Raw genomic sequence first — 72,089 nt, 5'->3', positions numbered from 1 at the left:
ACCTGAGCCTGCCTGCCGTCCTGTACCTTTGCCCCACTACTCTGGATTACCGACCTCTGCCTGACCTGAGCCTGCCTGCCTGCCGTCCTGTACCTTTGCCCCACTACTCTGGATTATCGACCTCTGCCTGACCTGAGCCTGCCTGCCTGCCGTCCTGTACCTTTGCCCCACTACTCTGGATTACCGACCTCTGCCTGACCTGAGCCTGCCTGCCTGTCGTCCTGTACCTTTGCCCCACTACTCTGGATTACCGACCTCTGCCTGACCTGAGCCTGCCTGCCGTCCTGTACCTTTGCCCCACTACTCTGGATTACCGACCTCTGCCTGACCTGAGCCTGCCTGCCTGCCGTCCTGTACCTTTGCCCCACTACTCTGGATTATCGACCTCTGCCTGACCTGAGGCTGCCTGCCTGCCGTCCTGTACCTTTGCCCCACTACTCTGGATTACCGACCTCTGCCTGACCTGAGCCTGCCTGCCTGCCGTCCTGTACCTTTGCCCCACTACTCTGGATTATCGACCTCTGCCTGACCTGAGGCTGCCTGCCTGCCGTCCTGTACCTTTGCCCCACTACTCTGGATTACCGACCTCTGCCTGACCTGAGCCTGCCTGCCTGCCGTCCTGTACCTTTGCCCCACTACTCTGGATTACCGACCTCTGCCTGACCTGAGCCTGCCTGCCTGCCGTCCTGTACCTTTGCCCCACTACTCTGGATTACAGACCTCTGCCTGACCTGAGCCTGCCTGCCTGTCCTGTACCTGCCCCACCTCTGGATTGACCTCTGCCTGACCTGAGCCTGCCTGCCTGGATTACCTCTGGATTACCTCTGCCTGACCTGAGCCTGCCTGCCTGCCGTCCTGTACCTTTGCCCCACTACTCTGGATTACCGACCTCTGCCTGACCTGAGCCTGCCTGCCTGCCGTCCTGTACCTTTGCCCCACTACTCTGGATTACCGACCTCTGCCTGACCTGAGCCTGCCTGCCTGCCGTCCTGTACCTTTGCCCCACTACTCTGGATTACCGACCTCTGCCTGACCTGAGCCTGCCTGCCTGCCGTCCTGTACCTTTGCCCCAATACTCTGGATTACCGACCTCTGCCTGACCTGAGCCTGCCTGCCTGCCGTCCTGTACCTTTGCCCCACTACTCTGGATTACCGACCTCTGCCTGACCTGAGCCTGCCTGCCTGCCGTCCTGTACCTTTGCCCCACTACTCTGGATTACCGACCTCTGCCTAACCTGCCGTCCTGTACTTTTGCCCCTGTTGTTGTAATAAACATTGTTACTTCAACACAGTCTGCATCTGGGTCTTACCTTAAATGTGATCGAGACAAAACAAATTGTCAATGTGTAGAGAATAATTGTTCCATCTAAACCTCTGTGAAATATTTTTCATCACCAAAATTTGAATTTGAATTTGAATTTGATTGAGTCGCCCAAAAACGTACATATTGTAGCTTTAAAGGAACGTTTCCTAAAAGTTTGTTAATTTCAATGTTTAATGTTCTAGGAACTTTCTCCATGTTTGACACTGAGAATGTTCGCAAATAATTCAGAGGATGTTAAGAACAAAGGTTCTGTGGGAATTTAAATACTTTCTATTTGACTTAACTAGGCAAGTCAGTTAAGAACAAATTCTTATTTACAATGATGGCCAAACCCTCTCCTAACACGGATGATGCTGGGCCTATTGTGCGCCACCCTATGAGAATCCCAATAATGGCCGGTTGTGATACAGCCTGGGATCAAACTCGGGTCTGTAGTGACGCCTCTAGCACTGTGATGCAGTTCCTCAGACCACTGCACCACTCAGGATCAAAACGTTTCCTCATCCCACTGGGCACAGACGTCTATTCCACGTTGGTTCAATTTCATCAATATGATGTGGAAATTAAGAAAAGTTTCCATAAAAGCACAATAAAAATGTTGTAACCTTTAGAGAACGTTCTAAGAATTATTATTTACAAACATACATTCCGTTCTCAGCATCAACAAAACTCGATCCTCTATCTTGTTAAGTGTGTTAAGGTGTGTTGGCCGCACCCACGAATTCGCCACATCTGATCTTAATGAGGGCTTGTTTCCTTTTGAAATGGGGTCTGCTTGAATAGACTAAAATAAACAGCTTTGTATGCATTAAAAATACTGTCATTCTAGCTCCATCCTGGTGTCGGAGTGAACTAACTCCATGGATAGCGAAGAGAACATTCGAAGCTCACTGATAATAATAAAACATTTTAAAAAACAATTTGTTTGCATGATTAATACCCATCTGGGCTTGGAGTTCAAAAAAGTGAACCCAAACTAAGCAGTGTTATTAAAAGTCTTATTGGAACATTCAGTGAAAGGTTTAAGGAAGTTATGAAAATATCTCAAAATAACCTCGAATTTACGTTCTCAGAGCGTTAATAAAACCTACCAGGAAAACATTCAAAGAACCCGAGTAAAACATTCTCAGAACCTCCCTGTAGCTTAAAAATAAGTGTTCCTAAACAGACTAAATGTTCACTTCTGTTCCCAAAATGTTTTTAAAAACATTCAGTTTTACCGGTCAGGAAAGGCATGGCTTCCTCCCACAACCAATTGGAAACCAAAAAACATATATTCCCAAATGCACTAGCTGGGATCTATATGGTCTCTTAGTTGGAATGCAAAACAGAAAGCTCATGACCCACAGCTGAAGATAATGATCCTGCTGGTTTACATGCTGACCATTGACTTAAACCGCACAAACGTGAAGTATAAGGTTTATTGTTCATTGATGGTCTTTATAAGATAATCAAATGGTACAATCTCTGTAACATGCATGGATGGCTCAGATATGCTGGTTGATATGTCATGGAAATTGCCTGTGGAAATGGCAGATCTAAATGTCGGCATGCAAAGTCACTTGACCGCAGTGTTGATCTGAACACACAGTACTGTATATCAGGCGTGAATAATCCATAAGAGTAGGCCCATAAAACCAGGAAACCCATAAGGCCTATCGCCAGCAGAGGCTCACATTTCAAAGCTTCAGATAATCAGGGACTAGATCATTATGTGAAAGTGGAAACACAAACGTAGCCTAAAAATAAAAGCTGTGTGAGGTAGTGGAATCACCTTTGGGGAATGATCACAATGCTCAGTCAGCAATTTCATTTGTGTCAACCGAACGGTTTCTGATTTTGAACACATGAGACGAACGTGCACACGCACAAATACACACACCAACACACAAGCACGCTCTATTGTATCTCATTCGTCCTTTTAAGCCATCTGTCTCGCCATCTCATCGCTTTCTCCCAATATACGTGAATTGTGTTGCAATTACAAACTGTTGTAATAGCTTCGCTACAACTGTTACACCAAAACTGCTCTAAGCTTACCTTGCAACCGAACATGAGGGAGAGAGTCCGGTTGCTGTAGATGACCTTACACTGACACATCATCGGTGAGAGGCACTTTAGATTCCTAACAGGCGGAGACATCTGTTCAACACCCATAGACCAGACCATACCCGTCCACCACCAGATCAGCGATGCTGGAGAAGAGGGAGCGTTGAAGAGCGGTAGTGGGTGCAGGTGACTAGGCTATCCACAGTTGGTAGGCTACCCTGAAACGTGCTAAGCTACTCAACGCTGAAATCCGACGTTCAACTCCAAGCGCTTGTATGATCAGTAAATCTAACTTCAGTTCGGGAACATTAGTTATGGATTGTAGCCTAGCCTATTAGCTTTAAGGTTTGCTTAGACCCTGGACAGATGTTAATTAAGGATGAAATGCTGTTGTTCACCTCATGTTCCTTCTATTCAAGTGTTACAAGAATAACCATCATTCATGATTTGCACAAGTCTTCATCCACATCGGACTCTCTCTCTCTCACCACCGTAAGGTTTGGCTTTCATGCGCAATTATAATTGGAACGTGTATTAGGCCCTGCATAAGTGAATCAAGACAAAAGCAGTTATGTTATAGGCTCCCATGCGGACATAGGCTATCGATAATCCACGACATACACAATGATTTTTGGACGGTAGGTTATTTTTTATCAAAACATGCAAACAAATAATCAATAAACAGTCAATTATTTACTATCATGAGCTGACGTCTGCACATCATAGTCCCCTCAAGTTGCCTGCTACTCCGCAGCGATCATAGAAAACCCATATGGTGTTATAATAGCGCCTCCACATGTACAAATTGAGAAGTGTCTGCTGGGAACTCTCCATGGTCCTAAAATGCGATTTTTTTGTTCACCTTTATTTAACCAGGTAGGCCAGTTTAGAACAAATTCTCATTTACAACTGCGACCTGGCAGTTGAATAAAGCTTCAGCACCGCAGTGGCCAGCGACACACTATTTTCAGCTTGCAAATGCAATCGCCTGTATATCAGTATGTGTCGGTATGTTTAACACTGAGACCATTCCTAAATCTAAAATAAAAAGTTATGGTCAAACATGCAGAGACACATACTCACACAAGGCCATCCAAAGTCTGTGTCTGGTTGTATGATAAAGCGTCCATATTCCATCCTCTCTCGAAGAACAAAGCAGAGGCCCAGCTAAAACACACCGGAAAGGCTATATGCCTTACCGGGCTCTTCTGGCCCAGATTAGTGTAATATGCCCCCACTTCACTTCACCCGCCCCCTCCCTCCCTCCCTCCCTCCCTCCCTCCCTCCCTCCCTCCCTCCCTCCCTCCCCCTCCCTCCCTCCCTCCCTCCCTCCCTCCCTCCCTCCCTCCCTCCCTCCCTCTCTCTCTCTCACACACACGCACACGCACACGCACACACACACTTACAAGTGTAGATGTCAATCTATGATAACAACTACAAACACTGAGATTATCGGAATCAAATTTTTCAAGTGGTTCTCCTGAATATGAGATTTTTTTGGGGGGTGGGGGGCGCTGGCTGACTGCGTCCACAAGGTGGAGCGAGAGAACCAGGTGGACTAAATATTGTGCATTCATCTCAGGACCGACTGCGGCGAAGTGCTCCACGCTCTCGAATGACGTCAATGTTAAGTGGAACAGATGCGACGGTAGGAGACGCACAGTGTGTGCATAGATAAAATACCTTTTTCATTTTATTCCAAAAACCTTGTCTCTCCCCCGTAATAAGAGGCACGTAAGGTGTCGGGGACGTTACAATTAACATTTATGGGCTGTCGTTATACCAAGAGGAAGTTCACCATTCACAGTTTATAGCCTACCGTATGTGTAATATCCTGGATAAATTCCGTTTTACCCTGTAGCCTTGCATTCCAGAGAGACCACAGAGGTTCATAAACTAACAAATCAATTGTGTACACAGCCAAGTAACTCCACACGGCTTTCATCCAATCATTACCAAACTATACGTTTGAAAACCTTGCCTGGGTGCAAACACTTAGCACCTGCAAAAATCAAATGTCTAAATCGAGAAAACTCACTGTAAATATTACGCTTTATAAAATGCTAAAACCATGTCATTATTTGCCCACAAAGCCTATTTTCATATTGCTACAGCCTGAAATGGAATGGAACAAAGAGGAAAGTCAAAAAGAAAAACATGTAGAAAGTTAAATATATACCGTGTGTGTGTGTGTGTGTGTGTGTGTGTGTGTGTGTGTGTGTGTGTGTGTGTGTGTGTGTGTGTGTGTGTGTGTGTGTGTGTGTGTGTGTGTGTGTGTGTGTGTGTGTGTGTGTGTGTGTGTGTGTGTGTGTGTGTGTGTGTGTGTGTGTGAGAGAGAGAGAGAGAGAGAGAGAGAGAGAGAGAGAGAGAGAGAGAGCGAGATAGAATCACACACTGTTTCACTCTGTTTCTGCATTATGCATAATTGTGTATATGACCAAGCATACTGTGCTTTGGAACCCCACAACATGGTTTCCGTGGATATTGTCTTCTAAAATAGAGCTTCCCCCTTGGTTGCGGTACCAAACATTGAGGAGGCAGACAGATAAAAGACTCTGTTTCTGGACAAATGCAGGATGACAAACAGTGTGAAGATTGATTGATTGATAGATGTATACTGTTAAAAACTGCTTGTCACAACAGGTACACCCAAAGAAAATAACCTCACTGGCCGTGATTGGTTAATACACGTTCAAGAGAACATAGACATTATCCATATTAGAAGAAACTGGAGCCCTTCCAGTGACATCCAAAACACTATAGCCTGCTTAAAGAGGCTCTCAATGATAGTGTTATGGTTATATACCATGATGTAGTCCATTTCTGGTGTGTTCGATGTGAATGGCAGACAGTGTGGGACCTAGCCTAGCTGCCACAGTCACAGAAACCTGTATGTGGGGCTGGCCTACTCCTCAGTGGGATCAGGCAGTACAGCTCTCACATCACATGGTGGGACCCTGCTTGGATATATGATCAATAATGTCCGTTTTTTAAAAACATTTCTATGGATCTTAAAAAGAGGTGTCTGTTTAGTCATCAACACACCCCTATATTCTAAAATATAATTTGCAAAACCACTAAACTACTGTCCACCACTGCTACATTGAAAGTTGGCATTGTGTAATAGTAAGTTTGACATCACACTGCTACACTGCGTATCAGTAATATTCATATCCCAGAAGTATATTGTGTAGTAATGAAATGTACATCCCAACGGTACATTGTGTAGTAGGGAACTACTAGTGGTGTAGAAATACTTTTTAAAGTACTATTTAAGTCGTTTTTTGGGGTATCTGTTCTTTACTATTTATATTTTTGACAAATTTTACTTCACTACATTAATGTACTTTTTAGTCCATATAGTTTCCCTGACACCCAAAAGTACATTTTGAATGCTAAGCAGGACAGAAAATGGTCCAATTCACACACTTATCAATAGAACACCCTTGGTCATCCCTACTGCCTCCGATCTTGCGAACTCACTAAACACAAATGTTTAGTTTATAAATGATGTCTGAGTGGTGGATTGTGCCCCTGGCTGTCAAAAAAAATAGAATAAGGAAATTGTGCCATCTGGTTTGCTTAATATAAGGCATTTGATGTATAGCATTTACTTTTACTTTGTACTTTTACTCAAGTATGACAATTGAGTATTTTTTCCATCACTGTACTTAAGTACATTTAAAACCAGATACTTTTAGACTTTTACTCAAGTAGTATTTTACTGGGTGACTTTCACTTTTACTTGAGTCATTTTCTATCAAGGTATCTTTACTTTTACTCAAGTATGACAATTGACTACTTTTTCCACCTCTGGGAACTACACATCGCAACGGTACATTGTGTCATAGGGAACTACACGTCCCAGCAGTACATTGTGCAGTAGTGAACTACACTTCACAGGCCTATATTATGTAGTAGTGAACTACACGTCCCAGCTGAACATTCTGTAATAGTGCCAGCAGAACATTGTGTAATAAAGAACTAAACATCCCAACAATACATTGTGTAATAGTGAACTACACGTCCCAGAAGAGCATTGTGGAGTAGTGAACTTCAAACCCCAACAATGCATTGTGTAGCGGTGAACTTCACATCCCAACACTGCACTGCATCTGGTGAACAAGCAAGAGAGAGGATACCCCACAAGAGCTAGAGTGTTTCCATGACAACATCTGCAAGGGGTGGGGATTCCCCGTCGAATAGTCCATTGGCTAGCTGGCTGGTGGTCAGGTTCCCGGGTTCCTATGGTATGACTGCACATCCTCATGAACTATTACAGCCTCTTAGAGTGTACAGTCAGGCCATGGGTCTCCTCCTCCTCCTGCTGCTACACCGGCTGTCACTGGCTTCCACCTCACTGGCCTTGACTGATACACCTTTCGTGTGTTCTAGTCTCCCCTCTCTCATGATAACCTACAAAGCATTACATGGGCTTGCTCCTACCTACCTCTCTGATTTGGTCCTGCCGTACATACCTACACGTACGCTACGGTCACAAGACGCAGGCCTCCTAATTGTCCCTAGAATTTCTAAGCAAACAGCTGGAGGCAGGGCTTTCTCCTATAGAGCTCCATTTTTATGGAACGGTCTGCCTACCCATGTCAGAGACGCAAACTCGGTCTCAACCTTTAAGTCTTTACTGAAGACTCATCTCTTCAGTGGGTCATATGATTGAGTGTAGTCTGGCCCAGGAGTGGGAAGGTGAACGGAAAGGCTCTGGAGCAACGAACCGCCCTTGCTGTCTCTGCCTGGCCGGTTCCCCTCTTTTCACTGGGATTCTTTGCCTCTAACCCTGTTACGGGGGCTGAGTCACTGGCTTGCTGGGGCTCTCTCGTGCCGTCCCTGGGGGGGGTGCGTCACCTGGGTGGGTTGATTCACTGTTGTGGTCGGCCTGTCTGGGTCCCCCCCCCCCCCTTGGGTTGTACCGTGTCGGAGATCTTTGTGGGCTATACTCGGCCTTGTCTCAGGATGGTAAGTTGGTGGTTGAAGATTTCCCTCTAGTGGTGTGGGGGCTGTGCTTTGGCAAAGTGGGTGGGGTTATATCCTTCCTGTTTGGCCCTGTCCGGGGGTGTCCTCGGATGGGGCCACAGTGTCTCCTGACCCCTCCTGTCTCAGCCTCCAGTATTTATGCTGCAGTAGTTTATGTGTCGGGGGCTAGGGTCAGTTTGTTTATCTGGAGTACTTCTCCTGTCCTATTCAGGTGTCCTGTGTGAATCTAAGTGTGCGTTCTCTAATTCTCTCCTTCTCTCTTTCTTTCTCTCTCTCGGAGGACCTGAGCCCTAGGACCATGCCCCAGGACTACCTGACATGATGACTCCTTGCTGTCCCCAGTCCACCTGGCCATGCTGCTGCTCCAGTTTCAACTGGCCTGGGCCCTAGGACCATGTCCCAGGACTACCTGACATGAGGACTCCTTGCTGTCCCCAGTCCACCTGGCCATGCTCCTGCTCCAGTTTCAACTGTTCTGCCTTACTATTATTCAACCATGCTGGTCATTTATGAACATTTGAACATCTTGGCCACGTTCTGTTATAATCTCCACCCGGCACAGCCAGAAGAGGACTGGCCACCCCACATATGCTCTCTCTAATTCTCTCTTTCTTTCTCTCTCTCGGAGGACCTGAGCCCTAGGACCGTGCCCCAGGACTACCTGACATGATGGCTCCTTGCTGTCCCCAGTCCACCTGACTGTGCTGCTGCTCCAGTTTCAACTGTTCTGCCTTATTGTTATTTGACCATGCTGGTCATTTATGAACATTTGAACATCTTGGTCATGTTCTGTTATAATCTCTACCCGGCACAGCCAGAAGAGGACTGGCCACCCCACATAGCCCGGTTCCTCTCTAGGTTTCTTCCTAGGTTTTGGCCTTTCTAGGGAGTTTTTCCTAGCCACCGTGCTTTTACACCTGCATTGTTTGCTGTTTGGGGTTTTAGGCTGGGTTTCTGTACAGCACTTTGAGATATCAGCTGATGTACGAAGGGCTATATAAATAAATTTGATTTGATTTGATTTGATGATTCGATGTGACTTGGGGTTGATTAAGGCACACCTTTTATGTAACGCGAGGGGATGTGTTGTGATTTTAGTTAAGTGACGAAAGCATCATTGTAGGTAACAGTCAGTTACATGACTACAGCAATTTTGTTTGGTAAATGTCAGATTAAAGCACTATATATTGTAGAGTTAACTCAAGAACAGCTCTACGTTAACATCATAGAAACACAGCACAACTTGCAGATTGTCAGATTACAGTTGAAGTTGGAAGTTTACATATACCTTAGCCAAATACATTTAAACTCAGTTTTTCACCATTCCTGACATTTAATCCTAGTAATAATTCCCTCTTTTAGGTCAGTTAGGATCACCACTTTATTTTAAGAATGTGAAATGTCAGAATAATAGTAGAGAGTGATTTATTTCTGCCTTTATTTCTTTCATCACATTCCCAGTGGGTTAGAATTTTAAATACACTCAATTAGTATTTGGTAGCATTGCCAAAAATTGTTTAACTTGGGTCAAACATTTCGAGTAGCCTTCCATAAGCTTCCCACAATAAGTTGGGTGAATTCTGGCCCATTCCTCCTGACAGATCTGGTGTAACTGAGTCAGGTTTGTAGGCCTCCTTGCTCGCACACGCTTTTTCAGTTCTGCCCATAGATTTTCTATAGGATTGAGGTCGGATTTGTGATGGCCCCTCCAATACCTTGACTTTGTTGTCCTTAAGCCATAACTTTGGTAGTATCTTAGGGTCATTGTCCATTTGGAAGACCCATTTGCGACCAAGCTTTAACTTCCTGACTGATGTCTTGAGATGTTGGTTCAATATATCCACATAATTTTCCTTCCTCATGATGCTATCTATTCTGTGAAGTGTACCAGTCCCTCCTGCAGCAAAGCACCCCCACAACATGATGCTGCCACCCCCGTGCTTCACGGTTGGGATGGTGTTCTTTGGCTTGCAAGCCTCCCCCTTTTTCCTCCAAACATAACGATGGTCATTATCGTCACAGTTCTATTTTTGTTTCATTAGATCAAAAGACATTTCTCCAAACAGTATACATTTTGTCCCCATGTACAGTTGCAAACTGCAGTCTGGCTTTTTTATGGTGGTTTTGGTACAGTGGTTCCTTGCTGAACAGCCTTTCAGGTTATGTCAATACAGGACTCATTTTTACTGTGGATACCTTTGTACCTGTTTCCTCCAGCGTCTTCATAAGGTCCTTTGCTGTTGTTCTGGGACTGATTTGCACTTTTCGCACCAAAGTACGTTCATCTCTAGGAGACAGAACACGTCTCCTTCCTGAGTGGTATGACGGCTGTGTGGTCCCATGGTGTTTATACTTGCGTACTATTGAACGTACAGATGTACAGATGAACGTGGTATCTTCAGGCGTTTGGAAATTGCTCCCAAGGATGAACCAGACTTGTGGAGGTCTACAATATTTTGACTGAGGTCTTGGCAGATTTCTTTTGATTTTCCCATGATGTCAAGCAAAGAGGCACTGAGTTTGAAGATAGGCCTTGAAATACATCCACAGGTACACCTCCAATTCACTCAAATGATGTCAGTTACCCTATCAGAAGCTTCTAAAGCCATGACATAATTTTCTGGAATTTTCCAAGCTGTTTAAAGGCACAGTCAACTTAGTCTATGTAAACTTCTGACCCACTGGAATTGTGATACAGTGAATTCTAAATGAAATAATCTGTCTGTAAACAATTGTTGGAACAATTACTTGTGTCATGCACAAAGTAGATGTCCTAACCGACTTGCCAAAACTATAGTTTGTTAACAAGAAATTTGTGGAGTGGTTGAAAAACTAGTTTTAATGACTCCAACCTAAGTGTATGTAAACTTCCGACTTCAACTGTACATGATATGAAACCCAAGGAGCGGCACTATTTGAAAGCACCTGTTGAGAGAATACTACCTTAGGGTACCTGATGCTACAGATGTAGGATCTTAATTTGACTAGTATTGTCGTAGCAAAGTAATCCTGCAGCAACAAGATTTGAACGTTTAGTCCATAATGTTGCTTGGTGGTTAAGCTATTAGCTGGACAAAAGTAGGCTACATGAAAAGTGCAATACTATTAATATAGAGATTCCCTAAAAACACGCCACTTCGATACAGCTATGTAGCAGGTTAGAACAGGTTAGAACAAATTACTCAGTAGGTTAGGAGAATTAACGTAGCAAGTTAGGAGAATTTATGTTAAGGTTTAGAGAAGGTTTAGGGTTAGTGTTAGTGGAAATGCTCTCCTAACCTGTTACGAAAAATCCCTTCCAGTCGTAGCTGTATCAAACTGGTGTGTTTTTAGGGAGTCCTGTTAATGTAACTGTGTGTTAATGCAGGTTTTAGTGTTAAAGCAGGACCCCTCATTTAGAGCATGCTACCTTGGCACCACTTTTGAGATGATCAGTTCTGCAACCTTTGTAAGACTCAAAGACTGTTTCTCCATTTATTAGATTGAGAGGCAACACGTGCTGAAAGCAGAACAAGGGAGAGCTAGGTTTATTGTTTTTAAACTTTTGAAAGTTTCAGAAAAAGTATTCTGTTGAAAACGTTTGGTTACTAGCTACCTTTTGAATTCGGATAGCATTCGGTTAGCATCTGTTGCTGGGACCGCCACTATCTGTCCAGGGATCCTGCCAACCAAAAGTCTGAAGAGCTGCTTGGTGTAGCAGCTAGCCTAGCTGCTAACTAGCTATTCAGCTAGCAAGGTTTCCTGAACTTGAACATAGCCAGCGACCCGGATAGCTCTTGTGGCTAGGACTGCGGATTGTCCTGGGCATGTGGCTGTCTCAATCCCTGCTGTTTGTTGCAGTTTCCGGAACTACGTGCAGCACCAGCGTTAGCCTACGTCGCTACCCTGACATACAAAACCATAGCCTGTGGGAGTAACGGAGAGGACAGTGTTTCTCTAGCACAGGTGAAGGAGCTTTTAAGCAAACAAAAACGTTTTTACAAGCAGTTGTTACAACAGGAAAATCGATTCAGCTGAACGACTTGATTAGTGTAGTGTTAGCTAGCTACATAGCTGTCTTTGCTGTCTTCGTATCTTCGTATCCAAGATAATTGTGTTGTTTAGGTTTAGAGTGTGTAGTCTTAGAGTGATTATCTTAATTTACCGAGGTTAGCTAGCCAGCTATTTGTCGTCCTTAACGTAGGAGACTCTGCTAGCTAGCCAACAGCTAGCCAACACTAGCCAAGGTCTACTGAATAGAACTCAACAACCCGGTCGCATTCACAGGTAGTATCACATTTTCATTTCATTACAGTACAACGGTTTGATTTGTTTGATCGTAGCTAGCTACATAGCTAGCTACATAGCCGTCTTTGTATCAAAGATAATTGTGTAGTCTAGAGCGATTTTCTAGGTTAGCTAGCCAGCTATTGTCGTTCTTTTAACGCAACGTAACGTAAACAACACTACTAGCTAGCCAGCTAGCCCCCGAATAGCAGCACTGCAGAAACTATTACACTCAACGGAACGACTTGATTAGTGTAGTGTCAACAACGCACCCACTGCCAGCTAGCCTACTTCAGCAGTACTGTATCATTTTTAATCATTTTAGTCAATAAGATTCTTGCTAAGTAGCTTAACTTTCTGAACATTCGAGACGTGTAGTCCACTTGTCATTCCAATCTCCTTTGCATTAGCGTAGCCTCTTCTGTAGCCTGTCAACTATGTGTCTGTTTATCCCTGTTCTCTCCTCTCTGCACAGACCATACACACGCTCCACACCGCGTGGCCGCGGCCACCCTAATCTGGTGGTCCCAGCGCGCACGACCCACGTGGAGTTCCAGGTCTCCGGTAGCCTCTGGAACTGCCGATCTGCGGTCAACAAGGCAGAGTTCATCTCAGCCTATGCCTCCCTCCAGTCCCTCGACTTCTTGGCACTAACGGAAACATGGATCACCACAGACAACACTGCTACTCCTACTGCTCTCTCTTCGTCCGCCCACGTGTTCTCGCACACCCCGAGAGCTTCTGGTCAGCAGGGTGGTGGCACCGGGATCCTCATCTCTCCCAAGTGGTCATTCTCTCTTTCTCCCCTTACCCATCTGTCTATCGCCTCCTTTGAATTCCATGCTGTCACAGTTACCAGCCCTTTCAAGCTTAACATCTTATCATTTATCGCCCTCCAGGTTCCCTCGGAGAGTTCATCAATGAGCTTGATGCCTTGATAAGCTCCTTTCCTGAGGACGGCTCACCTCTCACAGTTCTGGGCGACTTTAACCTCCCCACGTCTACCTTCGACTCATTCCTCTCTGCCTCCTTCTTTCCACTCCTCTCCTCTTTTGACCTCACTCTCTCACCTTCCCCCCCTACTCACAAGGCAGGCAATACGCTCGACCTCATCTTTACTAGATGCTGTTCTTCCACTAACCTCATTGCAACTCCCCTCCAAGTCTCCGACCACTACCTTGTATCCTTTTCCCTCTCGCTCTCATCCAACACCTCCCACACTGCCCCTACTCGGATGGTATCGCGCCGTCCCAACCTTCGCTCTCTCTCCCCCGCTACTCTCTCCTCTTCCATCCTATCATCTCTTCCCTCTGCTCAAACCTTCTCCAACCTATCTCCTGATTCTGCCTCCTCAACCCTCCTCTCCACCCTCTCTGCATCCTTTGACTCTCTATGTCCCCTATCCTCCAGGCCGGCTCGGTCCTCCCCCTCCCTCTCCGTGGCTCGATGACTCATTGCGAGCTCACAGAACAGGGCTCCGGGCAGCCGAGCGGAAATGGAGGAAAACTCGCCTCCCTGCGGACCTGGCATCCTTTCACTCCCTCCTCTCTACATTTTCCTCCTCTGTCTCTGCTGCTAAAGCCACTTTCTACCACGCTAAATTCCAAGCATCTGCCTCTAACCCTAGAAAGCTCTTTGCCACCTTCTCCTCCCTCCTGAATCCTCCTCCCCCCCCCTCCTCCCTCTCTGCAGACGACTTCGTCAACCATTTTGAAAAGAAGGTCGACGACATCCGATCCTCGTTTGCTAAGTCAAACAACACCGCTGGTTCTGCTCACACTGCCCTACCCTGTGCTCTGACCTCTTTCTCCCCTCTCTCTCCAGATGAAATCTCGCGTCTTGTGACGGCCGGCCGCCCAACAACCTGCCCGCTTGACCCTATCCCCTCCCCTCTTCTCCAGACCATTTCCGGAGACCTTCTCCCTTACCTCACCTCGCTCATCAACTCATCCCTGACCGCTGGCTACGTCCCTTCCGTCTTCAAGAGAGCGAGAGTTGCACCCCTTCTGAAAAAACCTACACTCGATCCCTCCGATGTCAACAATTACAGACCAGTATCCCTTCTTTCTTTTCTCTCCAAAACTCTTGAACGTGCCGTCCTTGGCCAGCTCTCCGCTATCTCTCTCTGAATGACCTTCTTGATCCAAATCAGTCAGGTTTCAAGACTAGTCATTCAACTGAGACTGCTCTCCTCTGTATCACGGAGGCGCTCCGCACTGCTAAAGCTAACTCTCTCTCCTCTGCTCTCATCCTTCTAGATCTATCGGCTGCCTTCGATACTGTAAACCATCAGATCCTCCTCTCCACCCTCTCCGAGTTGGGCATCTCCGGCGCGGCCCACGCTTGGATTGCGTCCTACCTGACAGGTCGCTCCTACCAGGTGGCGTGGCGAGAATCTGTCTCCTCACCACGCGCTCTCACCACTGGTGTCCCCCAGGGCTCTGTTCTAGGCCCTCTCCTATTCTCGCTATACACCAAGTCACTTGGCTCTGTCATAACCTCACATGGTCTCTCCTATCATTGCTATGCAGACGACACACAACTAATCTTCTCCTTTCCCCCTTCTGATGACCAGGTGGCGAATCGCATCTCTGCATGTCTGGCAGACATATCAGTGTGGATGACGGATCACCACCTCAAGCTGAACCTCGGCAAGACGGAGCTGCTCTTCCTCCCGGGGAAGGACTGCCCGTTCTATGATCTCGCCATCACGGTTGACAACTCCATTGTGTCCTCCTCCCAGAGCGCTAAGAACCTTGGTGTGATCCTGGACAACACCCTGTCGTTCTCAACCAACATCAAGGCGGTGACCCGTTCCTGTAGGTTCATGCTCTACAACATCCGCAGAGTACGACCCTGCCTCACACAGGAAGCGGCGCAGGTCCTAATCCAGGCACTTGTCATCTCCCGTCTGGACTACTGCAACTCGCTGTTGGCTGGGCTCCCTGCCTGTGCCATTAAACCCCTTCAACTCATCCAGAACGCCGCAGCCCGTCTGGTGTTCAACCTTCCCAAGTTCTCTCACGTCACCCCGCTCCTCCGTTCTCTCCACTGGCTTCCAGTTGAAGCTCGCATCCGCTACAAGACCATGGTGCTTGCCTACGGAGCTGTGAGGGGAACGGCACCTCAGTACCCCCAGGCTCTGATCAGGCCCTACACCCAAACAAGGGCACTGTGTTCATCCACCTCTGGCCTGCTCGCCTCCCTACCACTGAGGAAGTACAGCTCCCGCTCAGCCCAGTCAAAACTGTTCGCTGCTCTGGCCCCCCAATGGTGGAACAAACTCCCTCATGACGCCAGGACAGCGGAGTCAATCACCACCTTCCGGAGACACCTGAAACCCCACCTCTTTAAGGAATACCTAGGATAGGATAAGTATTCCCTCTCACCCCCCCCCTTTAAGATTTAGATGCACTTTTGTAAAGTGACTGTTCCACTGGATGTCATAAGGTGAATGCACCAATTTGTAAGTCGCTCTGGATAAGAGCGTCTGCTAAATGACTTAAATGTAAATGTAAAATATGTTCAGAGCCATATTCCTGTAAATCTTAGAGAGGATCTCATGTCTAGTACTGTTGAAGAGGTGTATAGTTTCACATTCACCTGCTTCAGCTGATGCCTCTTGTTTTGGGGTGCGGCTATGGGTCACCAAGTGCTAACATTCATTATTTGGATAATATACTATATATACAAAATTATGTGGACACCCCTTCAAATGAGTGGATTCGGCTATTTCAGCCACACCCGTTGCTGACAGATGCAATCTCCATAGACAAACATTGGCTGTAGAATGGCCTTACTGAAGAGCTCCGTGACATTCAACGTGGCACCGTCATATGATGCCAACTTTCCAAATCTCTGCCCTGCTACAGCTGCCCCGGTCAACTGCCAATGCTGTTATTGTGAAGTGGAAACGTCTAGTAGCAACAACGGCTCAGGCGCGAAGTGGTAGGCCACACAAGCTCACAGAATGATACCATAATCGTCTGTCCTCTGTTGTAACACTCAATACCGAGGTACAAACCTCTTGAAACAATGTTAACACAATAACTGTTTGTAGGAAGCTTCATGAAATGGGTTTCCATGGCCGAGCAGCCGCACACAAGCCTAAGATTTGCAATGCCAACCGTCGGCTGGAGTGGTGTAAAGCTTGCTGCCATTGGATTGTGGAGCAATGGCAACGCGTTCTCTGGAGTGATGTATCACTCTTCACCATCTGGCAGTCCGATGGATGCCAGGAGAACGCTACCTGCCCCAATGCATAGTGCCAACTGCAAAGTTTGGTGGTGGAGGAATAATGGTCTGGGGCTGTTTTTCATGGTTCGTGCTAAGCCCCTTAGTTCCAGTGAAGGGAAATCTTAACGCTACAGCCTACAATGAGATCCTAGACTATTCTGTTTGGGGAAGGCCCTTTCCTGTTTCAGCATGACAATGACCTCATGCAGAAAAGTAAGGTCCATGCAGAAATGGTTTGTCGAGATCTGTTTGGAAGAACTTGGCTGGCTTGCACCGAACCCTGACCTCAACCCCATCGAACACCTTTGGGATGAATTGGAACGCCGACTGCGAGCCAGGCCTAATTGCCCAACATCAGTGCCCGACCGCACTAATGCTCTTGTGGCTGAATGGAAGCAAGTCCCAGCAGCAATGTTCCAACATCTAGTGGAAAGCCTTCCCAGAAGAGTGTAGGCTGTTTTCGCAGCGAAGGGAGGACCAACTCCTTAATAATTGCCCATGATTTTGAAATTAGATGTTCGACGAGCCGACCAATCAGCTTGCTACCAACTCTTAGCAAACTTAAGAAGAAATAATAATGACCAGATATAATGCTACTTCTCTGTAAACAAATGAACAACAGACTTTCAGCATGCTTATAAAGAAGAGCATTCTGCTGCTCTGGTCTTTATTTTACTCTTATTATTATAAATCCTGATGCTTAGCCACTTCACCCTGCCTTTGTGTACATGTCTACCTCAAGTACCTCGTACCTCTGCACATTGATCTGGTACTGGTACTCCCTGGATATAGCTCCACATTGATCTGGTACTGGTACTCCCTGGATATAGCTCCACATTGATCTGGTACTGGTACTCCCTGGATATAGCTCCACATTGATCTGGTACTGGTACTCCCTGTATATAGCTCCACATTGATCTGGTACTGGTACTCCCTGTATATAGCACCACATTGATCTGGTACTGGTACTCCCTGTATATAGCTCCACATTGATCTGGTACTGGTACTCCCTGTATATAGCTCCACATTGATCTGGTACTGGTACTCCCTGTATGTAGCTCCACATTGATCTGGTACTCCCTGTATATAGCTCCACATTGATCTGGTACTGGTACTCCCTGTATGTAGCTCCACATTGATCTGGTACTCCCTGTATATAGCTCCACATTGATCTGGTACTGGTACTCCCTGTATATAGCTCCACATTGATCTGGTACTGGCACTCCCTGTATGTAGCTCCACATTGATCTGGTACTGGTACTCCCTGTATATAGCACCACATTGATCTGGTACTGGTACTCCCTGTATATAGCTCCACATTGATCTGGTACTGGTACTCCCTGGATATAGCTCCACATTGATCTGGTACTGGTACTCCCTGGATATAGCTCCACATTGATCTGGTACTGGTACTCCCTGTATGTAGCTCCACATTGATCTGGTACTCCCTGTATATAGCTCCACATTGATCTGGTACTCCCTGTATATAGCTCCACATTGATCTGGTACTGGTACTCCCTGTATATAGCTCCACATTGATCTGGTACTCCCTGTATATAGCTCCACATTGATCTGGTACTCCCTGTATATAGCTCCACATTGATCTGGTACTGGTACTCCCTGTATATAGCTTCACATTGATCTGGTACTCCCTGTATATAGCTCCACATTGATCTGGTACTGGTACTCCCTGTATATAGCTCCACATTGATCTGGTACTGGTACTCCCTGTATATAGCTCCACATTGATCTGGTACTGGTACTCCCTGTATGTAGCTCCACATTGATCTGGTACTCCCTGTATATAGCTCCACATTGATCTGGTACTGGTACTCCCTGTATGTAGCTCCACATTGATCTGGTACTCCCTGTATATAGCTCCACATTGATCTGGTACTGGTACTCCCTGTATATAGCTCCACATTGATCTGGTACTGGCACTCCCTGTATGTAGCTCCACATTGATCTGGTACTGGTACTCCCTGTATATAGCACCACATTGATCTGGTACTGGTACTCCCTGTATATAGCTCCACATTGATCTGGTACTGGTACTCCCTGGATATAGCTCCACATTGATCTGGTACTGGTACTCCCTGGATATAGCTCCACATTGATCTGGTACTGGTACTCCCTGTATATAGCTCCACATTGATCTGGTACTGGTACTCCCTGTATATAGCTCCACATTGATCTGGTACTGGTACTCCCTGTATATAGCTCCACATTGATCTGGTACTGGTACTCCCTGTATATAGCTCCACATTGATCTGGTACTGGTACTCCCTGTATATAGCTCCACATTGATCTGGTACTGGTACTCCCTGTATATAGCTCCACATTGATCTGGTACTGGTACTCCCTGTATATAGCTCCACATTGATCTGGTACTGGTACTCCCTGTATATAGCTCCACATTGATCTGGTACTGGTACTCCCTGTATATAGCTCCACATTGATCTGGTACTGGTACTCCCTGTATATAGCTCCATTCTTGTGTATTTTACTGTATTCCTCGTGTTACTATTTTATGATTATTTTTAAACTCTGCATTGTTGGGAAGGGCTGATAAGCAAGTATTTCACAGTAAAGTCTACACCAGTTGTATTCAGCGCATGTGAGAAATGCAATTTGATTTGATTTACTGCACTGACACAAATGACTGATGATTGGTTGAAAGAAATTGGTAATTAGAAGATTGTGGGAGCTTTACTGTTTGATTTCAATGCAGGCTTTGACATTATTGACCATAACCTGCTGTAGAAAAAAACATATGTCTTAGGGCTTTTCAACCTCTGCCACATAGTGGATTCAGAAATATCTATCTAATAGAACACAGAGGAATTTCTTTAATGGAAGCTTCTGTAATGTTAAACTGTGTAGTGCACGGCAGGGCAGCTCTCTTGGCCCGCTACTCTTTTATATTTTTACTACTGACTTAACACGGAAATTAAACATAGTATGTGTGTCATTTAAAGGTTTTTATCACAAAACCTTTAAATGTGTGTAGTTCTGTCTTTGAGGTGTTCTTGTCTATTAATGTTGTGTATTATGTCATGTTCTGTGTGGACCCCAGGAAGAGTAGCTGTTGCTTTCACAACAGCAAATGGGGATCCTCATAAAATACCAAATATTGAGTTTTCAGTGAATTTATGTAAATCAAAAAGCTTGTCGCAATTTCCTGCAGTGCAGAGAGATTATCTGCATCAAATGAGTGATCAAATTAAGCTCCTACATCTGTACCTGTTGAAGGCCTACAGCAGCAGTGTTGGACAACATGAAAAGGAAAAATCTTGTCAGGGACCCACAAGGACTGAACATTTTTGTTCCAGCTCAACAAGTACACCTGATTCACTCTTAATCAAAGACTTGGTCATTTGACTAGCTGAATCAGGTGTGCTATAGTGGTGGGCTGGAACAATATGGTCCAATCGTGGGGGTCTCTAATCAATTGATTGGTAAACACTAACATTACAGGAAAAGATCACAGCATATCTGCAGGAATTCTGCCAAACAGTGGGATAGCCAGAGACATGTTGCCTCTTTAAAGGCACAGTAAACAAGAAGGTTGGTCACTTAAGACAGCGGTCGTATATACTTCACCCTTTTTGAAAACACATGTTCTTCCTGTATTTCCATGTAAAATGTAGGTTCTTCTGTATGTGAATTACATCCACCTTGAATAATTTATTTAACAATGACCTGACATACATTTCACCTTGTTTCACCACCCTGAGACACCACACACACAGTGAGACTGTCACATACCACCCTGAGACACAACAAACACAGTGAGACTGTCACACACCACCCTGAGACACAAGAAACACAGTGAGACTGTCACACACCACCCTAAGACACAACAAACACAGTGAGACTGTCACACACCACCCTGAGACACAACAAACACAGTGAGACTGTCACACACCACCCTGAGACACAAGAAACACAGTGAGACTGTCACACACCACCCTGAGACACAAGAAACACAGTGAGACTGTCACACACCACCCCGAGACACAAGAAACACAGTGAGACTGTCACACACCACCCTGAGACACAACAAACACAGTGAGACTGTCACACACCACCCCGAAACACAACAAACACAGTAAGACTGTCACACACCACCCTGAGACACAACAAACACAGTGAGACTGTCACACACCACCCTGAGACACAACAAACACAGTGAGACTGTCACACACCATCCTGAGACACAACAAACACAGTGAGACTATCACACACCATCCTGAGACACAAGAAACACAGTGAGACTATCACACACCACCCTGAGACAGCACACACAGTGAGACTGTCACACACCACCCTGAGACACAACACACACAGTGAGACTGTCACACACCACCCTGAGACAGCACACACAGTGAGACTGTCACACACCACCCTGAGACACAACACACACAGTGAGACTGTCACACACCATCCTGAGACACAACAAACACAGTGAGACTGTCACACACCACCCTGAGACACAACAAACACAGTGAGACTGTCACACACCATCCTGAGACACAACAAACACAGTGAGACTGTCACACACCACCCTGAGACACAACAAACACAGTGAGACTGTCACACACCACCCTGAGACACAACAAACACAGTGAGACTGTCACACACCATCCTGAGACACAACAAACACAGTGAGACTGTCACACACACACAATCATGGCCAGACAGCTCAGGCCCCGTTTTGTCCACTCAGTAACTAAGCCTGGGGGAGACCTGAGCTACCAGTAACTAATCAATGCTCTCATGTTCCTATTTGTGCACTTACACACATACTGTATGTACAAACACTATACATACACACACTGTACAGAGAAACAACCTTCCAAACGCACCCAAATAAATATAATCTAACACAAAACCAGAGGAGGCATGTACTCCTGTCTTCAACAAGTCCACTTGAACCACTCTCTATACGCACTTACCCCGACACACACACCACATATACCAGGCCACATTCATACGCTGATTCAGCCCACCCTCCCATACACACACGTACATAACTGCATAACTATAAATCTAAGGAACACACCCAAACACAGCATGCACAACATATGACAAAAACAGAGCTTTTACCTCCAGCTCCTATTGGTGCTAAGCTATAGGGGACCAGGCAGACAGACCTACAGACAGACCGACAAACAACCAGGCAGACAGATTGACCACCGTTCCCACAGCAACTACCACTCATCAACGACACTTTGACCGACATGCCAGACATAGACGGAGAGACGGATGAGGGGTAATACCGAAAGACACAGAGGTAAATCTACCTACCACACACGAGCAGAGCGAAGGGAGCTTGTTGCGGCCCTTCATGAGCAAGACACACAGAAAAACAGCCTCTCAGACGCCAGTAGTAAAGGAGGAAAGGAGGGACGGAGGAATAGAAAAAGAGAGAGAGAGAGCGATGGGAGACTGTGAATGGGCTGGGGGAATAAAAAAGAGAGGCGGGGAGGGGAAAAGAGGGGGGGGGGGTTATCGTAGCAGATGAGGAGAGAGAGTTTTTCCTGGAAGCCAGAGTTGGTGTTGGCTACGTCTCGGTGTTAAGTCTAGGGTCTGAACAGAGAGAGCTGGTTGACTGATCCAGCCGTGACTCACAAAATATGTTCGTCACAGCCAGTGAGAGAGGGAGGGAAGAGAGAGAGGGATTGAGAGCGATGGAGAGAGGGAGGAACAGAGAAGGAGAGAGGAAGAGAGAGTGAAGCAGAGAGAAGGAGAGAGGAAGAGAGAGTGAAACAGAGAGAGAGGAAGAGAGAGTGAGTGTAGACCTCACCTACGCTTTTGCATGTATTTTCTGCTCTTCCCTTCAAACGTACAGTACTGTTCATAGCCCCTCAATCCCTCCACTCATCTCCCTACCTCTGCTCCTCTCTCTCTCTCTCTCTCTCTCTCTCTCTCTCTCTCTCTCTCTCTCTCTCTCTCTCTCTCTCTCTCTCTCTCTCTCTCTCTCTCTCTCTCTCTCTCTCTCTCTCTCTCTCTCTCTCTCTCTCTCTCTCTCTCTCTCTCTCTCTCTCTCATTCCACCTCCCTCTCTTCCTCCCTCATCCCTCCACACCATATCCCTCCCTCCCTCACTACCTCCCTCCCTCCCTCACTACCTCCCTCCCTCCCTCTCTGTCCCTCTCTCTCACATACCTTCCCCCTCATTTGGATTCCTCCTATATGACTCAGGTCAGTGGAGGAACTTGGTATTGGACTGTGATATCATTGCAGCTTTAAACGAAATCTATGTTCAAATTTGGACTAGCATTGAATTCAACCAAAATATTTGTAATTTCAGACAATCTGTGCATGGTCAATTAAAGTTGGTTATATAATATCCAACTGTGTTCTGGCAGCACTTGGAGTACACATTACACTGCCAACACACTGACTCAACTCCAGCCACTTTAATAATGGGAATTGATGGGAAATGATGGGAAATATATCACTAGCCACTTTAAACAATGCTACCTAATATAATGTTTACATACCCTACATTATTCATCTCATATGTATACGTATATACTGTACTCTATATCATCTACTGCATCCTTATGTAATACATGTATCACTAGCCACTTTAACTATGCCACTTTGTTTACATACTCATCTCATATGTATATACTGTACTCGATACCATCTACTGTATCTTGCCTATGCCGCTCTGTACCATCACTCATTCATATATCTTTATGTACATATTCTTTATCCCCCTCCACTGATTTGTATAAGACAGTAGTTTTGGAATTGTTAGTTAGATTACTTGTTGGTTATTACTGCATTGTCGGAACTAGAAGCACAAGCATTTCGCTACACTCGCATTAACATCTGCTAACCATGTGTATGTGACAAATAAAATGTGATTTGATTTGATTTGACATTCTAATCAACATGATGTGGAGCTACCTAAGAAACAGTAGTAGTAATAGGCCAACTCATCTGCAATTCAAATGACCCACAGGCTGGTTCAATTTCAAAACAACCTATAGCCACAGAACAACCAGAACACATTCACCTCCGGAGGTTGATTTGCCTGAGCCCAGCCCTATCTGGGTTATAGCATCCATCCACACCTGCCCACTATGGATTCATGTGAGTGGATGTGGCCACAGAGCATGTAACACAAATGCCAGGTGTAAACAGGGTAAAGGTCTGTGTGCTAGCCCAGAGCCAACTACATTCATACCACAGCTACATAATATTGTGTTATTTTCAGTCTGTTCAGAGCAGTGGCATGTATTCCTGGAGGCCAAGGGAAGCCAGGCTTCTCCCAAGGCTTCTTTTTTTTAAACATATAAAATTATCTATATTTTGTCTCTGTGTTTCAAAATATTCCTTCAATTTGCAAGAGGCTGAATGTATCTCACTGGTGAAAGCATCCGACCGAGCGAACAGGGAAGCCCGCTTGGATTTTGGCGTCACTCCTATCAAATCGTATTGAGAGCACGTCATTGACAGAAACAACTTAAATTGCTGCATCTCGTTGTGTTGTTCTCCGGTGGCTAGCTAGGCAGCTAGCTAAAGTTGGCCATTTCTAAATGATCCATGGTTGGAGACAGGGATTCGGCTACAATGGCAATTCTAATCCAACCATTAATTCACACATTGTTGTGCCCCTAGCCTGAGAGGATGGAAGTTCAATATGTAGCTAGATGTAGAAGGCTGATGTTAACTAGCTAACGTTGCCCATGAATGGAAGTTAGGCTAGCGAGCAAGCATTTTAGCCAGGTAGCCTGGGACAACAAAAACTAAATGTGTGTACTGTATGACAGGGTGATAGACCGTTTTGTCAACATGAAAGAGAGGAGGATGGCGTTGGTGTTTCTCTACAAGTAGGGTGAGTCAACATATTTGCAAAAACGCGCACACACACACACACACAGAGAAATCACAACCATGGACAGCCACATCATATTTAGCTTACGTTGATTGGACTAAATTGTGTTTGGTATCTTTTAATTGTCACTGTATTAGACTAAGCAGAGGTGATTTGATGATGTTGAAGTTGAAATGATGCTGGAATAGTGGAGGCAGCTCCTGTTTTCTTTGAGACTTGCAGTATCTCTCTGTGGTTCTAAATCAATGGTTGTTTAGTGAGCCGAAAAATCCAGAAACATTCATTTGCTTGACCATGCTGTAGGTCGTGTAACTGTCTGTTACACGCAGTATGCTTTGTGGACTTCTCTGGACAGATGCTGCTATCCGGTTTTGTGATAAAACAAAGGTGTGGTTGAAGTTATTCTGCCACTGTGTCTTCTTATTGTCTCTGTCTTTAGGCCCATATATCACGGTTGCAAGGCATATTCATTAACAGGTTATCGAGCAAACAACTCAATTATCACAACACAGGTTGTAGTATGGCTTTTTCACTGGCTTCCCCAGTGATTTTACCCACACACCACTACTGGTTCAGAGGGGTGTGAAACAGCAGCTAAACAGAGGGAAAACAGCCCTGACCCCACTGGACTAGGCCCCATTGAACTGGGTTGCTGCATATATTCTGACAGCAGCTGAGGTTGGACTGAGAGCCCAATTGTATTAGATAGAGGGTATTTGAACTAGAACGTTCTGTATCCATGATTAAAGCAATCTAACAGCCATATAGTCCTTTTCATTGAAACAGTACTCAACAAATGTTGTATAACACAGAACATCTACATTATACACAACGCGTGAATACTACGTTACCATGTAAAAAGTGTACATTTCCTATTCTCTGCTACCGCCAACGCCGATGTCACCCTCCTACCTGCACACTCCAGGTTTCATATCATCAACACTCATCAACAACATGTCTCACTCTGTGCCCGTGCTCGCTTTCCCTCACTCTCTCATCACTCTCTCTCTCTACCCCTCCTCTTTCGCTCTCTTGGTCTCTCAGCCCCTCTCTCATTTTTCCTTCCCTCGCCTTTCATATCTTTACTCTCTATGATACCCCTGCCATGTTGTCATGGCAACAAACGGGCCCTGATAGCTTGGTTGCTAAGCAACTGACATCACCCATAAGAGGAACATGAAGATACAGAGTCAGAGACAAACAGACCACTCGTGTGTGTGTGTGTGTGTGTGTGTGTGTGTGTGTGTGTGTGTGTGTGTGTGTGTGTGTGTGTGTGTGTGTGTGTGTGTGTGTGTGTGTGTGTGTGTGTGTGTGTGTGTGTGTGTGTGTGTGTGTGTGTGTGTGTGTGTGTGTGTGTGTGTGTGTGTGTGTGTGTGTGTGTGTGTGTGTGTGCGTGCAAGCACGTGTGTATGTTTGTGCCTTCATATAATCAGTTAATTGATCTGTCATGTTTTCTCTCTATTCAGTCCTGCCTGTGACAGATATTGAGGTAGCAGTTTACCCCATTAACACTAGAGAGCACGTCATCGACATCAAAGACTTAGGCATTCAGAGGAGCCTTTTTGTTGGAATGCAGCAGGTTAAGCCGACTCATTTTTCCCGAACAGAATTTCAGATGAACAGAGCAGGGAAAACAGTCATTTTTCACAAACCACTAATGCAGGAGTCATATTCGCTGTCATTCTCTCTACTGATTCCTTATTTTTTAGTGGTCTCATCCCATGACGAGGAGGCATAATGGTTGAAAAACGACAGACGCTACGCGAATTAGGATCTAGGCTATTGTACAGGAATATTATGAATTTAATGACGTAAAATGAGTAATGAACCAGTAAAAATAGTGTCCCTGGGCAAAATTCCAATTTTCTTGCACTTATACATCATGCCACAAGGTGTCAGCCTACTCTATGTTGAAGAGTATGATAAGAGCACTGTCATAGTATCTGATGCATTGGCGAGGCTAATAATACCTCTGACACTCCTATAGGAGACGACATGGTCATGTTTATACAGTGTGGGATCAAAGGAATGTCTTGTATGGATCCCACCGTTTCCCTTGACACCAAAGGACATTATTTCATACCAGTCTTTTCTTTTCTGAGATATGTCTCTAGCCATCCAGTCAGTCAGCCAGTCAGCCAGCCAGCCAGCCAGCCACAGCCAGGCATTCAGCAGTGTTACCAGCCAGACATTCAGCAGTGTTACCAGCCAGACATTCAGCAGTGTTACCAGCCAGCCAGCCAGCCAGCCACAGCCAGGCATTCAGCAGTGTTACCAGACAGGCATTCAGCAGTGTTACCAGATAGGCATTCAGCAGTGTTACCAGACAGGCATTCAGCAGTGTTACCAGCCAGACATTCAGCAGTGTTACCAGACAGGCATTCAGCAGTGTTACCAGCCAGGCATTCAGCAGTGTTACCAGATAGGCATTCAGCAGTGTTACCAGATAGGCATTCAGCAGTGTTACCAGCCAGACATTCAGCAGTGTTACCAGATAGGCATTCAGCAGTGTTACCAGATAGGCATTCAGCAGTGTTACCAGATAGGCATTCAGCAGTGTTACCAGCCAGACATTCAGCAGTGTTACCAGATAGGCATTCAGCAGTGTTACCAGATAGGCATTCAGCAGTGTTACCAGATAGGCATTCAGCAGTGTTACCAGCCAGACATTCAGCAGTGTTACCAGATAGGCATTCAGCAGTGTTACCAGCCAGACATTCAGCAGTGTTACCAGATAGGCATTCAGCAGTGTTACTAGACAGGCATTAAGCAGTGTTACCAGCCAGACATTCAGCAGTGTTACCAGATAGGCATTCAGCAGTGTTACCAGCCAGACATTCAGCAGTGTTACCAGATAGGCATTCAGCAGTGTTACCAGCCAGACATTCAGCAGTGTTACCAGATAGGCATTCAGCAGTGTTACCAGATAGGTATTCAGCAGTGTTACCAGATAGGCATTCAGCAGTGTTACCAGATAGGCATTCAGCAGTGTTACCAGATAGGCATTCAGCAGTGTTACCAGATAGGCATTCAGCAGTGTTACCAGCCAGACATTCAGCAGTGTTACCAGACAGGCATTCAGCAGTGTTACCAGACAGGCATTCAGTAGTGTTACCAGCCAGACATTCAGCAGTGTTACCAGCCAGACATTCAGCAGTGTTACCAGATAGGCATTCAGCAGTGTTACCAGCCAGACATTCAGCAGTGTTACCAGATAGGCATTCAGCAGTGTTACCAGCCAGACATTCAGCAGTGTTACTAGACAGGCATTCAGCAGTGTTACCAGCCAGACATTCAGCAGTGTTACCAGATAGGCATTCAGCAGTGTTACCAGATAGGCATTCAGCAGTGTTACCAGATAGGCATTCAGCAGTGTTACTAGACAGGCATTCAGCAGTGTTACCAGCCAGACATTCAGCAGTGTTACTAGACAGGCATTCAGCAGTGTTACCAGCCAGACATTCAGCAGTGTTACTAGACAGGCATTCAGCAGTGTTACTAGACAGGCATTCAGCAGTGTTACTAGACAGGCATTCAGCAGTGTTACTAGACAGGCATTCAGCAGTGTTACCAGCCAGGCATTCAGCAGTGTTACTAGATAGGCATTCAGCAGTGTTACCAGCCAGACATTCAGCAGTGTTACCAGATAGGCATTCAGCAGTGTTACCAGCCAGACATTCAGCAGTGTTACCAGATAGGCATTCAGCAGTGTTACCAGATAGGTATTCAGCAGTGTTACCAGATAGGCATTCAGCAGTGTTTAGGCATTCAGATAGGTATTCAGCAGTGTTACCAGATAGGCATTCAGCAGTGTTACCAGATAGGCATTCGGCAGTGTTACCAGATAGGCATTCAGCAGTATTACCAGCCAGACATTCAGCAGTGTTACCAGATAGGCATTCAGCAGTGTTACCAGATAGGTATTCAGCAGTGTTACCAGATAGGCATTCAGCAGTGTTACCAGATAGGCATTCAGCAGTGTTACCAGATAGGCATTCAGCAGTGTTACCAGATAGGCATTCAGCAGTGTTACCAGATAGGCATTCAGCAGTGTTACCAGCCAGACATTCAGCAGTGTTACCAGATAGGCATTCAGCAGTGTTACCAGACAGGCATTCAGCAGTGTTACCAGATAGGCATTCAGCAGTGTTACCAGCCATACATTCAGCAGTGTTACCAGCCATACATTCAGCAGTGTTACCAGACAGGCATTCAGCAGTGTTACCAGATAGGCATTCAGCAGTGTTACCAGATAGGCATTCAGCAGTGTTACCAGATAGGCATTCAGCAGTGTTACCAGATAGGCATTCAGCAGTGTTACCAGCCATACATTCAGCAGTGTTACCAGCCATACATTCAGCAGTGTTACCAGACAGGCATTCAGCAGTGTTACCAGATAGGCATTCAGCAGTGTTACCAGATAGGCATTCAGCAGTGTTACCAGACAGGCATTCAGCAGTGTTACCAGACAGGCATTCAGCAGTGTTACCAGATAGGCATTCAGCAGTGTTACCAGACAGGCATTCAGCAGTGTTACCAGACAGGCATTCAGCAGTGTTACCAGCCAGGCATTCAGCAGTGTTACCAGCCAGGCATTCAGCAGTGTTACCAGCCAGGCATTCAGCAGTGTTACCAGACAGGCATTCAGCAGTGTTACCAGACAGGCATTCAGCAGTGTTACCAGCCAGACATTCAGCAGTGTTACCAGCCAGGCATTCAGCAGTGTTACCAGACAGGCATTCAGCAGTGTTACCAGACAGGCATTCAGCAGTGTTACCAGCCAGGCATTCAGCAGTGTTACCAGACAGGCATTCAGCAGTGTTACCAGATAGGCATTCAGCAGTGTTACCAGCCAGGCATTCAGCAGTGTTACCAGACAGGCATTCAGCAGTGTTACCAGATAGGCATTCAGCAGTGTTACCAGATAGGCATTCAGCAGTGTTACCAGATAGGCATTCAGCAGTGTTACCAGATAGGCATTCAACAGTGTTACCAGATAGGCATTCAGCAGTGTTTCCAGATAGGCATTCAGCAGTGTTACCAGATAGGCATTCAGCAGTGTTACCAGACAGGCATTCAGCAGTGAATACACTAGGGATGGGTCATGTTGCAGCATTAGCCTTCTAACCCAATGTGAAGGGACTTAATCCCCAGCCGATGCAACCTGTCATCTGTAGTAGGGAGCATTCCCAGGCAGGCGGTGACACAGACAGCATCAAACAGGTAGATGAAGACTAGAGCCATGAAACAGGGTCTGTGTGTGGATTCTGTGTTGAATACAACATCTAGAATTCAATTAGAATTGGGACAAAGGTTGACACTGTTTCTGACTCTCTCCCATTTGAGTCAGTGTGCTTGGTTGTTAGTGGTTTGTGTGTGGGTGTATTTTTCTGACTGTACAATGCGTGTAGTGTGTACATCTGTAGGTGTGTGGCTTTGTGTTTGAATAGGTTGGAGTGTGTGGATTCAGGGCACAGTGTGAGGGGTGTCTGAGTGTGTGGGTGTGGGGCTTTGTATAGATGTAGGGTTGAGTGTGGTGAAGTGGGTTGTGACGTGCGAGTTGCAGTCTGTGAGAGATAGAGTGTTCATTCTACTAAGCCTCACTGCAAAGAAAATCTATGGTATAATTAAGCAAAAAGGCCAGAGGAGGTGTGGTATATGGCCAGTTAAGGCCAGTTAATGGCTGTTTTTAATCATGACGCAACGCGGAGTGCCTGGATACAGCCCTGAGCCGTAGTGTAGTGTTAGCTAGCTACATAGCTGTCTTTGCTGTCTTCGTATCCAAGATAATTGTGTAGTTTAGAGTGTGTAGTCTTAGAGTGATTATCTTAATTTACCGAGGTTAGCTAGCCAGCTATTTGTCGTCCTTAACGTAGGAGACTCTGCTAGCTAGCCAACAGCTAGCCAACAGCTAGCCAACAGCTAGCCGACAGCTAGCCAACAGCTAGCCAACGTCTACCGAATAGGACTCAACAACCCGGTCGCATTCACAGGTAGTATCACACTTTCATTTCATTTCATTACAGTACAACGGTTTGATTTGTTTGATCGTAGCTAGCTACATAGCCGTCTTTGTATCAAAGATAATTGTGTAGTCTAGAGCGATTTTCTAGGTTAGCTAGCCAGCTATTGTCGTTCTTTTAACGCAACGTAACGTAAACAACACTGCTAGCCTACAAAGTCAACAACGCAGCCACTGCCAGCTAGCCTACTTCAGCAGTACTGTATCATTTTAATCATTTTAGTCAATAAGATTCTCGCAACGTAAGCTTAACTTTCTGAACATTCGAGACGTGTAGTCCACTTCTCATTCCAATCTCCTTTGCATTAGCGTAGCCTCTTCTGTAGCCTGTCAACTATGTGTCTGTTTATCCCTGTTCTCTCCTCTCTGCACAGACCATACACACGCTCCACACCGCGTGGCCGCGGCCACCCTAATCTGGTGGTCCCAGCGCGCACGACCCACGTGGAGTTCCAGGTCTCCGGTAGCCTCTGGAACTGCCGATCTGCGGTCAACAAGGCAGAGTTCATCTCAGCCTATGCCTCCCTCCAGTCCCTCGACTTCTTGGCACTGACGGAAACATGGATCACCACAGACAACACTGCTACTCCTACTGCTCTCTCTTCGTCCGCCCACGTGTTCTCGCACACCCCGAGAGCTTCTGGTCAGCGGGGTGGTGGCACCGGGATCCTCATCTCTCCCAAGTGGTCATTCTCTCTTTCTCCCCTTACCCATCTGTCTATCGCCTCCTTTGAATTCCATGCTGTCACAGTTACCAGCCCTTTCAAGCTTAACATCCTTATCATTTATCGCCCTCCAGGTTCCCTCGGAGAGTTCATCAATGAGCTTGAATAAGCTCCTTTCCTGCTCACCTCTCACATAACCTCCCCACGTCTACCTTTGACTCATTCCTCTCTGCCTCCTTCTTTCCACTGCTCTCCTCTTTTGACCTCACCCTCTCACCTTCCCCCTACTCACAAGGAAGGCTACGCTCGACCTCATCTTTACTAGATGCTGTTCTTCCACTAACCTCATTGCAACTCCCCTCCAAGTCTCCGACCACTACCTTGTATCCTTTTCCCTCTCGCTCTCATCCAACACCTCCCACACTGCCCCTACTCGGATGGTATCGCGCCATCCCAACCTTTGCTCTCTCTCCCCCGCTACTCTCTCCTCTTCCATCCTATCATCTCTTCCCTCTGCTCAAACCTTCTCCAACCTATCTCCTGATTCTGCCTCCTCAACCCTCCTCTCCTCCCTTTCTGCATCCTTTGACTCTCTATGTCCCCTATCCTCCAGGCCGGCTCGGTCCTCCCCTCCCGCCCCGTGGCTCGACGACTCATTGCGAGCTCACAGAACAGGGCTCCGGGCAGCCGAGCGGAAATGGAGGAAAACTCGCCTCCCTGCGGACCTGGCATCCTTTCACTCCCTCCTCTCTACATTTTCCTCCTCTGTCTCTGCTGCTAAAGCCATTTTCTACCACTCTAAATTCCAAGCATCTGCCTCTAACCCTAGGAAGCTCTTTGCCACCTTCTCCTCCCTCCTGAATCCTCCTCCCTCCCCCCTCCTCCCTCTCTGCAGATGACTTCGTCAACCATTTTGAAAAGAAGGTCGACGACATCCGATCCTCTGTTGCTAAGTCAAACGGCACCGCTGGTTCTGCTCACACTGCCCTACCCTGTGCTCTGACCTCTTTCTCCCCTCTCTCTCCAGATGAAATCTCGCGTCTTGTGACGGCCGGCCGCCCAACAACCTGCCCGCTTGACCCTATCCCCTCCTCTCTTCTCCAGACCATTTCTGGAGACCTTCTCCCTTACCTCACCTCGCTCATCAACTCATCCCTGACCGCTGGCTACGTCCCTTCCGTCTTCAAGAGAGCGAGAGTTGCACCCCTTCTGAAAAAACCTACACTCGATCCCTCCGATGTCAACAACTACAGACCAGTATCCCTTCTTTCTTTTCTCTCCAAAACTCTTGAACGTGCCGTCCTTGGCCAGCTCTCCCGCTATCTCTCTCTGAATGACCTTCTTGATCCAAATCAGTCAGGTTTCAAGACTAGTCATTCAACTGAGACTGCTCTTCTCTGTATCACGGAGGCGCTCCGCACCGCTAAAGCTAACTCTCTCTCCTCTGCTCTCATCCTTCTAGTACTATCGGCTGCCTTCGATACTGTGAACCATCAGATCCTCCTCTCCACCCTCTCCGAGTTGGGCATCTCCGGCGCGGCCCACGCTTGGATTGCGTCCTACCTGACAGGTCGCTCCTACCAGGTGGCGTGGCGAGAATCTGTCTCCTCACCACGCGCTCTCACCACTGGTGTCCCCCAGGGCTCTGTTCTAGGCCCTCTCCTATTCTCGCTATACACCAAGTCACTTGGCTCTGTCATAACCTCACATGGTCTCTCCTATCATTGCTATGCAGGACACACAATTAATCTTCTCCTTTCCCCCTTCTGATGACCAGGTGGCGAATCGCATCTCTGCACAGACATATCAGTGTGGATGACGGATCACCACCTCAAGCTGAACCTCGGCAAGATGGAGCTGCTCTTCCTCCCGGGGAAGGACTGCCCGTTCCATGATCTCGCCATCACGGTTGACAACTCCATTGTGTCCTCCTCCCAGAGCGCTAAGAACCTTGGCGTGATCCTGGACAACACCCTGTCGTTCTCAACTAACATCAAGGCGGTGGCCCGTTCCTGTAGGTTCATGCTCTACAACATCCGCAGAGTACGACCCTGCCTCACACAGGAAGCGGCGCAGGTCCTAATCCAGGCACTTGTCATCTCCCGTCTGGATTACTGCAACTCGCTGTTGGCTGGGTTCCCTGCCTGTGCCATTTAAACCCCTACAACTCATCCAGAACGCCGCAGCCCGTCTGGTGTTCAACCTTCCCAAGTTCTCTCACGTCACCCCGCTCCTCCGCTCTCTCCACTGGCTTCCAGTTGAAGCTCGCATCCGCTACAAGAGCATGGTGCTTGCCTACGGAGCTGTGAGGGGAACGGCACCTCAGTACCTCCAGGCTCTGATCAGGCCCTACACCCAAACAAGGGCACTGCGTTCATCCACCTCTGGCCTGCTCGCCTCCCTACCACTGAGGAAGTACAGTTCCTGCTCAGCCCAGTCAAAACTGTTCGCTGCTCTGGCCCCCCAATGGTGGAACAAACTCCCTCACGACGCCAGGACAGCGGAGTCAATCACCACCTTCCGGAGACACCTGAAACCCTACCTCTTTAAGGAATACCTAGGATAGGATAAGTAATCCTTCTCACCCCCCCCCTTTAAGATTTAGATGCACTATTGTAAAGTGACTGTTCTACTGGATGTCATAAGGTGAATGCACCAATTTGTAAGTCGCTCTGGATAAGAGCATCTGCTAAATGACTTAAATGTAAATGTAAATGTGGTATATTGGCCATATACCACAAACCCCCGAGGGGTCTTATTGCTATTATAAACTGGTTACCAACATAATTAGAGCAGTAAAAATAAGTTTTGTCATACCCGTGGTGTACGGTCTGATTTACCACGGCTGTCAGCCAATTAGCATTCAGGGCTGGAGCCACCCAGTTTATAATGTCAAATTATGACTTATTCTAAGACCTTTCATGAGGATGAATATAAACACATTCAATAGATCTCTGAAAGAGAGACTGAGGTTGAGAGGAGGAGATGAAGAGAATGGAATCAGGCTTGAGGAGAGAGTGAAGGAGGGAGGAATAGAAGTAGCGAATTAGACAGTAGTAAGACAATAGATAACAGCACCCTGGGAGCACTGTGACAGGATCAGTGCCTCTGCTCCTCTGGCCCTGTGGCTGAACACACACACAGCTGGTGGAGGGACAGAGGACAGAGCCTGTGTCCTGGCCTGTGTCCTGGCCTGTGTCCTGGCCTGTGTCCTGGCCTGTGTACCTGGCCTGTGTCCTGGCCTGTGTCCTGGCCTATGTCCTGGCCTGTGTCCTGGTTTGTGTACCCGGGCTTGTGTCCTGGCCTGTGTCCTGGCCTGTGTCCTGGCCTGTGTCTTGGCCTGTGTCCTGGCCTGTGTCCTGGCCTGTGTCCTGTCCTGTGTCCTGGCCTGTGTCCTGGCCTGTGTCCTGTCCTGTGTCCTGGCCTGTGTCCTGGCTTGTGTACCCGGGCCTGTGTCCTGGCCTGTGTCCTGGCTTGTGTACCCAGGCCTGTGTCCTGGCCTGTGTCCTGGCTTGTGTACCTGGGCCTGTGTCCTGGCCTGTGTCCTGGCTTGTGTACCCTGGCCTGTGTCCTGGCCTGTGTCCTGGCCTGTGTCCTGGCCTGTGTCCTGGCTTGTGTACCCGGGCCTGGGTCCTGGCCTGTGTCCTGGCCTGTGTCCTGGCTTGTGTACCCGGGCCTGTGTCCTGGCCTGTGTCCTGGCTTGTGTACCTGGGCCTTTGTCCTGGCTTGTGGTACCCGGGCCTGTGACCTGGCCTGTGTCCTGGCTTGTGTACCCAGGCCTGTGTCCTGGCCTGTGTCCTGGCCTGTGTCCTGGTCTGTGTACCCTGGCCTGTGTCCTGGCCTGTGTCCTGGCCTGTGTCCTGGCCTCTGTCCTGGCCTCTGTCCTGGCCTGTGTCCTGGCCTGTGTCCTGGCCTGTGTCCTGGCTTGTGTACCCGGGCATGTGTCCTGGCCTGTGTCCTGGCCTGTGTCCTGGCCTCTGTCCTGGCCTGTGTCCTGGCCTGTGTCCTGGCTTGTGTACCCGGGCCTGTGTCCTGGCCTGTGTCCTGGCTTGTGTACCCGGGACTGTGTCCTGGCCTGTGTCCTGGCCTGTGTCCTGGCTTGTGTACCCGGGCCTGTGTCCTGGCCTGTGTCCTGGCTTGTGTACCCGGGCCTGTGTCCTGGCCTCTGTCCTGGCCTGTGTCCTGGCTTGTGTACCCAGGCCTGTGTCCTGGCCTGTGTCCTGGTCTGTGTCCTGGCTTGTGTACCCGGGCCTGTGTCCTGGCCTGTGTCCTGGCTTGTGTACCCAGGCCTGTGTCCTGGCCTGTGTCCTGGTCTGTGTCCTGGCTTGTGTACCCGGGCCTGTGTCCTGGCCTATGTCCTGGCCTGTGTCCTGGCTTGTGTACCTGGGCCTGTGTCCTGGCCTGTGTCCTGGCTTGTGTCCTGGCCTGTGTCCTGGCCTGTGTCATGGCCTGTGTCCTGGCTTGTGTACCCGGGCCTGTGTCCTGGCCTGTGTCCTGGCTTGTGTACCCGGGCCTGTGTACCCGGGCCTATGTCCTGGCCTATGTCCTGGCCTATGTCCTGGCCTGTGTCCTGGCCTGTGTCCTGGACTGGAAATCAAATATGAGCTATCTGCCTTAGCAGTTCAACACAGACCCCTTGGCAAATGGCGCATAGACACTAGGATAGAATTGAACTTGCTTACATTTTACTATCACTGAAAATGCACTTTTTAAATGCATACTTGAGTTTCCATTATGAGTTCTCATACTATATATACCCACATGGACTCACAAGCTGCACATTTTCAACACACCATACATATTGCAAATGGAGATACTTACCTCACTATAGCAGAAACACACTTACTCTGGAATATACACATACACATGGCTTAAACACACACCGGTACACACTGTGAACACACACACGCACACTCAGGAGACACACAGTCCTGTCAGACAAGTTAAGCTGAGCAGAGTTGTGTGCAGCAGCACCAGCTGAATGAATAATGAAGTGGCTGGGTTTGTTTGATTGTGTGTGAGTGGTGAGGGGGCCTCAGATATGACCACTGAACTCCATCCTACAGACTAGGCAGCAGCAGACACCCGCTTCTCAACCCCCATTCTCCCCGACACACACACTGTACAGCTTCAGATTGTCACTAATAATATTCATGTTCGTTCTTAAAGATACCAGGTAGAGCTGGCAGCACAGCGTCAAGTGGTGCAGTTCTACAAACATGGAGGCTAAAGCTGGCAGTTGGTGGAAAGATGTTCACACTGGAGCTAAAGCAAAGCAGCCAACCAGCCACATACATACAAATTCTTCTTTACAATGATGGGCTACCGGGGAACAGTGGGTTAACTGCCTTGTTCAGGGGGAGAACAACATATTTTTACCTTGTCGGCTCAGGGATTCAAACGAGAAACCTTTTGGTTACTGGCCCAAAGCTCTAACCACTAGGCTACCTGCCGCACCATACATACATGCATACTGTATACACTATCGGTCAAAAGTTTTAGAACACCTACTCATTCAAGGGTTTTTCTTTATTTTTACTGTTTTCTACATTGTGGAATAATAGTGAAGACATCAAAACTATGAAATAACACACATGGAATCATGTAGGAACCAAGAAATAGTTAAACAAATCAAAATACACTACCATTCAAACGTTTGGGGTCACTTAGAAATGTCATTGTTTTTGTTAAACAAACCAAAATATATTTTATATTTGAGATTCTTAAAAGTAGCCACCCTTTGCCTTGATGACAGCTTTGCACACTCTTGTCATTCTCTCAACCAGCTTCATGAGGTAGTCACCTGGAATGCATTTGAATTAACAGGTGTGCCTTGTTAAAAGTTAATTTGTGGAATTGTGACAAGGAGTGTTATACAGAAGATAGCCCTAGTTGGTAAAAGACACAAGTCCATATTATGGCAAGAAGAGCTTAAATAAGCAAAGAGAAATTACAGTCCATCCTTACTTTAAGACATGAAGGTCAGTCAATGCGGAACATTTCAAGAACTTTGAAAGTTTCTTCAAGTTCACTCGCAAAAACCATCAAGTGCTATGTTGAAACTGTCTCTCATGATGACTGCCACAGAAAAGAAAGACCCAGAGTTACCTCTGCTGCTGAGGATAAGTTCATTAGAGTTACCAGCCTCAGATTGCAGCCCAACTAAACGCTTCACAGAGTTCAAGTAACAGACACATCTCAACATCAACTGTTCAGAGGAGACTGTGTGATTCAGGCCTTCATTGTTGAATGGCTGCAAAGAAACAACTACTAAAGGACACCAATAAGAAGAAGAGACGTGCTTGGGCCAAGAAACATGAGCAATGGACATTAGACCGGTGGAAATCTGTCCTTTGGTCTGATGAGTCCACATTTGATATTTTTGGTTCTAACCAGCCTGTCTTTGTGAGATGCAGAGTAGGTGAACGGATGATCTCTGCATGTGTGGTTCCCACCGTGAAGCATGGAGGAGGAGGTGTGATGGTGTGGGTGTGCTTTGCTGGTGACACTGTCTGTGATTTATTTAGAATTCAAGGCACACTTAATCAGCATGGCTACCAGAGCATTCTGCAACGATACGCCATTCCATCTGGTTTGCACTTAGTGAGACTATCATTTGTTTTTCAACAGGACAATGGCCCAAGCTCCAGGCTGTGTAAGGGCTATTTGACCAAGAAGGTGAGTGACGGATCAGATGACCTGGCCTCCACAATCACCCGACCTCAACCCAATTGAGATGGTTTGGGATGAGTTGGACCGCAGAGTGAAGGAAAAGCAGACAACACGTGCTCAGTATATGTGGATTATCCAACAGTCTCCTTCAAGTCTGTTGGATAAGCATTCCAGGATAAGCTGGTTGAGAGAATGCCAAGAGTGTGCAAAGCTGTCATCAAGGCAAAGGTTGGCTACTTTGATAAACGAAAATATATTTGGATGTGTTTAACACTTTTTGGGGTACTACATGATTCCATATGTGCTATTTCATAGATTAATCGGGAAGACATCAAAACTACAATGTAGAAAATAGTCAAACTAAAGAAAAATCCTTGAATGAGTAGGTGTGTCCAAACCTTTGACTGGGACAATATGGTAAAGTACAGTACAGTACCGTACCAGTCAAAAGTTTGGACACACCTACTCATTCAAGGATTTTTCTTTAGTTTTACTATTTTCTACATGGTAGAAAACGTACATACATACATACATACGTACATACAGTGGGGAGAACAAGTATTTGATACACTGCCGATTTTGCAGGTTTTCCTACTTACAAAACATGAAGAGGTCTGTCATTTTTACGTACTTACATACATACATACATACATACATGCACACGCACGCACGCACGCACGCACGCACGCACGCACACACAAACACACACACACACACACACACACACACACACACACACACACACACACACATACATACATACATACATACATGAAAGCCACTAATGTGCACACAGACTATAAGTGCTGACTTTGACTACATCTAGTCAAATGTATAATTCATCTGTAGAAACACTAATGAGGAAAGCCTAGGGATTGGAGAGGAGAGAGGGGATAGGGGAGGATGGGAAAAGAGGAAAGGAGGGAAGGAGGAGGTGAGCTAGGATAGGAAAGAAGGGGAAAAGAGGAAAGAGGTGAATTCAGGAGAATAAAGGGGTGGAAGAAGCAGGAAGAATGGAAATGGAGGAGAGAAAAGAGACAAATGTAGGAGAGGAAAGAGACAAATGGAGGAGAGGAAAGAGACAAATGGAGGAGAGGAAAGAGACCAATGGAGGAGAGGAAAGAGACAAATGGAGGAGAGGAAAGAGACAAATGGAGGAGAGGAAAGAGACAAATGGAGGAGAGGAAAGAGACAAATGGAGGAGAGGAAAGAGACAAATGGAGGAGAGGAAAGAGACAAATGGAGGAGAGAAAAGAGACCAATGGAGGAGAGGAAAGAGACAAATGGAGGAGAGAAAAGAGACAAATGGAGGAGAGGAAAGAGACAAATGCAGGAGAGAAAAGAGACAAATGCAGGAGAGGAAAGAGACAAATGGAGGAGAGGAAAGAGACAAATGGAGGAGAGAAAAGAGACAAATGGAGGAGAGGAAAGAGACAAATGGAGGAGAGAAAAGAGACAAATGCAGGAGAGGAAAGAGACAAATGGAGGAGAGAAAAGAGACAAATGGAGGAGAGGAAAGAGACAAATGGAGGAGAGAAAAGAGACATATGGAGGAGAGAAAAGAGACAAATGGAGGAGAGGAAAGAGACAAATGGAGGAGAGGAAAGAGACAAATGGAGGAGAGGAAAGAGACCAATGGAGGAGAGGAAAGAGACAAATGGAGGAGAGACAAGAGACAAATGGAGGAGAGGAAAGAGACCAATGGAGGAGAGGAAAGAGACAAATGGAGGAGAGGAAAGAGACCAATGGAGGAGAGGAAAGAGACAAATGGAGGAGAGGAAAGAGACAAATGGAGGAGAGGAAAGAGACAAATGGAGGAGTTGAAAGAGACAAATGGAGGAGAGAAAAGAGACCAATGGAGAGAAAAGGCATAATAGGAAAAGAGGGGGTGTGAGAGGAGGGGGAGGTTAGAGGAGAGTGAGGGTTAGAGGAGGGAGAGGTTAGAGGAGAGTGAGGGTTAGAGGAGGGGAGGTTAGAGGAGAGTGAGGGTTAGAGGAGGGGAGGTTAGAGGAGAGTGAGGGTTAGAGGAGGGGGAGGTTAGAGGAGAGTGAGGGTTAGAGGAGGGGAGGTTAGAGGAGAGTGGGATGTTAGAGGAGAGTGGGATGTTAGAGGAGAGTGAGGGTTAGAGGAGGGGGAGGTTAGAGGAGAGTGAGGGTTAGAGGAGGGGAGGTTAGAGGAGAGTGGGATGTTAGAGGAGAGTGGGATGTTAGAGGAGAGTGAGGGTTAGAGGAGGGGGAGGTTAGAGGAGAGTGAGGGTTAGAGGAGGGGGAGGTTAGAGGAGAGTGAGGGTTAGAGGAGAGGGGAGGTTAGAGGAGAGTGAGGGTTAGAGGAGGGGGAGGTTAGAGGAGAGTGAGGGTTAGAGGAGGGGGAGGTTAGAGGAGAGTGGGATGTTAGAGGAGAGTGGGATGTTAGAGGAGAGTGAGGGTTAGAGGAGGGGAGGTTAGAGGAGAGTGAGGGTTAGAGGAGAGGGAGGTTAGAGGAGAGTGGGATGTTAGAGGAGAGGGGGGATTAAAGGAAAGTGGGAGGTTAGAGGAGAGTGGGAGGTTAGAGGAGAGTGAGGAGGGGGGTTAGAGGAGAGTGGGGGTTAAAGGAGGAGGAGGATTAAGAGAAGGGGAAGGTTAGAGGAGAGGGGAGGTTAGAGGAGAGTGGGAGGTTAGAGGAGAGTGGGGGGTAGAGGAGAGTGGGATGTTAGAGGAGAGTGGGGGATTAGAGGAAAGTGGGAGGTTAGAGGAGAGTGGGAGGTTAGAGGAGAGTGGGGGTTAGAGGAGGTGGGGGTTAGAGGAGAGTGGGAGGTTAGAGAGGGGGGAGGTTAGAGGAGGGGAGGTTAGAGGAGGGAGGTTAGAGGAGAGTGGGAGGTTAGAGGAGTGGGAGGTTAGAGGAGGGTGGGAGGTTAGAGGAGGGGGAGGTTAGAGGAGGGTGGGAGGTTAGAGGGGGGAGGTTAGAAGGGAGGTTAGATGAGAGTGGGAGGTTAGAGGAGGTTAGAGGAGAGTGGGAGGTTAGAGGAGAGTGGGAGGTTAGAGGAGAGGGAGATTAGAGGATAGTGGGAGATTAGAGGAGGGGGAGATTAAAGGAGGGGGGAGGTTAGAGGAGAGTGGGAGGTTAGAGGAGAGTGGGAGGTTAGAGGAGAGTGGGCGGTTAGAGGAGAGTGGGAGGTTAGAAGATGTGTAAGAGGTTGTATGGGAATATGATAACGGAGTAGGATGAGAGACAAAGGGAGTGTGACAAGAGAAGAGAGGAAGAAGAGAAAGAGAGAGACAGGATAGGAGAGGGGGAAAGAACTGGGTTTCCTCTTGAAGAGGGATGAGACGTTAAGACCTGCCGATCTGGTTCATATTAACTCATATCACACTGATCATGAGGATGTACTATTCAGCCCCCTTCTCACACTGACCAGCATGCTTAAAACCTTGCACAATAACATGGTTTTAGAAAACATTTGTGTCAGTACTTGTTTGTGGATTGTGGCTTGCAGAATTTCTATCCTCGTATCCAGGCCCAATTGTTGGCTGGTGTATGACATTTCACAATTTCAGATATTTGAAATTGCAAACTGTGATATTAAAAAGTGATCATTTTAAAGCGAGTGGAGGTTTTAATCACAATGAATTTGCTTTGTTTGCAAATCTAAAGCATGTATAAAATAGATCTCTGTGAGCAATCACACAAACCTCAATGTGCAATTACAGCTGCTTTGTAGAATCTGTACCTTCATAGTAAGTATACTTTACTCACTACAGTAATTAGGACCTATTACTGTAAATATAAACTACCAGTCAAAAGTTTTAGAACTGGAAACTGCTGATTTTGAATAGAATATCTACATACTGTAGGCTTACAGAGGCCCATTATCAGCAACCATCACTCCTGTGTTCCAATGGTATGTTGTGTTAGCTAGTTTATCATTTTAAAAGGCTAAAACCCTGTTGTATTCTGCAGCGATACGTCATCCCATTTGGTTTGGGCTTAGTGGTACCATAATTTGTTTCTCAAAAGGACAATGATCCAAAACACACCTCCAGCCTGTGTAAGGGCTATTTGACCTTGATGGAGTTCTGCATCAGATGACCTGGCCTCCACAATCCCTGACCTCAACCAAATTTAGATGGTTTGGGATGAGTCAAACCACAGAGTGAAGGAAAAGCAGCCAACAAGTGCTCAGCATATGTGGGAACTCCTTCAAGACTGTTGGAAAAGCATTCCAGGAGAAGCTGGTTGAGGGAATGCCAAGAGTATGTGAAGCTGTCACCAAGGCTAACAGGCTACTTTGAAGAATCTCAAATCTAAAATATAACACTTTTTTGGTTCCTACATAATGCCATATGTGTTATTTCATAGTTTTGATGTCTTCACTATTATTGTACAATGTAGAAAATAGTATGAATTAAGAAAAACCCTTGAATGAGTTGGTGTTGGAAAACGTTTGGTCGGTAGTGTATGTTTTGTCATCAATATAAAGTGGGACTGAAAAAAGTGTACAGAATTAATGTTAACTTCCCCTTTTCTACATTTAGAATTTTAAAATGTTTTTTAAAATTCATTTAGCAGACACTCTTATCCAGAGCGACTTACAGTAAGTGCATTAATCTTAAGAGAGCTCTTCTCACTTCCACCTACTGTACGAAAGCTAGTCCTGCAGAGGAGACAGAGAGCCATCCACAGGGGTAGGGGTTAGGGGTCAGTGTAGGAAGTGACCTACTGTAACTCAGAGCTAGTCCTTCACTTCTAGCTGACCTTTGTTCTTCAGGATTAGAGTTAAAGGTTAATCAATGTCTCACGGCTCTCAAATTCCTCACCTGCACTACCACCAGGCACCATTAATACTTTACCACATACCATTAAAGAGACTTGCTTCTCCAGGCACTAATTATGCTTCTCTTCTATAAATTGACTGCCATCTGCCGCAGAATGTTTGGCAATAGAGGGCCTTACTTCCCCTGCCAGCTCTGAGCTTTTTCTCGCTCTGAGAGACATGTGTGATCCTGGAACAAGGTTGTCAGATATCCATGGATACCGACTGTGCTCTATCATAGTGGATTCATCGATCACTGTTCATGGCACATCTTAAGAAACTCCTGTTAGCCAGCATAATTATATTCAAACAGGGGCGGATGTTTTAGCCTTAGTTTTATTCTGTAAATAACATCTGTTGTAGTATGGAGGAATAAATAGCAAAGAGGACCGGGGAAACAGTGAGTGAGTAAAGAGGACCGGGGAAACAGTGAGTGGGTAAAGAAGAACGGGGAAACAGTGAGTGAGTAAAGAGGACCGGGGAAACAGTGAGTGAGTAAAGAGGACAGAGGAAACATAATGAGTGAGTAAAGAGGACAGAGGAAACAGTGAGTGAGTAAAGAGGACCGGGGAAACATAATGAGTGAGTAAAGAGGACAGAGGAAACATAATGAGTGAGTAAAGAGGACCGGGGAAACAGTGAGTGAGTAAAGAAACAGCTAAATGACTTAAATGTAAATGTAAATGTAAAGAGGACCGGGGAAACAGTGAGTGAGTAAAGAGGACCGGGGAAACAGTGAGTGAGTAAAGAGGACCGGGGAAACAGTGAGTGAGTAAAGAGGACAGAGGAAACATAATGAGTGAGTAAAGAGGACAGAGGAAACATAATGAGTGAGTAAAGAGGACAGAGGAAACATAATGAGTGAGTAAAGAGGACCGGGGAAACAGTGAGTGAGTAAAGAGGACCGGGGAAACAGTGAGTGAGTAAAGAGGACCGGGGAAACAGTGAGTGAGTAAAGAGGACCGGGGAAACAGTGAGTGAGTAAAGAGGACAGAGGAAACATAATGAGTGAGTAAAGAGGACAGAGGAAACATAATGAGTGAGTAAAGAGGACAGAGGAAACATAATGAGTGAGTAAAGAGGACAGTGGAAACATAATGAGTGAGTAAAGAGGACAGAGGAAACATAATGAGTGAGTAAAGAGGACCGGGGAAACAGTGAGTGAGTAAAGAGGACAGAGGAAACATAATGAGTGAGTAAAGAGGACAGAGAAAACATAATGAGTGAGTAAAGAGGACCGGGGAAACAGTGAGTGAGTAAAGAGGACCGGGGAAACAGTGAGTGAGTAAAGAGGACCGGGGAAACAGTGAGTGAGTAAAGAGGACAGAGGAAACATAATGAGTGAGTAAAGAGGACAGAGGAAACATAATGAGTGAGTAAAGAGAACAGAGGAAACATAATGAGTGAGTAAAGAGGACAGTGGAAACATAATGAGTGAGTAAAGAGGACAGAGGAAACATAATGAGTGTGCAAAGAGGACCGGGGAAACAGTGAGTGAGTAAAGAGGACAGAGGAAACATAATGAGTGAGTAAAGAGGACAGAGGAAACATAATGAGTGAGTAAAGAGGACAGTGAAACATAATGAGTGAGCAAAGAGGACAGTGAAACATAATGAGTGAGTAAAGAGGACAGAGGAAACATAATGAGTGAGTAAAGAGGACAGTGAAACATAATGAGTGTGCAAAGAGGACCGGGGAAACATAATGAGTGAGCAAAGAGGACAGTGAAACATAATGAGTGAGTAAAGAGGACAGAGGAAACATAATGAGTGAGTAAAGAGGACAGTGAAACATAATGAGTGAGCAAAGAGGACAGTGAAACATAATGAGTGAGTAAAGAGGACAGAGGAAACATAATGAGTGAGTAAAGAGGACAGAGGAAACATAATGAGTGAGTAAAGAGGACAGAGGAAACATAATGAGTGAGTAAAGAGGACCGGGGAAACAGTGAGTGAGTAAAGAGGACCGGGGAAACAGTGAGTGAGTAAAGAGGACCGGGGAAACAGTGAGTGAGTAAAGAGGACAGAGGAAACATATTGAGTGAGTAAAGAGTACAGAGGAAACATAATGAGTGAGTAAAGAGAACAGAGGAAACATAATGAGTGAGTAAAGAGGACAGTGGAAACATAATGAGTGAGTAAAGAGGACAGAGGAAACATAATGAGTGAGTAAAGAGGACCGGGGAAACAGTGAGTGAGTAAAGAGGACAGAGGAAACATAATGAGTGAGTAAAGAGGACAGAGGAAACATAATGAGTGAGTAAAGAGGACCGGGGAAACAGTGAGTGAGTAAAGAGGACCGGGGAAACAGTGAGTGAGTAAAGAGGACCGGGGAAACAGTGAGTGAGTAAAGAGGACAGAGGAAACATAATGAGTGAGTAAAGAGGACAGAGGAAACATAATGAGTGAGTAAAGAGAACAGAGGAAACATAATGAGTGAGTAAAGAGGACAGTGGAAACATAATGAGTGAGTAAAGAGGACAGAGGAAACATAATGAGTGTGCAAAGAGGACCGGGGAAACAGTGAGTGAGTAAAGAGGACAGAGGAAACATAATGAGTGAGTAAAGAGGACAGAGGAAACATAATGAGTGAGTAAAGAGGACAGTGAAACATAATGAGTGAGCAAAGAGGACAGTGAAACATAATGAGTGAGTAAAGAGGACAGAGGAATCATAATGAGTGAGTAAAGAGGACAGTGAAACATAATGAGTGTGCAAAGAGGACCGGGGAAACAGTGAGTGAGTAAAGAGGACAGAGGAAACATAATGAGTGAGTAAAGAGGACAGTGGAAACATAATGAGTGTGCAAAGAGGACCGGGGAAACAGTGAGTGAGTAAAGAGGACAGAGGAAACATAATGAGTGAGTAAAGAGGACAGAGGAAACATAATGAGTGAGTAAAGAGGACAGTGAAACATAATGAGTGAGCAAAGAGGACAGTGAAACATAATGAGTGAGTAAAGAGGACAGAGGAAACATAATGAGTGAGTAAAGAGGACAGTGAAACATAATGAGTGAGTAAAGAGGACAGAGGAAACATAATGAGTGAGTAAAGAGGACAGAGGAAACATAATGAGTGAGCAAAGAGGACAGTGAAACATAATGAGTGAGTAAAGAGGACAGAGGAAGCATAATGAGTGAGTAAAGAGGACAGATGAAACATAATGAGTGAGTAAAGAGGACAGAGGAAACATAATGAGTGAGTAAAGAGGACAGTGAAACATAATGAGTGAGCAAAGAGGACAGTGAAACATAATGAGTGAGTAAAGAGGACAGAGGAAACATAATGAGTGAGTAAAGAGGACAGAGGAAACATAATGAGTGAGTAAAGCAGCAAGATGAGGAGAGAGTAGGATGAAAGAGAAGAGCATGCCTATGGAAGCCTGCATGTACCTCCTCTTTCGCCATTGCACCAAACACAGAGCCAGAATACAGCTTAATGGTCAGGGAACACACAGCCATTTTGGATTCAAGTTGAATCAAAGCTTTTTCATTGAAGTCAGGTACAAACATGAACAAGCTAAGCTGTCAAAAGACAAAGCTATAGGGTGACAGTATACCTACTGGACGGCATCATCATTATCCAGCTGTGGAAGACCATCTCCAGTGAACTACTCACTCTCTGAATAGGTTTTTGTTTGTTTTTTAAAAGCGACATGGAGATTCTTTATGAAACACACTAAATAAAGTAGATCTTTTATTACGATGTATGACTGTATGTTGATATTGTACACAGGGACAGATAACGGGAGACTGATGAGCTGGATATTACAGCAGGTGTACCTCTGTTATTATCTAAATGAAGGTCTCTCTCTCTCTCTCTCTCTCTCTCTCTCTCTCTCTCTCTCTCTCTCTCTCTCTCTCTCTCTCTCTCTCTCTCTCTCTCTCTCTCTCTCTCTCTCTCTCTCTCTCTCTCTCTCTCTCTCTCTCTCTATATATATATATATACATATATCTGCACTTTAATTGAGCTAGTTATGCTTGTCTCTGCTCTGCAGTTTAAATACTTCTCAGCCTGCATTAATACACCTTAAAGCTACCCATGGAGCCCAGGGAAGGCTGTAAGCCATATAGGCATAGCTACTGAACGCCATTCATTGGAATCTTCTGCTTAATGATACAGAATGTCTGAAACAGTGAGACGCATGCTTTTCCAACCGTAAACACAGGGACGGACGGACGTACAGACAGACAGAGACACACACACATAAATGAAGTGTAATGGCTTAAATGCCACATTGCCTCTTCATGATCATCTTCCCTATGATGGCTATCTCTGTCAACTGGCAAAAAGGAGCCCTGTTGTCAAGGGAACTGGCTTTATTCAAAGTGATTGATAAGCAAATTAATCAGATTTTCCGTGGCTAAACAAGCAATGATTTATGAAAAACTGAGCCAACCAAGCATTCTTTCCCCTTCTATAAATAAAACTGCATTCGGGATAGTGGTGAGAGTTCCTACATACAGAGAGCAAATACTGGACCACATTTCCCATAAAAAAACTACAAGAGCCTGTCCAAATTCATCCAGTGTGTGCATGAGATACCTCTCATCTGTCCCACAGTCCTTGTATTAGCATGGTTCACACACACTCCCACAGCCAGCATGCAGGAGCAGCTGCTAGGCTGTTTGCGTGTTTGTGGGTGTTTGTGACAGTGATTGTGTGTATGTTTGTTTTGTGTGTGTGTAACTGTGTAAGTGTGTGTGAAAACCCACCAGGATTATCGACGAGAGGAGGGGATAGGAAAGTAGAGGGAGGAGAGGAGAGTGGAGGGGGTGAGTAGGGGAAAGGTTGGGGGGGAGTAGAGGAGAGGAGGGGAGAGAAGAGAAGAGTAGGGGAGAGAAGAGGAGAGTAGGGGAGAGAAGAGGAGAGTAAGGGAGAGAAGAGGAGGGTAGGGGAGAGAAGAGTTGGGGAGAGAGGATGAGAGAAGAGGAGAGTAAGGGAGAGAAGAGAAGATGAGAGTATGGGAGAGAAGAGGAGGGTAGAGGAGAGAAGAGTAGGGGAGAGAAGATGAGAGAAGAGGAGAGTAGGGGAGAGAAGAGGAGAGTAAGGGAGAGAAGAGAAGAGGAGAGTAGGGAATAGGAGAGGAGAGTAGAGAGAGAATCGGAGAGTAAGGGAGAGGGGAGGAGGGCAGAGGGGAAAGGAGAGAGAAGAGGAGAGTAGGGGAAAGAAGAGGAGAGTAGGGGAGAGAAGAGGAGAGTAGGGGAGAGGAGAGTAGGGGAGAGAAGAGGAGAGTAGGGGAAAGAAGAGGAGAGTAGGGGAGAGGAGAGGAGAGTAGGGGAGAGAAGAGTAGGGGAGAGAAGAGGAGAGTAGGGGAGAGGAGAGTAGGGGAGAGAAGAGGGGAGTAGGGGAAAGAAGAGGAGAGTAGGGGAGAGGAGAGGAAAGTAGGGGAGAGAAGAGTAGGGGAGAGAAGAGGAGAGTATGGGAGAGAAGAGGAGAGTATGGGAAAGAAGAGGAGAGTAGGGGAGAGGAGAGGAGAGTAGGGGAGAGGAGAGTAGGGGAGAGAAGAGGAGAGTAGGGGAGAGGAGAGTAGGGGAAAGAAGAGGAGAGTAGGGGCGAGAAGAGGAGAGTAGGGGAGAGAAGAGGAGAGTAGGGGAAAGAAGAGGAGAGTAGGGGAAAGAAGAGGAGAGTAGGGGAAAGGAGAGGAGAGTAGGGGAGAGGAGAGTAGGGGAGAGAAGAGGAGAGTAAGGGAGAGAAGAGGAGAGTATGGGAAAGAAGAGGAGAGTAGGGGAGAGAAGAGGAGAGTAGGGGAGAGGAGAGTAGGGGAGAGAAGACGAGAGTAGGGGAGAGGAGAGTAGGGGAGAGAAGAGGAGAGTAGGGGAGAGAAGGGGATAATAGGGAGAGTAGGGAAGAGTAGGGGAGAGAAGAGGAGAGTGGGGGAGAGAAAAGGAGAGTATGGGAGAGAAGAGGAGAGTAGGGGAGAGAAGAGGAGAGTAAGGGACAGAATAGGAGGGTAGGGAGAGAAGAGTAGGGGAGAGAAGATGAGAGAAGAGGAGAGTAAGGGAGAGAAGAGAGGATGAGAGTATGGGAGAGAAGAGGAGGGTAGAGGAGAGAAGAGTAGGGGAGAGAAGATGAGAGAAGAGGAGAGTAGGGGAGAGAAGATGAGAGAAGGGGAGAGTAGGGGAGAGAAGAGGAGAGTGAGGGAGAGAAGAGAAGAGTAAGGGAGATGGGAGGAGGGCAGAGGGGAAAGGAGAGAGAAGGGGAGAGGAGAGTTGGGGAAAAAAGAGGAGAGTAGGGGAGAGAAGAGGAGAGTATGGGAGAGAAGAGGAGAGTAGGGGAGAGAAGAGGAGAGTAGGGGAAAGAAGAGGAGAGTAGGGGAGAGGAGAGTAGGGGAGAAAAGAGGAGAGTAGGGGAGAGAAGAGGAGAGTATGGGAAAGAAGAGGAGAGTAGGGGAGAGAAGAGGAGAGTAGGGGAAAGAAGAGGAGAGTAAGGGAGAGGGTTGGAGGGCAGAGGAGGGGACATGAGAGAGAAGAGGGGAGTAGGGGAGAAAGGGAAGAGTAGGGGAGAGAAGAGGAGAGTAGAGAGAGAAGGGAAGAGTAGGGGAGAGAAGAGGAGAGTGGGGGAGAGAAAAGGAGAGTATGGGAGAGAAGAGGAGAGTAAGGGAGAGAAGAGCAGGGTAAGGGAGAGAAGAGGAGGGTAGGGGAGAGAAGAGTAGGGGAGAGAAGATGAGAGAAGAGGAGAGTAAGGGAGAGAAGAGAAGATGAGAGTATGGGAGAGAAGAGGAGGGTAGAGGAGAGAAGAGTAGGGGAGAGAAGGTGAGAGAAGATGAGAGTAGGGGAGAGAAGAGGAGAGTAAGGGAGAGAAGAGAAGAGTAAGGGAGAGGGGAGGAGGGCAGAGGGGAAAGGAGAGAGAGGAGGAGAGTAGGGGAAAGAAGAGGAGAGTAGGGGAGAGAAGAGGAGAGTAGGGGGAGAGGAGAGTAGGGGGGAGAGAAGAGGAGAGTAGGGCAAGAAAGAAGAGGAGAGAGGGGGAGAGGAGAGTATGGGAGAGGAGAGAAGAGTAGGGGAGAGAAGAGGAGAGTAGGGGGGAGAGGAGAGGAGAGTAGGGGAGAGAAGAGGGGAGTAGGGGAAAGAAGAGGAGAGTAGGGGAGTGGAGAGGGTAGAGGAGAGAAGAGTAGGGGAGAGAAGATGAGAGAAGAGGAGAGTAGGGGAGAGAAGAGGAGAGTAAGGTAGAGAAGAGAAGAGTAAGGGAGAGGGGAGGAGGGCAGAGGGGAAAGGAGAGAGAAGAGGAGAGTAGGGGAAAAAAGAGGAGAGTAGGGGAGAGAAGAGGAGAGTAGGGGAGAGGATAGGAGAGAGGGGAGAGGAGGAGAGGAGAGGAGAGTAGGGGAGAGAAGAGGAGAGTAGGGGAAAGAAGAGGAGAGTAGGGGAAAGAAGGGAAGAGACAGAAGAGTGGGGGAGAGAAGGGGAGAGTATGGGAGTGGAGAGGAGAGAAGAGGAGTGTACGGGATAGGGGAGGAGGGACAGGAGAGAGGAGGGGAGTAGGGGAGAGAAGAGGAGAGTAGCGGAGAGTAGGGGAGAAAAGGGAAGAGTAGGGGAGAGTAGGAGAGAGAAGAGGAGAGTAGGGCAGAGGAGAGTAGGGGAGAGAAGAGAAGAGTAAGGGAGAGGGGAGGAGGGCAGAGGGGAAAGGAGAGAGAGGAGGAGAGTAGGGGAAAGAAGAGGAGAGTAGGGGAGAGAAGAGGAGAGTAGGGCAAAGAAGAGGAGAGTAGGGGAGAGGAGAGTAGGGGAGAGGAGAGAAGAGTAGGGGAGAGAAGAGGAGAGTAGGGGAGAGGAGAGTAGGGGAGAGAAGAGGAGAGTAGGGCAAAGAAGAGGAGAGTAGGGGAGAGGAGAGTAGGGGAGAGGAGAGAAGAGTAGGGGAGAGAAGAGGAGAGTAGGGGAGAGGAGAGGAGAGTAGGGGAGAGAAGAGGGGAGTAGGGGAAAGAAGAGGAGAGTAGGGGAGTGGAGAGGAGGGTAGAGGAGAGAAGAGTAGGGGAGAGAAGATGAGAGAAGAGGAGAGTAGGGGAGAGAAGAGGAGAGTAAGGTAGAGAAGAGAAGAGTAAGGGAGAGGGGAGGAGGGCAGAGGGGAAAGGAGAGAGAAGAGGAGAGTAGGGGAAAAAAGAGGAGAGTAGGGGAGAGAAGAGGAGAGTAGGGGAGAGGATAGGAGAGTAGGGGAGAGGAGAGGAGAGGAGAGTAGGGGAGAGAAGAGGAGAGTAGGGGAAAGAAGAGGAGAGTAGGGGAAAGAAGGGAAGAGACAGAAGAGTGGGGGAGTGGAGAGGAGAGAAGAGGAGTGTACGGGATAGGGGAGGAGGGACAGGAGAGAGGAGGAGAGTAGGGGAGAGAAGAGGAGAGTAGCGGAGAGTAGGGGAGAAAAGGGAAGAGTAGGGGAGTGTAGGAGAGAGAAGAGGAGAGAAGAGTAGGGGAGAGGGAAGGGAAGAGGGGAGGGGAGGGGAGGGGAGGGGAGGGGAGGGGAGGGGAGGGGAGGGGAGGGGAGGAGGGGAGGGGGGGGGGGAGGGAGCCTGGGACTGGGAGCAGGCTGAGTAGTTGAGAGACAGGGCTTGGATGGAATTCCATAAACGTTCTCTCTCTGAGAGCCAATTTCACGACAGGGGCTGGCTGTGTGGAGCAGTCAGCCCCAGCATGTCACTGGCCTCGTATGTGTGATATAACACACGCTTTGTGTGTGTATGTATGTGTGTGTGTGAGGCTTGTGTGTGTATGTATGTGTGTGTGTGAGCTAGCTCCATGGCAGTGGTTGAGGTGAGAGTGAGGGTGTCTAAATGAGGAGGTTGAGGCATGCAGGGAGCCCAGGCCTGGTCCCATCTACTGACATCCTGGACCTTCCAACATGACACAAAGCCAGAATTAGCACCCCAACCTCAGGCCTATTCACTAGCTCACTCACTCCTACAGCATCCTGCCACGCAGGTTAACCCACTCCCTGCTAACTAGCACACTCACACAGCCTCACACAGAGAGGGATATGGAGGCGAGAAAGAGAGTGGGAGAAACAGAAATATAGAGAAAGACAGGGACAATGCTACTAACACACTAACACTCTCAGCCAGTGCAGTTCACTCTCAAGAAAAATATATTTATTTAACTAGTCAGATAAGGACAAATTCTTATTTATAATGATAGCCTAGGAACAGTGGGTTAACTGCCTTGTTCAGGGGCAGAACGACAGATTTTTACCTTGTCAGCTCGGAAATACGATCTATCAACCTTTCGGTTACCGGCCCAATGCTCTAACCACTAGGCTACTTGCCACCCCTATATAAGTAGCCACAAAAGACCACAAAGAGCTAACAGGAGAGAAATAATGATCAAATATCCTATCTTTGCAAAGACATGCTGCCCTGTTACATTTACCGTTTAACCCAGACACAAAGAAAGGGTGAGACAAAGCAGATAACACAAGGTGATTACTCTCTCTCTCTCTCTCTCTCTCTCTCTCTCTCTCTCTCTCTCTCTCTCTCTCTCTCTCTCTCTCTCTCTCCTTCTCTCCTTCTCTCTCTCTCTCTCTCTCTCTCTCTCTCTCTCTCTCTCTCTCTCTCTCTCTCTCTCTCTCATTCTCTCTCTCTCTGTCTCTCTCTCTCTCTCTCTCTTCTCTCTCTCTCTCTCTCTCTCTCTCTCCTCTCTCTCTCTCTCTCTCTCTCTCTCTCTCTCTCTCTCTCTCTCTCTCTCTCTCTCTCTCTCTCTGTCTCTCTCTCTCTCTCTCTCCTCTCTCTCTCTCTCTCTCTCTCTCTCTCTCTCTCTCTCTCTCTCTCTCTCTCTCTCTCTCTCTCTCTCTCTCTCTCTCTCTCTCTCTCTCTCTCTCTCTCTCTCTCTCTCTCTCTCTCTCTCTCTCTCTCTCTCTCTCTCTCTCTCTCTCTCTCTCTCTCTCTCTCTCTCTCTCTCTCTCTCTCTCTCTCTCTCTCTCTCTCTCTCTCTCTCTCTCTCTCTCTCTCTCTCTCTCTCTCTCTCTCTCTCTCAGTGGAAGCAACGGCGGATCAACTTACCTTTGTAGTCACAATGCAGAGGCAGTCCATGGTAGTGAGAACAAACAGGTGGGGTGTATCTCAACCCCCAACCCCCCCACAACAGAGGGCTGAGACCCCAAACCCCTCGCCCCCAGCCTGCCCCACTCCTGCTCTCTCTCGTCCTGCCTTTCCCCCTTTTTCTTTGCTTCCGTGTATCTCTTTCTTTACTTACTGAACCAGCGAGGGAAAGAGAGGATGGAGGGAGGGGAAACGTAAAGAGGGAGGGGGAGGGACACAGGGAAAGAGAGAGAAAGAGCAAGAGAGAGGGTGGGCTCCGAATATGTATGGGAGAGAGGGGGAGGGAGAGAGAGAGGGGGGAGGGAGAGGGAACTCTTCTATAAGAGGAGAAGAGGAAGAGAGGAAGAGGAGAAGAAGGGATGAATATGAAACGAGATGGACAGAGGGGGAAGGAAGTAGAAAGGAGAGGTGGTATGGGAAAAAGGGGAGATTCGCCCTGCAAGAGAAAGCGAGAGAGAGAGAAAGAGAGAGAAGATTAGACAGCGAAACAGCAGAGGATGAAGAGGAAGAGCTGAGGGAGGGGACTGTGAAGGAGAGAGCGAGGGAGTCAGTGTATGTGGTGTGTATGTGGTGTGTATGTGAAAACAGAAGGAATTAGACTGAAATAAAATGCGTAGAGGGGCAGAGAGAATTACATATGCATCAGAGAAAATGGAAACGCATACGACAATCAGAGTGACAAAAACAACCCGAACATAAACTAGAGGAAACCATGACAGAAGGTGAAAAAGCGTGAAGGGTTTTCTGCTTGTTGTGGTGTTCTGCAGCTGTTGCCTTAGCAATGGTGCAATTGTTGCCGTGGCAATAGGAAGGGTTGTTGTTATCATGAAGCCGTTGCGCTGGGGTCTGTGTGAATGGTTGTACGTGTGTCTTCACTGAGTGTGTGTGTGTGAGAGAGAGAGAGAGAGAGAGAGAGAGAGAGAGAGAGAGAGAGAGAGAGAGAGAGAGAGAGAGAGAGAGAGAGAGAGAGAGAGAGAGAGAGAGAGAGAGAGAGAGAGAGAGAGAGAGAGAGAAACAGGAAGGTAAAGGGGTATATGGATTTTAAGTAAAATATGAAGAAGCATACATGGAGGGTGTTTTGGGTATAACGCCATTCTCACATTTCTCTGTGTGACTATGTGCTTCTACAGTTAGCCGGGGTGTACCATCTATGGCTGAGTAATGTCAATGCAGTGAATTTGGACTGGAACCTTTGTTCAAATGCATTGCAGTAAAATGAATAGAATCATGTGTGCATCTTAGGGGTACACTTTACCTTTAAGAGTATAGACTGCACCACTAAAGCCTGGTTCACAGGGAAATGTGTGCTTCTGTCTTTTTTACATTTATTTTCATTTCACCTTTATTTAACCAGGTAGGCTAGTTGAGAAAAAGTTCTCATTTACAACTGCGACCTGGCCAAGATCTTTGCACCCTCAGCTCGGTAATTGTACAAAAGGCAGCATAACCTCCCTCCCCTCTGCCAGCTCCCCACAATGCAAGAGCAATGGTGCAGCAATAATGCAATTCTAAATTATGAACCCCCCCTTCCGTTTAAAGTCGGAAGTTTAAAAAAACACCTTAGCCAAATACATTTAAATTCAGTTTTCACAATTCCTGACATTTAATCCCAGTAAAAAATCCCTTTCTTAGGTCAGTTAGGCTCACCACTTTATTTTAAGAATGTGAAATGTCAGAATAATAGTAGAGAGAATGATTTAGTTCAGCTTTTATTTCTTTCATCACATTCCCAGTGGGTCAGAAGTTTACATACACTCTGTTAGTATTTGGTAGCATTGACTTCAAATTGTTTAACTTGGGTCAAACGTTTCGGGTAGCCTTCCATAAGCTTCCCACAATAAATTGTGTGAATTTTGGCCCATTTCTCCCGACAGAGCTGGTGTAACTGAGTCAGGTTTGTAGGATCCTTGCTCGCACACACTTTTTCAGTTCTGCGCACACATTTTCTATAGGATTGAGGTCAGGGCTTTGTGATGGCCACTAACAATACCTTGAATTTGTTGTCCTTAAGCCATTTTGCAACAACTTTGGAAGTATGCTTGGGGTCATTGTCCATTTGGAAGACACATTTGCGACCAAGTTTTAACTTCCTGACTGATGTCTTGAGATGTTGCTTCAATATATCCACAAAATTATCCTCCCTCATGAAGCTATCTATTTTGTGAAGTGCACCAGTCCCTCCTGCAGCAAAGCTCCCCCACAACATGATGCTGCCACCCCCCGTGCTTCACGGTTGGGATGGTGTTCTTTGGCTTGCAAGCCTGCCCCTTTTCCTACAAACATAACGATGGTCATTATGGCCAAACAGTTCTATTTTTGTTTCATCAGACCATAGGACATTTCTCCAAAAAGTACGATCTTTGTCCCCATGTGCAGTTACAAACCGTAGTCTGGCTTTTTGATGACGGTTTTGGAGCAGTGACTTTACTGTGGCTATTGATACTTTTGTTCCAGTTTCCTCCAGCATCTTCATAAAGTCCTTTGCTGTTGTTCTGGGATTGATTTGCACTTGCCCACCAAAGTACATTCATCTCTAGGAGACAGAACGCGTCTCCTTCCTGAGCAGTATGACGGCTGCGTGGTCCCATGGTGTTTATACTTACGTACTATTGTTTGTACAGATGAACGTGGTACCTTCAGGCGTTTGGAAATTGCTCCCCTGAGTTTGAAGGTAGGCCTTGTAATACATCCACAGGTACACCTCCAATTGACTCAAATTATGTCAATTAGCCAATCAGAAGCTTCTAAAAGCATGACATAATTTTCTGGAATTTTCCAAGCTGTTTAAAGGCAGTCAACTTAGTGTATGTAAACTTCTGACCCACTGGAATTGTGAAACATTTAATGATAATGAAATAATTTGTCTAAAAAAACAATTATTGGAAAAATGACTTGTGTCATGCACAAAGAAGTTGTCCTAACAGACTTGCCAAAACTGTAGTTTGTTAACAAGAAATGTGTGGAGTGGTTGAAAAACAAGTTTTAATTACACCAACCGAAGTGTATGTAAACTTCCGACTTCATTTGTATTCCCTGGGGTGGAGAGAGAGGCATAGATCCAACCTACAACAAATACAACACCCACACACAGGTATGTGTGTACACATCGGCAAACATCAATGGAGGCTCCTCAGAGGGGGAAGGGGAGGACCATCCTCCTCAGTCAATTTCATAAAAATAAATATAGTGAATCATTAAGTTTTTTTTTTTAGATAAAAGTAATACTAAATATTTTCACGTCACCAATCATTTATTAAAACACACTGAATTTGTCCAATAGAAGCTCTCACTTGCAACTGTTGGACTAATGATTACATCCTAGATCAGTTAGATGCAGGCAAGAGTATGCAAGGCGGTATTGAATGTGTCACTGTCTGTCACCTGGATTACTCAAAATGTTCTCTTAACCTGTGCTCCTACGTTGTAAACTATCATTCATAGCCTAGGTTGTAGCAACCTCATGATGGGTTTTTTGGAAAATTGGAGTATCATATAGTAGCTTAAACCTAGTGATGTTACATTGAGCTGGGTGAATGGAATATGAATGACAGTCATCCAATATGCTGTAATTGAAATAAGGCCATACTCATCTTAAACATCACCAACTGCCGCTGGCATACACGTATTTAACCACGCACACTCATGAATACAGAAAACAAAGACCAAGCAGAGTACTGTAACAGTGTGTATAGGAATGCACCAGTCCCCCATCTGGGCACCCATCCACCTAGTCACACAGCATAACCTGAACAAAACTACCTGGACTGGTCTGGAATTGCTCCCTTTAGGGAGATGCAGGGGATTCCAGAGGGTTCCAGAGAGTTCCAGAGCCCACAGAGGAGACAGCATGCACCACGACTAACCAGATCCATATTGACCTCTAGAGAACATTGTCTTGATAACATCACATGCGGTACCATTCACCTAAATTCCATTAAATACAGTGTAAATATTTTGCAAGATATGATTGAAAATACAATATGGAACCGCAGCCTGTGTTAAACGACAGTATTCAGCCAGGAGCTGACCTGACTATGGCTGACCTGTTTACCACATTATATAACCTTCGCTACTGTGTTGATGGCGAGACAGACACTGAGGGGTTACACACACACACACACACACACACACACACACACACACACACACACACACACACACACACACACACACACACACACACACACACACACACACACACACACACACACACACACACACACACACACACACACCACTACTACTACTGACTTAACAAAACTTCCTGAACATTCATGTTCTAAACCGCATATAAAATATGAATCGTTACAAGATTGCATAGGGTGACAGAGAAAGTAGTATGTGTGTGTGAATAATGACAGATGTACATGCACCCTCCTCACACAAAACAGAAGCTAACACATGAAAATGTAGCTTGCATGCCATTTCTCAATACCCTCTCTCTCTCTACCTCTCTCTCTCTCTAACATGCAGACACACACACACACACACACTAACACACACACACACACACACACACACACACACACGTCTGGAGATTTGATACACACAAACAACCCAGGAATTCATCTTAATAGAATGGCAGCCAGAAACAGAGGAAAACAAAGGATCCACTGACAGATATCCATTACAGTAACAAAACCACCTAACGATGCTCTCGAAACCACCTAACGATGCTCTCGAAACCACCTAACGATGCTCTCGAAACCACCTAACGATGCTCTCGAAACCACCTAACGATGCTCTCGAAACCACTTAATGATGCTCTCCAAGACTGGAGAAAAACTCACTGAGAAGTATCTAGTCTCCATCCTCTAGTCCCGCTTTCTTCAAGACAATACTGTTCTGCTGGTCCTGAAGATGCCTCAGCTCAGTTTGACTGGAGGTGGGCCAAGGCCAGGCTCTGGTCAGCTAAATGGAACCCAGGAGGAACATGAGGACGATGAGGAGGCTGCCCGAGGATCACATTTATTTTACATATTCGACAAATCTCACAGCTGTGACTTGAACTAGGTCACAAAATGACATAACAACCAGAGATGTCAGGACTTTTCTTGTTCACATACGACACTTAGTATAAGCAAAACTCAGCAAAAGTGCAAATAGTCCGATTCAAACAGTTGAATTCTAATTACAGTATTCAATTAGGCTACTTGTTTTTTTGGTTGTGATGATCTGACTACTTACCCCAGTTTCTGAGCTTCTGGTTTTGGTTTGAGCCTGAGAGGAAAACGTCAGAACATTTCAGACATCTCATGGAGTGTTATGCCACCCAGTGGTACTATAATGGACTACAACAAAGTAACTATAATAACACAGATGAAGAACATGAGCAATTTTTGGTCATTTCCCCAGATGTTTTATTTCACGAAGACCATATTGCTATGAGGACTCAACAGCCCAAACATCTTGTGCCACAACATCTTTGTAACAGTGGTCTCCAACCTTGGAGGGCGGGACATTTTCATTAGGGTCTACTAGCATCAACCCGGCCTTTTTGGCAGTAGATCAGTTAAAACGTATCATTTGATTCTTCCCCCGCAAATAAAACATAATTATCTGTTTAACTTGTCAGTTTCTGGATATGCCGCTAATATTCTCAACTCAGGAGCATTTATAAAAGTCATATTTCCTTGGGGGATCATGGCACTTGCTCATGTTTTTGACATAGGCCTGTCATTAACCCTTGTTATCCATATTAAAACAGTAATGTATGGTAGGCTAGGGCTGGCTACTGTTCTGTCCTGGATGTCCGATGCACACAAGCCTCATGAGCGCAGTTCAACTGCCGTACCCCATCAAAACCCCAAATAGAAGTTTGTTTTACCCTTTTGTAAACCATTTAATTGGAAATTAGCACTGTGTAACCTCAAAACACGGTTAATACTAGGTTTATAATAACGGATGGTCAATTCTTGCATCCAAAGCTCTGTCAAGGAATTGTTCCATTTCTCCAGACCGATTCCTCAGCTTTTTAACCAAACCAGTGGTCGCTTTGTTCTTGTTTGAACTGCAAACTGCTACTTTATGTACGGAGAGCTCGCGTTCAGTCGGTTTGTGAGTTAGTCAGTCTTCCTTCCGCTCTTCCTGTCTGTCCTCTCCTAGTCCATCATTCTTCTCTTCATCCCCTGAGCCTCCCGGACCTGCAGCTCTGACAAGTAGCGAATGTTCTATGATAGACAACCTTATTGAAATGTTACTTTAGATATTACTGCACTGTTGGAGCTAGAAACACAAGTATTTTGCTACACCCGCAATAACATCTGCTAAAACGTGTGTATGTGACCAATAACATCTGCTAAACGTGTGTATGTGACCAATAACATCTGCTAAACGTGTGTATGTGACCAATAACATCTGCTAAACGTGTGTATGTGACCAATAACATCTGCTAAACGTGTGTATGTGACCAATAATATCTGCTAAACGTGTGTATGTGACCAATAACATCTGCTAAACGTGTGTATGTGACCAATACAATTTGATATGACCCCCCCCCCCCCAATCAATAATTAGCCCAAACCTCCAGAATATCAGATGACATTAACATAGCAAATCTTTCATGCAGTTTCCTTTGATCAAGCACTCACATGACTAGTGATAATTCGATCACACACATCAGCGCTGGCATTCCAAGGGTAGTCAAACATTTCTACAAATGTATAACAGATTAAAACTTTATATAAATGTCATAAACGGGTGGTTACAAATCTGCACAACAGAAAAATAATGAATAGAAGTGACATTCTCTTTTCATCAAGCTATTTTCCTCCCCATAAGGTTTCCCCTCGGTCTAGGATCGCATGGAGAAGGATGAGATCAACCGATTGGTTTGGGTTTGACGCTGTGAATCCGATTTGTTTAGTGACTGTGGATGTCTTTCCCTTAGATTGGAGGCATCTGTAGAATGACTAATGAGCACTGACTGCATTTCAATTGACTTGTTTATTAAAAACAAAAACATTTCAAAATCAGAACTAAACCAGCACCTGGTGCAAGTAAACAAAATATTAAGCATAAGAATTGAGTAAAGCATAAACATTTCATTATGATGAAGTGATTTGGGTTAAATTGAGCTGCATTAACAATACAAGTCCACACCATGGAGGCTCTGTATAGGTTACATATGATAAAATTGGCAGCCAACTTTTGTTTGGACACCTGACAAGAAAAATCCATTGGGAAAAAAAGAGAAAAAGAACAGTCAAATAAAAGAACAATCAAATCATTCTTATAACAGTCAAAGAAAAAACATTGATCATCCCTCACATCTCACCATAGCCAATGGCCCCCTGACTGACAGTTCTCGAATCAGCTACCACAGTGAGGACTTATGTTAAGCAGAACAGTCTTAAAATTGAAGATGCTCTGATCCTATAAAAAGTGTGAGAAATGTCCCTAGATTAGATTAGTTCTATTTGGACATTACATGGGAGTACATGTTATGCAAAGGATTCAAATTAGGTCTTGGTTGCCCGTTCTGCTTCAAAAGTTGGATCTATTGATGAACGTCGATATTAAAATGTGAGAAAAAAATACAATCCTTGACTGAACAAGAGTACGAACAGCAATAAAAAGATATGGAACAATGTCTGTGCATAGGGAGCAACAAGCCCAATGAGTCATGATCGAGTTCACCCTGTCCCAATGCTTTTCTTCTCATCATCTAGACTGGAGTTGTGTGTAGAGAAGCCATCAGATCGGCGTTCTATAGAATCATGTTTTGGTCTCCTTAGCTACCTTCTGAACACAGCATCACAAACAAGTAGAAAGCTCTGATTGGGGTTGACCTATATGCTTACAGACTGGAGATGAAGGCAGATCTTTGAGCGGGTGGCTTGTTTTGGGTCTCATGGTGGTTTGGTTTCTCCTGCTCCGTCCCACTTCCTGGCAGATTATGTTCCTTTATGAAACAGGTAGATTGGCCTCTGAAAACCTGTGGAAGACATACAAATCCATTAGTTTGAGAAACAGAATTGAAAAGGACACTTGAAAGAATCAGAGGTGATTTCGGTATCTAATGAACCGGTGACATGCCTCTTGATGAACTGTTAGGCGTCCCGATCAACTCGTAGCTGGAGAATCCCACTTCAGATGTCAGGTATGTGGAGAACTGCTCTGGTTTGAGGCGGATGCTGTGGTAATTCTTAAAGATGCTATCCTGCAACAGTGAGAGCGGAAAGTCAGACATGATTCCGTCTCAGCCTCAGTGCTGAGCAAAGCAACACACATGTCTTTAACAAAGAAACAGGCCACTAGTAATATGTTTTAGTTAATGTTTTGGCTATATACTGCATTTATGCACATCTACAGTAGCAGATCACACCATTGGTCCTTGCAACACTAAGTTCTCTCCTCATCTCACCGTGAGTTTCTTCCTCTTGCCGTAGGTGATCCAGGGCTGTGGCTCCAGGACGAACAGGCCTCCAGGACGCAGGTGTCTGAACACTCTGTGAAAGAGGCGCTTCAGGCCACCGTCTCCCCAGTTCAGGTGGACCCACTTGGTAACACTGAAGCATAGGATGACGTCGTACTCTGGGCGCTGGGTCAGCAGCAGAGCATCACTCTCCAGGACATAATTCCCCTACGGAGGAGAAAGATGACGACAGGGGATGAGTTGTAAACAATGTGTGAAGTTTCTCTGTGAGGATCAAGTAGACAGAAGCAACAAATGATTCATCATAATATTCTTAATTACCACCTTAATATTATGAATAATGATTATTAAAATGGAAACACATTAAAAGTCTGCAGTGCATATACCTACCTTGACAAAGGAGACATTCGAGGGGAAGTTACCAGGAGGCATGGTGGGTGTGTCGGGGAGTGGGGGTGCTGCTATGGGTCCCCTGGAGATCCATAAGGAGACAGGGAAGGAGCTGGTTCCCAGTTCAACAGCAGGTGCTCCAGTGTCCTCCTCCATCTCCTCAGCCCCCCTCTCCTGAGCTCTTCTCTCTGCGTGACGTGACAATACCACGCCACCCGCTGCCTCTGCAGGGACCTGCTTTTCAGCGTTTCCATTTACAGCCCTGCTGGGCTGTCTTTCATTCTGTTTGTGCGTTAGTCCTCCTGAGTCTGACTCGTCTTCCCGTCTGTTGGCCTTCTCCTTCCTTTCCTCTCCTGGTCCATTGGTCTTCTCCTTCTCGTCCCCTGCGGCTCGCCGGGCCTCCTGGGCCTGCAGCTCTGACAGGTAGTGTCTGATGTTCTGGCGGGCCGCGTGCACCAGACCCCCATCAATGTCCAAACCCAATATGCGGGCGGGCCGCAACTTCTTAGCAATACACAGAGTCAGGTGGCCCGTGTTACAGCCCAGATCCAGTACTGCTTTACCATGGAACCACTCCGGACGTAGACAACGGAACCGTGGGTCCTCGGCACAGCCTGGGTTGCGGTAGCCGTAGTACTTGTTGTAGTTCCCATACTGGAACTTCTTCTTGTTGCCTTGGTGCTGTTGTTTGTGCTGGTTGTGAAGATGCGGTTGCCGACCCCCTGGTACTTGGGAGGACCCCCTGGGACCTACCACTGGGGTGTGGAAGGAGGACTGCGCATTTCTCCCGGGCCCAGCTCCACGGCCCCTCTCCTCCGTCCCCGACCGGGCCATAAGAGTAGATTGGACCATCGGAGGCTCAGTTTTACCAGAGTTTCGTCTGCGTTTGCGTTGCCGGCTAGAGAGATGGTTTGGGCCTCCGGCGGTGGCTGCTGAGGAGTCTTCCTGGGCTCGAGGCTGGGCCTGGAGGGCAGGTACAGTGAGCATGGCTTCATGTCTGCAGTTGGATGGGTTGATCTCATTACCATTAGCATCCTGGGGGTCCAGGACAGCTGGGACACTGGGTGCTTCTAGAACACAGGTAGACGCAGCACTAGCAGATGCCAGGTTAGACAGAGAAGAAGTGGTGTTGGTGACTTCACCACTCCTCTCTGAATCTGACAGGTCCAACACGGAGACTGTGGAACCCCCACCTCCTCCTCCATGGTGTCTGTTACGGTGTCTCCTCCTGCCACCACTCTTGAAGGGCGACACCAGGAGGCTTCTACCTCCCATCCTGCTGTTGAGGTTGAGAGGGTCAGTGATATCCCTGGGAATGAGGATCTCCACAGGGTCGCGGTTCTTGGCAGGAAGGGGGGAGGACTTGGGCGTCTCAGCGTTCAGGGCCCTGTTCACCTCCTCGTCCTGCAGGCTGTTGAGGTTCAGCGGGTCAAATATGTTTCCCCCCAGCAGGAAGTTGGTGGGCAGAACCGAGTCGCTCTCAGAGTTCACCCGTCGTCGTCTCTTACCTGCTGGATGCTTGAACCCTGCAATCATTGTGCTGCGACGCTTTGAGAGTTTCTGCTGCTGCGGTTGTTGTTTGGGTTGCTGAAAGCCATTTTTAGGGTTAACATGCTTCTCAGTCAACATGGCCTCCTGCTCAACACGCTTTGTCTGATCGTGGGGGTCAGCCGTGCTGCTGTGCTTGGTTTGGGCACCACTGTCTGGCATGGGGCAGGTAGCAGCACCATCAGTGCTGTCTGGGTTGGCCAGGGTGACCTCTGGCACTTTGGGGGCATTGTTGCAGCTTCCAGTACATTCTGAGAGTTTCTGGGGTGGCACTGGGTCCACTTTCATACTTCTGGTTGGAACAGTCTCTTTATCAACAGACATCTCTATCATCTTCCACGCAATTGTTTTGGTGCTGACATGGGACAACTGATCTGAAAACACATCAAAATAGATTAGAATAATGACCACCGAACCCAATAAATTATAAGATGCATTATTTAAAGCCCAGCTATAACTGGACAAGATTACAATAGTGCTCCGTCTCCAGTTCCTGCTTTCCCAGTTATTTAGTAAAGCACTTGTTTGTTGACAACTAAAAGTAACTTGATGATTCGTCCCTGCATGTCATTCTATAAGACCCAAGGTGCATGCTAGTATACATCCATTATATTGGATCAAACGTTGAGTGAACGTCTACAGCGAAGACATTGAACCCATCCTCAATGCCAGCTGCTTCGCGTGAACCAACACCAATGGTTCCTCAATACTGTTACGCTTAACTAGCGCTCTATAAATGCCGATTTTTTTTTTCAATAATTCACCACTTTGCGTTCCTTAATAAATGCGACTAAGTAAGATACATAAATACGTAAACTAGCCATCTAGCTATAGCATGAGGCAACTGTATGTTCATCAACAACAACACAACAGTCTCAGCTCAGCTCACCGTTCTACCCGCCTTCTCGTGAAGCTGATCTGTCTGTCACTGCCACTCTCCCTCCCGAGTTACTGACGTTGCTGCATCAGCTTCCTTGATAGCTTGATTGTTCGATAATATTATTTTCACTGGTGAAATGAATCAATGATGTTTGGAAAACAAGCTTCTCTATAAATTAACAAAACAATCAGTGTGGTGGTAACTGTGCGATTGTGAGCTCGCTGTACACTCCAAACTCCAATCGCTAACTTCGAGCTCAACCTCACGCAGATTGGAAGGTTCCAATCGTTGTTTGTTTTATCTTTTGCCAGAGCATAGGCACTGAAACAGACAAGCATCGGAACCAATAAGGTGACAGGTTTTAGGCAGTCTTCATAAAATCGACCAATTACAGACGTGTATGGGTTGAGCAATACACGTCGACCTAGTTTTGCACACAAATAGGTATCCCATAATTTGCCTTTATGAATTTGTATTTGTTATTCCCCCGCCATTTGGCGAAATTAACTATTTACAAATGTATTGTAAATCTGTATACGATTTATACGCATCATTTTGTTAACACATTTTACATCAAGGTAAGGTTGGAGAGGCAAAACAAAACAACACAGATTGCAACGCTCCCACCCCCTTCTCATTCACTGACATGTGGTAGGGCGGGCAATTGAGAATTATCATTGGGATTTGTAGTTTTTATCCAAAAATGTCCTGGATCTTCGAGAAGGGTGCAATTGTGGGCGTTCCTGTATATGGTCATTCCTGCATATGCAAGAACCCTCTTTATACTTCTATTGGTCAATTTTTCAATTGGGACAGGCCGGAGGCAGGGGCACTCCAGTACCATAGATGATGTTAATGCGCAATATCATTGGATGCCAGCCACCTATAAACCCCACAGAAGAATGGTAGACCCCTAGATAGCTAGCCGTACACCTGTAGACAGTGTCCTTTGCCCCTGCCTGTTAGGTACTGTTTGCCTGCAGTTATGTTAAATACGGTGATGAAGGAGTACTCTGGTACATGGGAGGCAGGGGAAACACTGTGAGCTAGCTAACTAGCTAGCAAGCTGTGTACCGGAGTCCTTAGAACTAGCTGGCTAAACTATCACACAGCGGGAGGTCGGGAACAACAAGTAGATAGTGTCCTTCGCCCCTGCCTGTCGAGCACAGTTTTCTCCGGTACACAGCAGTCGGGGGCAACAACATGTGCTAGCTAACTAATGTGTTGCCCCACAGTGTCGCCCCGTCTTCTGCCTGCTGTGTACTGTCTGCTGTGCTAGCGGGAGGAAGGGACAACCAGTATAAAGGTGTCCTTCGCCCCCGCCTGTCGGGCACGGTTTTCTCCGGTACGCAGCAGGTGGGAGGCAGGGGTGACACCGTGTGCTAGCTAACTAACTAGCAAGCTAGCACATGGTGTCACCAGCCAACTAACTAGCAAACGAGCACATGGTGTCACCAGCTAACTAACTAGCAAGCTAGCACATGGTGTCACCAGCTAACTAACTAGCAAGCTAGCACACGGTGTCGCCAAAGAGTTGTATAACTAACCTAAGGTAGACCTGTCATTTCCAATGGGAGCAAATTGATCACAGTGGGCAGAACAAGCATGGAAGTGGGCAGAGCCAAGTGTAACGGATGTGAAACGGATAGCTTAGTTAGCGGTGTGCGCTAAATAGCGTTTCAATCGGTTACGTCACTTGCTCTGAGACCTTGAAGTAGTAGTTCCCCTTGCTCTGCAAGGGCCGCAGCTTTTGTGGAGCGATGGGTAACGATGCTTTGAGGGTGACTGTTGTTGAGGTGTGCAGAAGGTCCCTGGTTCGCGCCCGGGTATGGGTGAGGGGACGGTTTAAATTATACTGTTACATTGATGCTGTTGACCCGGATTACTGGTTGCTGCGGGAAAAAAGGAGGAAGGTCAAAAGGGGGGTGAAGTGTAACGGATGTGAAACGGCTAGCTTAGTTAGCGGTGTGCGCTAAATAGCGTTTCAATTGGTTACGTCACTTGCTCTGAGACCTTGAAGTAGTAGTTCCCCTTGCTCTGCAAGGGCCGTGGCTTTTGTGGAGCGATGGGTAACGATGCTTCGAGGGTGACTGTTGTTGAGGTGTGCAGAAGGTCCCTGGTTCGCTCCCGGGTATGGGCGAGGGGACGGTTTAAAATTATACAGTTACATTGGTGCTGTTGACCCGGATTACTGGTTGCTGCGGAAAAAAATGAGGAAGGTCAAAAGGGGGGTGAGTGGAACGGCTAGCTTAGTTAGCGGTGTGCGCTAAATAGCGTTTCAATCGGTTACGTCACTTGCTCTGAGACCTTGAAGTAGTAGTTCCCCTTGCTCTGCAAGAGCCGTGGCTTTTGTGGAGCGATGGGTAACGATGCTTCGTGGGTGACTGTTGTCGATGTGTGCAGAGGGTCCCTGGTTCGCGCCCGGGTATGGGCGAGGGGACGGACGTAAAGTTATTCTGTTACACATGCTACTGAGAGCCTATTGGTGCATTCTAGCATTTATTTGCATATTTCCCTTAGGGAACAGCCTAATCTGTGAAGTACATGTGCAATAAATCAATTCGCCCTTGCATTACTTTTAAACAATGCCATTTTTTAAAACTTTGGCAAAGGGTAATGTCTACAAAAAGCAGTCCACTCTGTTTGTTATAGACTCTAGTTTTGGAAACAGAAAACTGTAAGGAGATCAAATGTTTCACTGACGAAAAGTAGAATGTAGAATGTCGACCAAAATCCATCTCGATCCACCTTCTCTCACCGCCAGCCACTGGGATTCCTCTCATCACCATATTTGGTAGTGATTGGAAACGCCAAGTGGATGCTTCACATTTATACATCCGGTGAAATATCTGTCTCATTGTTCTATCTGTGGTGTCAACTAGCCTCCCGCTAGTCTGCTGTGTTAGCCAGAGGCGGGGATGACTGGTAGACAGTGTCCTTCACCCCCACCAGTCGTGCACATTTTTCTCAGGTACACAGCAGGTGGAAGACGGGGGTGACACCACCTGCTAGCTAGCTAACTAAGAAGCTAGCACACAGTGTCGCCCCAGCCTTCCGCCTGCTGTGCTAGCAGGAGGCGGGGGCAACCAGAAGACAGTGTCCTTCACCGACGCCTGTCGGGCATTGTTTTCCCATAGTTCTGTTAATGATGGTGAGGGCAGGAACCAATGGGATGGGGGTGGTTTTCATGTAGGAACCATTGGGATGCCATTCGAGGGGGAGCCATTCCTGCAAATGCAGATGCAAGAAATGCCAACAACGAACAGTGAGCCTTTGTACTCATTTTCTAAAAAATTTAAAAAATTATGAAAGAAAAGCATTGCAAATTTTAATTTTAGTATGGAAGAGGTGGAAAAATGATTGTTATCAATCAATAATGTCAAACCTCCTGGCATTGACAACTTAGATGGAAAGCTACTGAGAATGATAGCTGACTCTATAGCCACTCCTATCTGTCATATCTTTAATGTGAGCCTATAGGAAAGTCTTTGTCCTCAGGCCTGGAGGGAAGCTAAAGTCATTCCGCTACCCAAGAGAGGTAAATCAGCCTTTACTGGTTCTAACAGCAGACCTATCAACTTGCTGCCAGCTCTTAGCAAAATGTTGGAAAAAATTGTGTCATCCCAAATACAATGCTACTTCTCTGTTAACAAATTAACAACAGACTTTCAGCATGCTTGTGGAGAAGGACACTCAAGATGTACTGCACTGACATAAATGACTGATGGTTGGTTCAAGGAAATTGATAAAAAGAAGATTGTGGGATCTGTACTGTTATATTTTAGTGCAGCCTTTAATATTGTTGACTGTAACCTGTTGTTGAGAACTTGTGCCATATGGTGGGTTGAGAGCTATCTATCTAATTTAACTCAGAGAGTTTTCTTTAATGGAAGCTTCTCTAATGTCAAATATATCAACTGTGGTGTCCCGCAGGGCAGCTCTCTAGGCCCTCTACTGTTTTATATTTTTACCAAAGACACTGGCATTGAACAAAGCATGTGTGTCAAAGTATGCTGAGGATTCAACCATATACGCATCAGCAATCAAACTAATGAAATCACTGAAACCCTTAACAAAGAGTTGCAGTCTGTTTTTGGATTGGGTGGCCAGTAATAAATTGGTCCTGAACATCTCTAAAAGTAAGAACATTGTATTTGGTACAAATCATTGCCTAAAATATAGACCTTAGCTGAATTTTTTTTCTTTTCTTTTACCAGGCAAGCCAGTTAAGAACAATTTCTTATTTTCAACGACAGCCTAGGAACAGTGGGTTAACTGCTTGTTCTGGGGCAGAATGAGAGATTTGTACCTTGTCAGCTCAGGGGTTTGAACTCGCAACCTTCCGGTTACTAGTCCAATGCTCTAACCACTAGGCTACCCTGCCTCTGTTAATGAAGGGTGTGGCTGTTTAACAAGTTGAGGAGACCAGATTGTAAACTGTCATGGTCAAAACTTATAGGTTCAATGTTTGTAAATAAGAATTTGTTCTTAACTGACTCGCCTAGTTAAATAAAGGTTACACATTGTATAGCTGGGGAGAGGTCGGTTGCGACCTCTCCCCAGAAGGAAGGTTGCGAGTTCAAACCCCTGAGCTGACAAGGTACAAATCAGATCATCTGTTTTTTCGACACCACACTCCACAAAGCAAGTCCTGCAGGCTCTAGTTTGATCTTATCTTGATTATTGTCCAGTCATATGGTCAAGTGCTGCAAAGAAAGACCTTATTTAGGGGCTTCATACCACTTTTTCGTTAAAAAATCTAAACAAGTCATTTTTTTAAATTTCACTTCACCCATTTGGACTATTTGGTGTATGTCCATTATATGAAATCCAAGTTAAATTGCAGCTTGTAATGCAACAAAATAGGGAAACAATGCCAAGGGGGTGAATACTCCAGCGTTGTTCATGTTCATTGGAGACATTAATAAGAGATTATGGCTTTTGATGCCATCTACAATAATCTTAAACCATGACACATATCTCAACCATACGTATAGCCTAACTAGCAGTTATATCTGGCACTTAACACCATACTAGTGTTATTATCATGGTTTTGATAATTAGGGCCTTACAGTGATTACATTTCTAATGCAAAATCCAGTTTTATTCAGTTTAAATGTTCTACTGAGTTGGTTACATTAGCACTGACAGGCAGTGAGACAAGTTGGAAATGAAGCAAGTTAACAATATAAGAACATTATTCTCATGAGTTTATTTACAAGACTTTGTACATGATAAAACATAAATATATTTACAATACTTTACATGATTTATAATTTAGGAAAGAACCGGAGACAGGGAATAACTGTATAGGAATGTAAAATAAGAAATTAATTGTTCACTACAAGAAAATAAAGAGGAGCTCCAGGAACTCTGAAGAAAATGTCATAAAACAGAGAATTCTTCAGTCTGTTAAACAGGCCTTTTAAAGTGACAGTGACAGGTTTTCAGAAAATGTTGGATTGTCCTTGACCTCCACATCTTTTTCTCTTAGCCGGCCCTCACCACACACTGCTTGATAGGAAACATGAATGTTGTTCTGAACATGTCCCATGATGATCTGGATGGCTAGGTTTACGTAAAGATTTTCTCAGAACACAGAGACACGTGTGTGTGTCCTGTGTGTATTTATACCACCCTTCTCCTCCACATATCAGGACCAGGGCCTCCATACTACCTGGGGCTGGATCTGAAATAGTGACCGCCTCAGAGTCCTTGTTGGGCCTACAGGTACAGGGCCAGAGAGACTTAGAAGGGTGGGGGGACTGGACACCAGGGGAGGATGGGCTGGTATCAGAGGCACCACGGGCCGAGATGTAGAGTGAGAGGGGGGTGACAAGGAATCTGATGGACGAAGAGAGGGGGAAGGAGGGAAGGGGAAGTGGCATGGCATGGAGAGGTATGGAGGGGTAGTGGTGAAAGCTGGCGAGGAGTTTGAGTAACAGGGGGAGGGTGGGGGTGAGAGGGAGTAAGGGGGAGATGGGTATGGGTGTGAGAGGTGTTGGGTAGGGTGGGGGTGGTGGAGCACAAAGGTGTTGGGATAGATGGGAAGAGAGGTGTTAATATAAGGGAAAGTGGCCTCCCTGCTGGCTCGTTGATGCCCCATCACTGTGCTCTCCTTCCTGTTTTTCACTCTGCCCAGGAAGCATGGTCCTTCTGCTGCAGGGCCCCAGGGCTGGAAGTCCAGGGGGAAGGTCGGGCTCTGCACCTTCCCCAGAGGGCAGGCACTGTGGGTATCCAGGTGGTCCCTAAGTCCCTGGACAAAGCTCTCTCTCTGGGATAGGTCCACGCTGTCGATGTAGTTGCACAGGCGGGAGATGCACTCTGTGAAACCTGCACTATAGACAGGGTTGGGTAGGGGCTGTGTTTTCTCATGTATGGGGCCTGTCCATTGGGAACTCACAGCACTAGTCACTGGAGCAGAGGACTCTTTCATGGACTTTTCTGTGAAGGCTAGTGTTGGTCAATAGTGAGAGCCAGGCAATACAGGGAGTAAATGAGAAGGAGAGGACAGAAAGAGAAGAGAGGACAGAAAGCAAAGAGAGAACAGAAAGAGAAGAGAGAACAGAATGAGAAGAGAGGACAGAAAGCGAAGACAGAACAGAAAGAGAAGAGAGGACAGAAAGAGAAGAGAGAACAGAAAGAGAAGAGAGAACAGAAAGAGAAGAAAGGACAGAAAGAGAAGAGAGAACAGAAAGAGAAGAGAGGACAGAAAGAGAAGAGAGGACAGAAAGAGAAGAGAGAACAGAAAGAGAAGAGAGAACAGAAAGAGAAGAGAGAACAGAAAGAGAAGAGAGAACAGAAAGAGAAGAAAGAACAGAAAGAGAAGAGAGGACAGAAAAAGAAGAGAGGACAGAACGAGAAGAGAAGACAGAATGAGAAGAGAAGACAGAATGAGAAGATAGGACAGAAAGAGAAGAGAGGACAGAAAGTGGAGAGAAGACAGAACGAGAAGAGATAACAGAAAGAGAAGAGAGGACAGAAAGAGAAGAGAGGACAGAAAGAGAAGAGAGAACAGAAAGAGAAGAGAGAACAGAAAGAGAAGAAAGAACAGAAAGAGAAGAGAGGACAGAAAGAGAAGAGAGGACAGAAAGAGAAGAGAAGACAGAATGAGAAGAGAAGACAGAATGAGAAGATAGGACAGAAAGAGAAGAGAGGACAGAAAGTGGAGAGAAGACAGAACGAGAAGAGAGGACAGAAAGAAAAGAGATAACAGAAAGAGAAGAGAGGAGAGAAAGAGAAGATAGAACAGAAAGAGAAGAGAGAACAGAAAGACGAGAGAGGACAGAAAGAGAAGAGAGGACAGAAAGAGAAGAGAGGACAAAAAGCGAAGAGAGAACAGAAAGAGAAGAGAGTACAGAAAGAGAAGGGAGGACAGAAAGAGAAGAGAGGACAGAAAGTGGAGAAAGGACAGAAAGAGAAGAGAGGACAGAAAGTGAAGAGAGGACAGAAAGTGGAGAGAGGACAGAAAGAGAAGAGAGGACAGAAAGAGAAAAGAGGACAGAAGAGAGGACAGAAAGTGGAGAGAGAGAGAGAAGAGAAAAGAAAGTGGAGAGAGGACAGAAAGAGAAGAAGGACAGAAAGAGAAGATAGGACAGAAAGAGAAGAGAGGACAGAAAGTGGAGAGAGGACAGAAAGAGAAGAGAGGACAGAAAGAGAAGAGATAACAGAAAAAGAAGAGAGGACAGAAAGTGGAGAGAGGACAGAAAGAGAAGAGAGGAGAGAAAGAGAAGAGAGGACAGAAAGTGGAGAGAGGACAGAAAGAGAAGAGAGGACAGAAAGAGAAGAGAGGATAGAAAGAGAAGAGAGGACAGAAAGTGGAGAGAGGACAGAAAGAGAAGAGAGGACAGAAAGAGAAGAGAGGACATAAAGTGGAGAGGGGACAGAAAGAGAAGAGAGGACAGAATGTGAAGAGAGGACAGAAAGAGAAGAGGACAGAAAGAGAAGAGAGGACAGAAAGTGGAGAGAGGACGGAAAGAGAAAAGAGGACAGAAAGCGAAGAATCCAGAGAGGAAGA

General features: G+C 46.3%; 2 protein-coding genes across 2 annotated transcripts; both read right to left on the bottom strand.

The window, feature by feature from the left end:
- Positions 1-59,803: 59,803 nt before the first annotated feature.
- Positions 59,804-64,361, bottom strand: mepcea (methylphosphate capping enzyme a). Its single transcript, XM_046317045.1, has 5 exons — positions 64,082-64,361; positions 61,645-63,566; positions 61,243-61,461; positions 60,915-61,038; positions 59,804-60,813 (listed from the first exon to the last, which is right to left on the bottom strand). The coding sequence occupies exons 2-5, from the start codon at positions 63,523-63,525 to the stop codon at positions 60,773-60,775; spliced, it is 2,265 nt and encodes a 754-aa protein (XP_046173001.1). The 5' UTR covers positions 63,526-63,566; positions 64,082-64,361; the 3' UTR covers positions 59,804-60,772.
- A 5,364-nt stretch (positions 64,362-69,725) lies between these two features.
- On the bottom strand, positions 69,726-70,508 carry her1 (hairy-related 1). The gene has a single exon (XM_046317071.1). The coding sequence runs from the start codon at positions 70,506-70,508 to the stop codon at positions 69,726-69,728; it is 783 nt and encodes a 260-aa protein (XP_046173027.1).
- Positions 70,509-72,089: the final 1,581 nt, after the last annotated feature.

This window comes from Oncorhynchus gorbuscha, linkage group LG20 (assembly GCF_021184085.1).
Source record: "Oncorhynchus gorbuscha isolate QuinsamMale2020 ecotype Even-year linkage group LG20, OgorEven_v1.0, whole genome shotgun sequence".
Taxonomy (NCBI): Eukaryota; Metazoa; Chordata; class Actinopteri; order Salmoniformes; family Salmonidae; genus Oncorhynchus; species Oncorhynchus gorbuscha.
The sequence above is the reverse complement of the archived record's forward strand: the minus strand, read 5'-3'. Positions and strand labels throughout refer to the sequence as shown.

Coding starts and splice junctions, on each gene's coding strand:
- mepcea (XM_046317045.1), bottom strand. CDS start 63,525: ATGATAGAGATGTCTGTTGATAAAGAGACTGTTCCAACCAGAAGTATG. Junction 61,462..61,644: donor CGAATGTCTCCTTTGTCAAG/GTAGGTATATGC, acceptor TCTCCTCCGTAG/GGGAATTATGTCCTGGAGAG. Junction 61,039..61,242: donor GCAAGAGGAAGAAACTCACG/GTGAGATGAGGA, acceptor TCACTGTTGCAG/GATAGCATCTTTAAGAATTA.
- her1 (XM_046317071.1), bottom strand. CDS start 70,508: ATGAAAGAGTCCTCTGCTCCAGTGACTAGTGCTGTGAGTTCCCAATGG.